Genomic DNA, 69,774 nt, shown 5'->3' with positions numbered 1-69,774 from the left:
CCCCCCCCCCCCCACCCCCCCCCCCCCCCACCCCCCCCCCCCCCCACCCCCCCCCCCCCCCACCCCCCCCCCCCCCCACCCCCCCCCCCCCCCACCCCCCCCCCCCCCCACCCCCCCCCCCCCCCACCCCCCCCCCCCCCCACCCCCCCCCCCCCCCACCCCCCCCCCCCCCCACCCCCCCCCCCCCCCACCCCCCCCCCCCCCCACCCCCCCCCCCCCCCACCCCCCCCCCCCCCCACCCCCCCCCCCCCCCACCCCCCCCCCCCCCCACCCCCCCCCCCCCCCACCCCCCCCCCCCCCCACCCCCCCCCCCCCCCACCCCCCCCCCCCCCCACCCCCCCCCCCCCCCACCCCCCCCCCCCCCCACCCCCCCCCCCCCCCACCCCCCCCCCCCCCCACCCCCCCCCCCCCCCACCCCCCCCCCCCCCCACCCCCCCCCCCCCCCACCCCCCCCCCCCCCCACCCCCCCCCCCCCCCACCCCCCCCCCCCCCCACCCCCCCCCCCCCCCACCCCCCCCCCCCCCCACCCCCCCCCCCCCCCACCCCCCCCCCCCCCCACCCCCCCCCCCCCCCACCCCCCCCCCCCCCCACCCCCCCCCCCCCCCACCCCCCCCCCCCCCCACCCCCCCCCCCCCCCACCCCCCCCCCCCCCCACCCCCCCCCCCCCCCACCCCCCCCCCCCCCCACCCCCCCCCCCCCCCACCCCCCCCCCCCCCCACCCCCCCCCCCCCCCACCCCCCCCCCCCCCCACCCCCCCCCCCCCCCACCCCCCCCCCCCCCCACCCCCCCCCCCCCCCACCCCCCCCCCCCCCCACCCCCCCCCCCCCCCACCCCCCCCCCCCCCCACCCCCCCCCCCCCCCACCCCCCCCCCCCCCCACCCCCCCCCCCCCCCACCCCCCCCCCCCCCCACCCCCCCCCCCCCCCACCCCCCCCCCCCCCCACCCCCCCCCCCCCCCACCCCCCCCCCCCCCCACCCCCCCCCCCCCCCACCCCCCCCCCCCCCCACCCCCCCCCCCCCCCACCCCCCCCCCCCCCCACCCCCCCCCCCCCCCACCCCCCCCCCCCCCCACCCCCCCCCCCCCCCACCCCCCCCCCCCCCCACCCCCCCCCCCCCCCACCCCCCCCCCCCCCCACCCCCCCCCCCCCCCACCCCCCCCCCCCCCCACCCCCCCCCCCCCCCACCCCCCCCCCCCCCCACCCCCCCCCCCCCCCACCCCCCCCCCCCCCCACCCCCCCCCCCCCCCACCCCCCCCCCCCCCCACCCCCCCCCCCCCCCACCCCCCCCCCCCCCCACCCCCCCCCCCCCCCACCCCCCCCCCCCCCCACCCCCCCCCCCCCCCACCCCCCCCCCCCCCCACCCCCCCCCCCCCCCACCCCCCCCCCCCCCCACCCCCCCCCCCCCCCACCCCCCCCCCCCCCCACCCCCCCCCCCCCCCACCCCCCCCCCCCCCCACCCCCCCCCCCCCCCACCCCCCCCCCCCCCCACCCCCCCCCCCCCCCACCCCCCCCCCCCCCCACCCCCCCCCCCCCCCACCCCCCCCCCCCCCCACCCCCCCCCCCCCCCACCCCCCCCCCCCCCCACCCCCCCCCCCCCCCACCCCCCCCCCCCCCCACCCCCCCCCCCCCCCACCCCCCCCCCCCCCCACCCCCCCCCCCCCCCACCCCCCCCCCCCCCCACCCCCCCCCCCCCCCACCCCCCCCCCCCCCCACCCCCCCCCCCCCCCACCCCCCCCCCCCCCCACCCCCCCCCCCCCCCACCCCCCCCCCCCCCCACCCCCCCCCCCCCCCACCCCCCCCCCCCCCCACCCCCCCCCCCCCCCACCCCCCCCCCCCCCCACCCCCCCCCCCCCCCACCCCCCCCCCCCCCCACCCCCCCCCCCCCCCACCCCCCCCCCCCCCCACCCCCCCCCCCCCCCACCCCCCCCCCCCCCCACCCCCCCCCCCCCCCACCCCCCCCCCCCCCCACCCCCCCCCCCCCCCACCCCCCCCCCCCCCCACCCCCCCCCCCCCCCACCCCCCCCCCCCCCCACCCCCCCCCCCCCCCACCCCCCCCCCCCCCCACCCCCCCCCCCCCCCACCCCCCCCCCCCCCCACCCCCCCCCCCCCCCACCCCCCCCCCCCCCCACCCCCCCCCCCCCCCACCCCCCCCCCCCCCCACCCCCCCCCCCCCCCACCCCCCCCCCCCCCCACCCCCCCCCCCCCCCACCCCCCCCCCCCCCCACCCCCCCCCCCCCCCACCCCCCCCCCCCCCCACCCCCCCCCCCCCCCACCCCCCCCCCCCCCCACCCCCCCCCCCCCCCACCCCCCCCCCCCCCCACCCCCCCCCCCCCCCACCCCCCCCCCCCCCCACCCCCCCCCCCCCCCACCCCCCCCCCCCCCCACCCCCCCCCCCCCCCACCCCCCCCCCCCCCCACCCCCCCCCCCCCCCACCCCCCCCCCCCCCCACCCCCCCCCCCCCCCACCCCCCCCCCCCCCCACCCCCCCCCCCCCCCACCCCCCCCCCCCCCCACCCCCCCCCCCCCCCACCCCCCCCCCCCCCCACCCCCCCCCCCCCCCACCCCCCCCCCCCCCCACCCCCCCCCCCCCCCACCCCCCCCCCCCCCCACCCCCCCCCCCCCCCACCCCCCCCCCCCCCCACCCCCCCCCCCCCCCACCCCCCCCCCCCCCCAACGTACGGTGTACATTACAACAAAAAACAGTGGCAAACAATATCATTAAAGAGTAAAGTAAATACTTGAGAGCCATTCTACAGGTTCCGCCTGGTGTACCGAATACCTTTGTAAGGTTAGAGACGGGTCAAATGAAAGTTGCTGACAGAATTTTCTTACTATCAGTTTATCAATGGCTTAATGTTTATACAAACCCTAAAGGACTTTGGCCCCTAATAGCCCAAGACTCTTTCCAACCTAGATGGATGTGTGAAGTTAGGGAAGGCCTGCACAAGAGAGGCATATCACCTAGTGCTCTCTTGACACAAGACTTGTCCTCAGCTAAGACTACAGTCAAGCTGAGAGTTCAAGATATGGCTTGTCAACAAGATATAACAGCATTCCCCAAATTTAATCTCAAACCATACATTAAATACACTTTGGGCCCCTCCCTCTATATAACTTGGACAGCCAGTCACTTAGGAGGGCTTTCACACTCACTAGATGTGATGCTCTTCCCTCAGCAATGCTTGAGGGCAGATATAAAAAAATTCTTTATATCGACAGGCTTTGTCCATGTGATATGGGGGAAATAGAGACCCTGAGACATATTTTTTTACGATGCCCCACTCACAAAGAAATGAGGGCAAAACTGTTTGACTCTCTTCCAACATCAATTTTTCTTGGCCCTGAGGATTGTGCCATGGAAAGCATTCATTAGAAGATGCTGCTAACTGAATATAACCAGAGAGGTGGCACCAGTGCTTATGTGGTTAAAAGGTGTGGACAAGTAGGGCAATAAAAATAGGAACTTTGGATCCATGATTTTATCTTTTATTCAAATTTTATTCCAGTTTTTAACTTGAACTTATATTATGGTTTGGACAAACAGTCTTTGGAAACTGGTTACCTCAGTTGTATTTTGTATCTGGTCTGGAAATGTACTATCTGGATTTTATATTTTATATCTGATATTTTCTGGTCTTTGACCGAAATAAAATATTGTTTGAAGTGTTGGTTCTAACCTTCAAGACCATTAGCAGCCTTGGCCCTACGTACCTCAGTGACTGCATCTCCCCATATTGCCCCATTAGGTCCCTCTGCTCCTCGGAGGACAACCTACTAGAGGTCCTCTAGCCCAAAAGATGTCCGGCTGGCCTCGATGAGGGCCACGGCTTTTTCTCCCCAAAGAGACCAGGGCCCTGCGGGTCTTATAAAGTTTCCACAGGGCTTGTAAAATGGACCTGTTCCACCTGGCGTTTGGCCAGCCGGGTTGATTAGTAGATCCCTAGAACATCTAGGCCTCCCGTGGGTATGGTAAGGGGGTGGGAAACTGTTACCATCTGAACCAGTCTGTTTTTTAAGTATATCTTTTTTATATTTGTATATCAAATTGTGATTTTTAAAAATGATTATTGTTCACCACACTGAGCCCTTCAGGGGAGGGTGGTCTAAAAATTTAATAAACAAACAAATCTCAGAGGGCATTTTACCCAACAATAATAGTTGTGCACAGCAAAAGAAGCTGACAAGGCTGATAAATCATGCTTTGTTACCATTTGTTATGTGATCTACATTTTTTCCTATTTGTGCAATGTTGTTTTGTAAGATTTGTTTCTAAAGAAGTTTTGTTGGCAAAATCCTGGTTTCTCATTATTGTGGTTGATTTCGAAACTCTCTTGATTTGTGTCATGTTGTGAATGAGTTTAACACTTCTGCCCTCCCACTGACTCAAGACATGTTTACTTCCAAAATTCTGGGATACAAGATAATCTTGTATGGCTCACTGGTGTGGCTACTTTTTAATTGTGACACTGCTCTGTTGTCGTTCTAAAGACTGTGACAAATATAGTTCTTTAATATGCTGTTTATTATTTTATTGTGTAATGTGACTGCTGGTATTTTTAGTAGAAAGATGGGGTTTCAATGCTCTAAAGTACATAAACATTTCAATCAGGTTTCAGTTTTTTTTCATAAACAGGTTATATTAGGCAGGCAGGCACACTATGCCTTCATTACACGAAGCATACATAGGATATATAAAAATCTTTTCAGGAATATAGTTTTAAGAAAATTCCACATGTAACTGTGTTAGAGCTTTTTCACATTTTAAATCTTTTTGTGTATGTCAACTTGGACTCTGTACTATTTTTGTTTATTTTCTGATTTCTGCATGCTATTTTATACTTTTAATTTTTACTTCAGTTTTTGTCCCCTTCCTTCCCCCGTGTTCTCCAGTTCTTGTGAGACCACTTTTCCCAGTGAATTTTTTATCATTTTTCTTTGTTTTACCCACATCCAGTTCACTTTTCAATAACTGGATTGTCGTCGTTGTTAAACCACTCCTTCTTTTCTGGCAAATAGTTTCCATTAAAAAATCCCCTAAAATAATGATGTGATCCTGCAGTGTTTAAGCAGGTTCTCTGAATTCCCAACTTTCTTTTTTTTAAAGTAAGTCTCTATCCTCTTCCCCATGGAAATATAAGAAAAGGGGCATATGATGAAAGGTGTTAGTGACTGTTATTTTAAAACATTCTTGGAATCTGCTGAAACTACAGCAACACCGCACCATTACACTACTATTCTGGAACCATTTAAAAAAAACAAACAAGGGAGTGATCTGATGCCACCAATAATGACACTAGTGACATCAGCACCCTTCCTTGAAAACCCTTATTATTTAATCTATGTGCAATAGAAAACAAACTGGCTCGACAACTGTAAAAATGCACATGAGGGCAGACGTGTGGAAGAATGCAGCCCAAACTGATTCTAATGCGCATGGAATTTTAATGCTGATTCTAACACTCAAGAAAATTAGGAGTAACTCCAGTGTGTGGAAAATACCCGAGTCTGTAGCAGGCGGGTAAAAAATAAGAATTTAACAGCATCTGATACATTAACCAAATTTATTCCATCATAAACTTTTATGAGTGAAACCTGTGTGCATCCAATGTTTTTGTTAGGCTAGATTTCCCCAATGTTCTGTAATAAAAGTTACCTCCAATAATAATATACTTTTATATGCATGTGCTTTCACAATGAAGATTAATCATAAACTAGATGGAAGAAATTACTTTGCAGGACAAAGATACAAGGAAACTGAGATCTATGTTTGGAGATCCATCATAAATTGCAACTGCACGCGACACACTGCTCAAATGCTGCGTGAAAAACATGCCAGAAAAAGAAAAATCCTCTGAAGAATCCATCAGATCCTCTGAAGATCCTCTGGCATCTGAAGATGCCAGCCACAGATGCAGGCGAAACGTCAGGAGAGAATGCTGCTAGAACACGGCCATACAGCCTGGAAACCACATAGCACCCCAGTGATTCCGGCCATGAAAGCCTTCAACAATACAAAAGAAGAAAAATTTGGATTTATACCCTGCCTTTCTGTCCTGTAAAGAAACTCAAGGCAGCTTACAAACTCCTTTCCTTTCCTTTCCTCTCCCCACAACAGAAACCTTTTGAGGTAGGTGGGGCTGAGAGAGTTCTGAGAGAACTGTGACTAGGTCAAGGTCACCCAGCAGGCTTCATGTGTAGGAGCAGGAGACATCCAGAGGTGGTTTGCCATTTAATGCTTCTCTATCATAATCATGGCATTCCTTGGAGGTTGACCATCCAAATTCTTACCAAAGTTGACCCTGCTTAACTTCTGAGATCTGACCAGAGCAGGCTAACTTGAAGCTATTCAGGTCAGGGTGAAAGTAATGGCCTTGAAGGTTAGAACCAAGAGCAATCGTAAGCATTTGCAACATTACTTCACATTTGCAATAATCCAGACCTGGCAACACAAAGAAGTCATTCAAGGAACAGCTCCCCTTTCAACCAAAGACTGCAAAAATGAGGGATGATGCTCTGCCCTTCAGCTTGAGAGGTCACAAGTTATACACAACTGTGATAATGTATTTGGCCATTTCCGCACGGAGGCGGAAGCGGCTAGGTCGCGCATTTCGCGCCGACCCGACGACGCTGGGACCATCTGCACGGACGGTCCTGGAAAGAGCCAGGCAGCCGGCGCCATGGAGCACCGGCACCCGGCCGACCCAGCGTGTCCCCAGGCCTCCGGCACGTCGCCGAGGCCTGGGGACACGCCCCCTAGCCCTGCGCGCCTGCTCCAGCGGCGCAGGGCAGGGGGCGTGTCCCCAGGCCTCAGCGACGTGCCGGAGGACCGGGGACAAGGTAAGTGCCGGGTGCGAGGAGGGTGGGGGAGGCGTCTCGAAGCCGCTGCCGTTGGCTCGGCAGCGGCTTCGAGGCAGCGTTTCCCCAAAAAGAGCACTTCGGAGCGCTCTGGGGAAACGCCGGCTTCGCGAGGGCGGCGCGAGGGCGGCACGAGGGCGGTGCGGCTGCGATGCAGCTGCGCCCCCTGTGCGAATGGCGGCCTGGGGACAGCGTTTTTGCCGTCCCCAGGCCGCCATATTCCGCCCATGCGAAAACGGCCTTTGATATATGTCTCAAATGGTTCAGAATTGGTGGTCATCAAAACATGCTACAAACTTGGCATCGGAACCAGTACTGAACATTGAGAGTTGTAAATTATTATGGCTTGAACTGAACTCAAGATTTTAAACCCTTCAACCCACGGCTCTTTTTGCTACCCCCATTAAATAAACATGTTGAAGTTGAAAACAGGGAGTTTTGCTTCACTGGTGTTTGAAACTATAAACAGTAGAGTAATCAAGTTTATTAGGGGGAACAGAGGTTAGCGCACCAAAACAAAGTAATGTTCCAGTATGTTAGTGTCCACAATAGTAAAAAGGCCACATTCCAACACCCATACAAAAATCTTGAGCAATATGAACCTCAGTACTTCAGTGGCTAAAGGCGTAAAAAGGGAGATAAGAAATGGGACAGCAACGAAAGTCAAAACAGATATTACGGTACCTATCCTCGCCTTCATGTACCAAGCTAGTCCTTTGCATTATATGATCCATGAGTAAAATGTGGAATTCTCTGTCTTTTTATATATATTTTTCCTTGTTTTTGGTGGGTTTTTTTTTCATTTTGAAGTATTGATTAATACGGTCTTCTCCCTTGAATTGTTTGACATCTACATAGAGCCACTGAGGAAGGTTTTCTAGATAATCATTATCGTCAATATTCTATTTCTTATGATTTATTGAAGAAATCCACATATTACATTTCAGGTGTACAGGGTCTGAGGGGGGGGGACAGTACTCAACAGTACTGAGAACCAGCATCTTTTTTAGGGATATATATTTTTATTTTTTATTTTTATTTATTTATTCATTCATTCATTCATTCAACTTGGTAAACCGCCCTACCCCCAGAGGGCTCATATCCCTACACACACAGAGAGAGAGATATATACATGTACACACACACACACACACACACACACACACACACATATATTTGACCAAAAAAATTGCTCAGGTATATTAGGTTAAACACACAGAGAGAATGAAATCCTTTAATGAATTTACATAGTAGAAAACTATAAGGTAGAATGAGAATGAAAACAATGACGATGAAAACAATGAGAATGAAAACAATGACGATAACTTTAATCCAATTCTGACTTCTTCAATAAAGAGGATCTTCCAAACTAGTATATACAATACTTTCTAGTGGTGACTTTTTGACAGATGTGTTATTCACAGGATGGGGTAAATAGTGATGTAATAAGCCTCCTTGAAAGAAAATTCAAGTCAGCATTTTAATTTTTATTTATGTCAAGATGGAAAAAAATCAATTAAAAAGTGAGAGATCCCCTATCTGGTATGGGAATTATTATTATTATTTTTGCCTGATAAATGAGCATGGCACACATTCTGTTATACACAACACAAGTTAGTAATTTGCCCTGAGAAGGATCAGTAATTTCTAGGTAACAAGTCCTTTCTCAACACTTCATTTGATCCTTCTTGACATCCTGACATTAGGAAACTCTGTTGCTAAATTTCCTGATACATCTGCAAAGAGCTTCCTTCACCTCTCGGTTTCTCAAGCTATAAATGAGCGGGTTGAGCATCGGAGTCAGAACTGTGTATAACAGAGAAAAAGTTTTGTGAAGCTCCTTCAGAGATACTGTTTCAGGCACAATATAGACAAGGAATATCGACCCGTAGAAGAGGGTCACAACAACGAGATGGGAAGAGCAAGTGGAGAAAGCCTTCTTCTGGGCACTTTTGGACTGAATGTTCAAGATGGTGAGAATAATGCAGATATAGGAAGTCAGGGTTGACCCAAAAGGAAGAGCCGTTCCTATCAGGCCAAGAATGAAAGTTGCAAGTTTCACAAAATAAGGATTGCTGCAGGAGAGGTTTGAGACAGGGTAGATGTCACAAAAGAAGTGGTCAATCTTGTTGGGTCCGCAAAATGTTAACTGTAACATAAAGGAGGTTATAATAGTGTTGGTAAGGAAGCCACTCAACCAAGATGTAGACGCTAGTTGCATGCAGAGCCTCCGAGTCATAAGAGATGTATAATGGAGAGGTTTGCAGATTGCCAAATAACGATCGTAAGACATCATGGCCAGAAGGTAACATTCAGTGGCTGCAAAGATACCAAAGAAATAACATTGTGTGATGCAGCCCCCAACAGATATGGATCTGTCGCCAGTTAGGAAACTGGTCAGCATCCTGGGCAGAATGGTTGAACTGTAGCACGTCTCTAAGCAGGACAAATTCATGAGGAAGAAATACATGGGAGTATGAAGGTGTTCGTCAGCTGCAACTAGTAGAACAATTAGAAGGTTTCCCATAAGAGCCAAAACATAGATGGTTAAGAATAGCATAAAGAGGATAATTCGTAGTTCAAGGTGATTCCCAAATCCTAGAAGGATGAATGAAATAGGGCTCGACTCATTTCCCCCAGTTTCTGTTTGCTGGCAAATATCATTCTGAAATAGAGTTTGAATACCATTAGTCAATTAAAGGAAGAAGAAAAAGAAGAAGAAAAAGAAGAAGAAGAAGAAGAAGAAGAAGAAGAAGACCCCCCACCCCCCCCCCCCCCCACACCCCACCCACCCCACCAGCCCCCCCCCCCCCCCCCCCCCCCCCAGCCCCAAACCCCCCCCCCCCCCCCCACCCCCCCCCCCCCAAGGAGGAGGAGGAGGAGGAGGAGGAGGAGGAGGAGGAGGAGGAGGAGTTTGGATTTATATCCCCCTTTTCTCTCCTGCAGGAGACTCAAAGGGGCTTACAATCTCCTTGCCCTTCCCCCCTCACAACAAACACCCTGTGAGCTGGGTGGGGCTGAGAGAGCGCCATAGAGCTGTGACTAGCCCAAGGTCACCCAGCTGGCATGTGTGAGAGTGTACAGGTTAATCTGAATTCCCCAGATAAGCCTCCACAACTCAAGCGGCAGAGCTGGGAATCAAACCCGGTTCCTCCAGATCAGAGTGCACCTGCTCTTAGCCACTGCTCTTAGCCAGTACACCACTGCTGCTCCTGTTCTCCCATTTTCTCCTCCTGTTCTCCCATTAATACAGGCTGCTGACACAGGCTGTGTACAGGCTTCAGTAGTCAGGAAAGAAACAGGAGTCTCCAGGAGTCCTGGAGAATGCAAATAGAGAAATCATAAATTTGCATCCTTCCTCACAGTTGAGACAAATGTTCATAAAGGAAAAAATTGCACATGTCAAACAGAGAGACACAGGAAGTGGATGTGTCAGGAGCATATTTTTACATGGGCACCATGCACAGAAATCTATGGCTTGCTATGGGACGTTTTTAATGGAAAGCCAGATATTTTGAACATAGAAACGATTCTGAATATAGAAACTATAGGCCCCTTCCGCACACGCAAAATAATGCGTTTTCAAACCACTTTCACAACTGTTTGCAAGTGGATTTTGTTATTCCACACAGCTTTAAAGAGCACTGAAAACAGTTTGAAAGTGCATTATTCTGTATGTGCGGAATGAGCCAATAGATATAGGAAAAATGTCTAAGAGAGCTCTAGCCAAGGATTTGGATGGCGGACTCGGAGCCAAATGGCATATTTTGCCACAGTTTGGGGGCTTCAATCCTGGCTGGTACACCTCTGCTGAAAAAAGGCATGAGAAAGGGGTGAGAAGGCAGAGGATTATAGTCTGTTATGTATTAGTGGCCTGCCCCATAGCAAATGTACATTCCCTTCAGTGCAGATTTTCTGTTACACACAGGTTTTCCCCCCTCCCGAACTCACCGCACCACAGATCCAATGATCCTCACAGATCCCGAAAGACTGTAAAATGTGATTTGGTTCCCTGCCTGTGTAGGGGTAGTGAAGTTCCATACTTTCCTTCTTACCTCTCTTACCACATCCCATTATTTGCTCAGAATCTTGTCGCCAGCTTTTCCATCCAGACATGAAATTATAATCTACATACAAGGAAGAGCCTTACTGATGATATGCGCTCCCCCACTATCCATCTAACATAATTCAGACTAGTACACTATCCCAGAAGCAGAAAATAAAATTATAAATATGTGTAAATGCAGCAACTCTGCATTGTATTTAATAGTATGAGTTCGGGTTGACAACTACAAGGTACACTCCTGAAATTACAGGTGATCTCCAGACTTCAAGAATTAGCTGTCTTGGAGCAAATAGCAGCTTCGGAAGGTGGACTCTATGGTATCACATTCCTGCTGAGTTCACGGTTGCTACACAGACAGGCAATGGCAAATTTCCTCTGATGGTCACTTGCCTTGAAAACCCAGTGGGGGTGCCATAAGTTGACTGTGACTTGACAGTTCTTCCTAGCAAGCCATTTTTTGCTCCCCCTCAAGAATGGATTTTTTTCCAGCATTACCAATGGAGGTACTTCAAAGTATAATAATAATAAGAGTTTGGTTTTATATCCCACCTTTCTCTCCTGTAAGGAGACTCAAGGTGGCTTACAAGCTCCTTTCCCTTCTCCCCACAACATACATCTTGTAAAGTAGGTGGGACTGAGAGAGTTTTGAATGAACTGTGACTAGCCCAAGGTCACCCAGCAGGACTGTAGGAGCACGGAAACACATCTGATCCACCAGATAAGCCTCCACCACTCAAGTGGAGGAGTAGGGAATCAAACTCAGTTCTCCATATTAAAATCCACCTGTTCTTAACCACTATACCATGCTGGCTCTCAAAGACAGAAAATAGAGAGTGATTCAATGAAGCTTGTGGATTGTGTTCCTATTGTTATTCAATAGAGACTGCAAGGAAAAGAAGGTTGTAAAGCAAGGACATAGGTAAGGGGGGTTCTCGGGTTCAACCCCCCCATTACATGTCCAAAGCTCCACCCCCGTTTGTGGTTTTTTGTGTTTTTACATGTTTTTTGGTTTATGGCCTGCAGGGGGTGAGGTTTGAGGTTAGCAGCACCAACATTTTAGGGATTTGTTGGGAGACTCTCCTGATGATACCACCCAGGTTTGGTGAGGTTTGGGTCAGGGGGTCCAAAGTTATGAACTTTCCAAGGGGGTGCCCCATCCCCCATTGTTTCCAATGGGAGCTAATAGGAGATGGGAGCTACACATTTGGGGGTCCAAACCAAACTTCACCAAACTGGGGTGATATCATCAGGAGAGTCTCCTAAAGATACCCTGAAAGTTTGGTTTTGCTAGCTTAACAATTGCACCCGCCACTTTTTTTAATCCATTTTCTACATAATGTGTAACAATGATCCTGTTATTGTACTTGGAATGTATGGTACTTCTAGTTTTATGCCTAATAAAGGTTTTTGGATTGGATTGGATTGGATTAGAATTGCACCCCTGACAGCAGGCAACCCCCAACATTTCTCCAGATTCTCTTTTTAAATCCACCCCCTTCAGCATGGATTGAAAGGGAGAATCTGAGGTCCCCAGTTTAAACATTGAAAGTGACGCTGTTTCAGGGTGAGGGAGAATCCACCCCAAAAAAGCATCACTTTCAATGTTGTTTTAACTGCGGACCCCAGATTCTCCCTTTAAGATGGATTTAAAAGGAGAATCTGGGCTCCCTAGTTTAAACACCATTGAAGGTGATGCTGTTTGGGGGTGGATTCCAGCATCACAGTGACCGCCCATTGGAGGCCCCCCCCCCAAAACTCAGATTTTGCACCGGGCTCCATTTTCCCTAGCTACACCTCTTCCCAGAGGGGAGGGCAGAAGGGACTGCTGGCTGCCAGCTGGGAGCCCAGCTGCTGGGGGGGGGGTGGGCAGGGCAGGGGAGTCTGCCGTCTCTAGCCTTGGATAGCTACTTTTATAAGCACTGCAGCCAGGGGTGGGGCTTGGTGATGCATGGGGTCATGGCCCCACCTTCAAACCCCCTCCATAAAAATATCTATACCTACGTCACTGTTTTAAAGACTGGCAGCTGAACCCACGTTTGTTACGAAATAAGGAAGCAATTAAACAGTCAGAGTTAACATAAAAGGAATATTTGAAGTATGCTGCAGTTCTTGAATTAAGGTGGAGCACAATTTTGGATGACAGGAAGGCCGAGATTATAATTTTGATATTTTATGGTGTGGCTAGGAGCTGGGATTGCTAACCTCCAGGTGGGTCCTGGAAATCTTCTGGAATTACAACTCATCTCCAGATGACAGAAATCAGCTCCCCTGGATGACAAACACTTCTAATTTTGTTAGGGAAAACTCTTTTTGAGTTAACCCATAAGCCCCCCCTCTCCCCCCCCTCTCTCTGTCTCTGTCTCTGTCTCTCTCTCTCTCTCTCTCTCTCTCTCACCTAACTTCCAGGGTTGTTCTGAGCATAAAATATAAGAAAAAAAGAACAATGTGTGTCTCTGTCAGTTCCATGGAAGAACAGTAGGATAACAATGCACTAAATAAATAGATAAGGCTAGACCGGTGTGTGTGTGTGTGTGTGTGTGTGTGTGTGTGTGTGTGTGTGTGTTTGTGAGCACGCGCGTGCGTGCGTGCGTGTGTTATGCTGCTGATTTTTATGTGTGTGTGTGGTGTTTTGTTTTTGTCTTTATAGTGCATAAAAATTCCTATAAAAATGCAATGTGGACATTCAAAAAATTCTATGAAAAGAACAGTTTTGATTTTTTTTTAAATCAAATATTTTGAGGTCATCTTCTTCACAAGTTACACATATGAATAATTTCTTAAAATTAGTGGTTTTTTTAAAAAAAGTAGAAGTTGGTTTAGGAACAGCAGGACCACGGAGAGTGGGGGGGTGGGGGGGTGGAGGGATTAGAGGGAGGAGAAAATTCCAGTGGCCCTGTTCATCTTGAAGCCCCATGAAAGTCAAGCAAACCCATGCAATTTGTTTTCATTTGTTGTTTTGGGGGCTGGTGGTGACTCTCAGCAGCATAGAACATGAGTGGACAGAAAATTTCCTATGCCCCCCCCCCATTGTTACTATGGCAATTAGTACATATTTACGCACCATTAAGGATATGTTTGTTGCTATGAAACTGTATAGATGACATAACCCCCACAGCAGGTAAAGCTAATGGACAGAGAGACCTCCCATGCATAGGGAGGGTGAGGGGAAGGCTAGTAATGCTAGAGAGAGAGACCAGAACAGGGGTCTGCAACCTGAAGCTCTCCAGATGTTCATGGACTACAATTCCCATCATCCCCTGCCACCATGGTCAATTGGAGTGTGGGGGTGGAGGGATTAGAGGGAGGAGAAAATTTCAGTGGCCAATTGGCCATGGTGGCAGGGGATGATGGGAATTGTAGTCCGTGAACATCTGGAGAGCCTCAGGTTGCAGACCCCTGGACTAGAATCTGAATGACCAAGTTCAAATCCCAGTTCATCTATGAAGCTCACAAGATAATTTTGGTCCAAACGTAAGGTGACCAGATGGTCACCTTTGTGATCTGGGATGGGGGGGAGGCGGCCGCACACGCAGCTGCAGGAGCGCACGGCCTTCTGGGGCTTGCCGTTTGCCGCCCTGTGATGGGCGGCAAACGGCAAGCCCCAGAAGGCCGTGCGCTCCTGCGGCCGCGCGTGTGGGAGGCTGCCGCTTTTGCCTTGCAGCCCCAGAGAGGCGAGTGCGACTGGCCTCCCTAAAATCGGGACAAGTGGAAGAACCAGGGATGTGGGATAAATTGTTTAAAGCCGGGACTGTCACGCCAAAAGCAGGGCGTCTGGTCAGCCTATCCAAACATGTGCTCTCTCTCTCTCTCTCTCTCTCCTCTCTCTCCTCTCTCTCTCTCTCTCTCCTCTCTCTCTCTCTCTCTCATACTAACTTCCAGAGTTTGTTCTGAGCATAGAATAATTTATTGCATAGAATTGGGAAAGGGGAAAAGCAATTCAAAAGAGAGCCGAGTGAAAGAGTGGGGGGTTATGTAGGATTTTATACTTTAGTTTGGCCTGTGATATTCTGGTGGAATTACAATGGACATCCAGAGTACAGTTCCCCAGGAAAAATAGCAAAAATGGTAGCTTCGGAGGACACCTTCTATGGTATGCCATAGATCACATCCCAAATTACCACATATTCATAGGCACTGCCTCCAAATCTCAAGGTATTTCATAGACCACCTTCTGTACAGGGGAAAAGAAAACCCAATGACTGCATCTCTAGAAGATTTTATGAAGATAAAAATAAACATGAGTGTAAGGAACTGCTGTACATGATTTTGAGTTTGAGAGATAGAAGCAGAAGGATTAATCTGGAATCATGTTCGGCATGTCTCTGCTTTCTGGCTACTTTGCCTTTCCACGCTGCACGTTTTATAATGAGGAAGGCCAAAAATGCACATGAGGATGAGGGGAGAATCTACTTTCATTCCTTACTCTTTGGCACTGTTGCACTCAGTGAAAACTGCAAACTAATATGGCATAAACTGTCAGTTCTAAAAAAAAGTGAAAGCCCCTCTTCAGTAATTAATCCAAAACATTCTGCGAGCATGGGGACCATTTCGGTGGCTTTCGCTTTGCCACTCTAGAATAGTCCATAGATTTATAGCAGTGACTCTAGACACAGATCTTGGAATGCTGTAAACAAGTTTCTAGCCACCCAATATATTAACTGGGGTCTTTCATGAGGTCCATTTAGCGTCAGAAAGCAGTGGAAATTGTTTGAGAGGGGTAGCTGTTTGCATCTAATGCCGAAAAATCAACAGGGGCCTTGTGGAACCTTCCACATTTTTATTGTAGCATGCTCGTTTTGCAAAGCCCCTGGCCACTGGGAGTGCTATTATTGGTTTCGGAGCTGCTTGCGGCGCGTGGTTCTAGCAGCATTCTCTCCTGACATTTCGCCTGCATCTGTGGCTGGCATCTTCAGAGGATCTGATGAGAGAATGCTGCTAGAACACGGCCATACAGCCCGGAAACCACACAGCACCCCAGTGATTCCGGCCGTGAAAGCCTTCAACAATACATTGAACTACAGTATTTTTTATCACATGGATGGAATGCATCCTCTCTAGGCTGACATACATATGAGGCTTTCTCTTTCTCTCTCTCTCTCTCTCGCTCTGTGTGTGTGTGTGCATGCGTGCATGCATGCATTCGCCATCAAATCACTACTGACTTATGGTGACTCTATAGGATTTTGAAGGCAAGAGTCATTCAGGGTGGTTTGTTGTTGTGTGCCTCTGGGTTGGATGAGAGAGTTCGGACGGGTATGACTGGCTCAACAGGTCACCAACGAACTACGTAATAGGGAAAAAAGCGGACAAACGAATCCAGTTCACTAAGTTAGAACCCCTCTATATAACCACCAAAACTGCACTTTGAGGTTAGGAACAGAAAAACAAGTTGTGATACTCAGGATCAGATTTGCTGGTGGGGAAGTCACTAAGGGAAATGCAAACGTAATCAAGAAAATTTTCAAGGTTGTGAACTACAAATCAGAATATATGGGAATAAAAGTAGGTCCTGACCTTTTCTTCAATAGGCCACACACATTTCAGAGATATTTCTCAGCTCCATAGTATCATAACTAAGGACAAATCCATGCTTTAAAAATGACCTCTCTTTTTTTTTTGCCTAGAACAGCTACTTTCAGAAAAATTATTCCACCACCAGCCCCCTTCACTTTGCACTTGCAAAATAATGCATTTTGAGCCACTTTCACAGCTGTTTGCAAATTGGATTTTGCTATTCCTTGCTTTAAAGAGAGCACTGAAAACTAGTTTAGAAAGGTGCATTATTCTGCATGTGCAGAATGAGCCTATACCATTCAAAAGCATGCTTCCAGTATGGTTAGCTCAAAAAAAGATTGAATTGTCTAATCCTTTCCTGGTAAACCATGGGACCATCCTACAGTCAGAGTTAACATAAAAGGAATATTTGAAGTATGCTGCAGTTCTTGAATTAAGACCATCCTACAGAAAATAGCATATCTATCTTCTATCAACTTCAGTGAGTAATCTCCAGTTCCAGCTGTTAATCTGACCCACCCACGAGAATCCAGATTAATGCCAGATGTAGGGAACATGTAGCTACAATTGGCCAACCCAGAGCTTGCATGCCAAAAATGTGGTACAGTGCTTGATACAGTCCTACAACATTGTTACTCCAGTCTAAGCCAGCTAGTTCCAACAAACTTAGGGCTTCCAGATATATCTCTTTTATAGAGGATTATTACTGTTAAAAAGAATACAATGTCCAGATTATTTTTTTTTGAAAAAGTTTCACTTTCAAACAGGCATGAAATAAAAATTAAATCATCCTATCTTGGGCTTAGTGAATGGAGCTTGGTATTTACCTCTAAAATGACTGTGGGTGGAATCTCTGATGTATTCCATTGATGTCCCATTCCTTAGATACAAGTTCCTCCAGTTTGTTGTCCTTATGCACCCATCCATGCTTTAGATCTGCTGCTCTCCTTAACATTCATTTATTCAAGAGCAAAATGACAGTAGTTTGTTTTCCTATGTAGTTAGAGTCTACATGAAGAAACGAAATGGAATAAAGTCTGAGTACTGGCAGTGGGGGGAGGAGTTTGTCGTTTGTTAGAACTTTGCCAGTGTTAATTAACCTTTCTCTGTTGAAAGTACAGGAAAGAACAAAAAGAAAAGAAGAAATTTCAGACCTCAGAGACTTCACTGTTAATACTAACTTCAGTAGTAACTTTTCCCCCCTAATAGATAACCATTATATTTGACAATTATATCTGTTGAAAGTACAAGGAGGAAGGGAAAAAAAGAAGGGAATAAATTCCAGACCTCAGAAACTTCACTGTTGATACTAACTTCAGTAGTTTTTCCTTAATAGATAACAATTCTATTTGGCATTAAGTAGCACTATAATAGGGGTTTTTTTAAGCCTAACAAATAGTACCCCACCACAAATCTTGTATCCTTTGGACATCAGGCCACCATAACTAAGGCCCCTTCTGCACATGCAGAATAATGCGTTTTCAAACCACTTTCACAACTGTTTGCTATTCCGTACAGCTTCAAAGAGCATTGAAAGCAGTTTGAAAGTGCATTATTCTGCATGTGCGGAATGAGCCTGAGATTCTCCAAAACAATGTCAAATTTATCAGAGGCCTTTCATTTAAAAAAAATTACTTGCTGCATAAAAGATATATTACAGCAGTCAACCTACCCACTATTTATTGAATTCAGAAAACTGATGAGAATTTTTCAAATAGAATGAGTATCCGGGAATAATTTAAAAGATGAACTATGTTTTGTTAGTTTGCATATAGTGAAATAATCCAGCCATATTCTGGTTCTAACAGTACAATTCATTGATAGATTAGATGGATTTAGAAGGGTGTAATTCTTTTAAGGGCAGAACTGAAAAGTATAAAGTATACCCTGCGATGGAAAGAAATCCTTTGAAAGTATCTTCTGTTGTCATATTCTCATGCCATTATTTATTTGAATGTGTCAAAAGCAAACATATTGACAAGTCTGTCCGCTGACAGGAAGATGTGAAAAATCTAGAAGGTTCTAGAGTGTGCATGTTTCATAATAGGGGTGCATCATTTGTTCAGTTTCTTCATGCTGAAGTCAGTGGACTTAGACTATAGTACCTTCACTCAGGATTGAACTGTTCATCTTTTAAAATAGAAAATCACTAAGACAACAATACATGTGAATTTTTTAAAGCAGAATAATGTTCTATGCTCTCTCCCACCAGAATGAATTGGCTGTGCTTCTTGAAAACAAAAACTATTAACTCACTAGACGCAGTGTGCAACAGACTTCTCTCTGTGATACACCTCTGAAGATGCCAGCCACAGATAAAGATGAAACGTTAGGAACAAGATCTACCGGACCATGGCCACACAGCCCAGAAAACCCACAACAACTATTAACTAATATCAGTGGACTGCTTTGGAAGTCTAAATCAAGGGCTTTTCCACATGTATTATTTCCTCACTTGTGCAGCCATATTGCATTGTTTTTTTTCCACTTTTCCACATGTGTTTTACTCCCTGCAGGGATCACCTTGATATTTCACCACTGTAGGTCTTGGTTTATTATATGAGGCTGGAGAAATATTGAAACAACCACTAGAGGAAGCAAAATACATGTAGAAAGGAGGGAACCATAATGCAACTTAGGTTTACAACTGCATGAAAATACTCAGGCAGCCCAATTCAGAGCCCGTGGCGGCCAGGGATGCTGCCACTTCAGCACCACCATGTCATCTCCAGAAGGCTTCTGGTAGCACAGGGAGTAAGTCCAGGACCTGGGCCACACAGCAACTAGCCACAAACCCCAGGTGAAAGCCAACTAAAGTCAGTTCCACCAACCCCCACAGAAATGCCCCAGCTCACCTCCTGTTGTGGTCCAGTCATGGAAAGCTGCAAGTCCTTCTCTGAAAAGCACCATGTGAGAGACACTCAAGAGGAGAGGTAGTCTAAGGAACTAGAAAAACTATATAGTCTAAGGAACTTGAGGAACTATGTAGGTTACAATTACCTGAGGGTAAGAATTAAGATCTTTTTAATGTATGAAACCATACTAGAACTAGAAAACCATACTAGAACTAGAAAACCATACTAGAACTAGTGCATGAAACCATACTAGAACTAGCAAACCATACAGATAACAGTACACCTATACTGATTGGTCCTAAGTTTGCAAAGAACTTGAAGTGATGAAAACAACTTGAAGGCATTAAGAAAGTGATATATTAGAACCTTGAATCAATTGTAAAAAATATTGAAACAACTAGTAAACCTCTAAGAAACCAGCTTCTTGTATATAATTTCAATTTTATGCTTTGCCAGAAAAACTTCCTGATTTATTTTTTTGTAAACACAAACTTGATTCTTCTTTGAACTTTACAAGCCTTTGGTGCCAATTTATTATTATTTTCTGACAGAAAGGAAAATATTATTTTGGTGTCCCTACACAGATGCTAATCTTCCTGTCTGTGAACTGCTCTGGTTGAGCAACTAAAGATCATTTTAATGTTTAATTTAATTCATAGAAGTGTATAGGATCAAGTGTATACACAAAGTCTTAATTACCACATTTATGCTACTGCAGTGCATATTGACGAACAAAAGGGTGTCTCAGTCAAATCATAATTGACCATTAATTGTTTGGACGGAGAAATCTCCTCAGGGCATGAGTCAGTTAAAGACACCACTCTGTCCCACCCTCCTTCTCATTATATGGGACACTAAGGGGTGTTTTTTTAAAAAAAAAAAAATTAAGGCATCAAATTTGTAGCAAAGCTGCTCATGACTTTCCTACAAACAACCCCTGCATTTAGTAAGAGAGGTAAGAGAAAATGGGTTGAATCCAGCCAGCTTTTCTGTGGGTGAAGAAGAGAAGTGTCCTCTTTGATGACTCAAAAAAACTACACTGAGGCCCCTTCTGCACACGCAAAATAATGTGTTTTCAAACCACTTTCACAACTGTTTGCAAGTGGATTTTGCCATTCCGCACAGCTTCAAAGAGCACTGAAAGCAGTTTGAAAGTGCATTATTCTGCATGTGCGGAATGAGCCTGAGACTCATGGGAGAGATTCAAAAGCCATATTAATAGAAGAAGGGGATGCTCCCTTGGTTTAACTCATATGTTTCTACAGAGGAAATATCCCTTCCAGTGACAAAATCTGGTGCCACTGCTGTGTACTCAAAAATTTTCATATGTGGCCTATAGTTACAGCTTCCTAAATGGAAATGTGGTCCCTCTGTTAATTCTTGTCAGAAGAGAGTGCTATACCCCCTGAAGCATAAATAGGAGCTTATTTGAAATAACTCATATAGTCATAATTCTCTTCTGGCTCTCAAAATCTGCAGAGGCATCTGCACATGGAAAAAGAACCATATGTCACTACGAAGGTCTTCAGTCATACGCACAAAAGGAGGGAAATCATTTCCCGTTTTTCTGTACTCTATGTTGAAACTCAAGCTACCTCTCCAGTTGCCTTCTCAAGAAATGTAAAATGTATTCCAACTTTCCTTGTGATAGACCTTCAGACTTGCATTATTTTCTCTCCTTGACTTCAGAGAAAGCCTCGTTACAAACATTTATCCACTAAGTGGCTACCCCTTGAGGGACATGGCATCTATATATATAAAAATCTATCAGTGCGTTTTTTTGCTGACAGGTAACCTCCCAAACTACTGGACCGATTGATTTGAAATTTTCACACAACATCGCATTCACGTGTGGCCAGGTTTCCATACTGTTTCCACACCTCCTGTTGTGTACATGTCACAACTGTGCCAGTTATTGTGCACTTGCCACACCTGTGACAGTTCTGTTCCACAACAGCGCCATCTGCTGGCCATCAAAGCAACACCCTCTGATACAAGGGAAACAACCATGTCTTCCTTGAAAATCGTCTGCCATCTGAAGTGAAAGGAATGGGTCCCGCCATCTGGACATGGCTCACCCACCCTAGCGGAGGAAGGGGAAGATGAGGGAGGGTCCGGGAGTTTGCTAGACCAAATGCTCTGAAATTTGAACACAACAGAACCCCAATACAGCTAGCCTATATGATTAAAGGATTAAGCCCAAAGTGTTGGCATTGTGGAGAAAAAGGAGCATATTATATACATATGTGGATAGAATGCAAAGTAGTGAAAAAGTTTTGGGAGAATATTTTAAAATATGTAGAACTACTGGTAAAAGTAAAAATTGATGTAAATAAAGAATTATTAATTGTGGGGATAATAGATGACATTAGAGTGAATAGAAGTTTGGAACCAATGTATAAAATAATGATTAGAGCAGCACACGCAGTGTTGGCGTTGGGCTGGAAAGATAATAAAAATGGACAGTTTCAAGATGGTTGGAATATATATGGGAACAAATACAGTTAGAGATATTTGAAAGACTGACAAGAAATATTTTATGGAAAGAAAAAATAGAAGATATTAAGAAGATATGGACAGTGTATAAAGAATGGATTGAAGATGCCGGATTTAACGAAGAGCCATGGAAAAAGAGAATAAGAAGAATGAACCTCCTGCTGCCTGCATGAAAAAAATCAATAAAGAGAAGGGGGAGGGGGGTGAAAATGGAAAAAATGTATAGATGAAAGAAAAATACTAAATGTAACAAATGTATAAATACTCTATACAATAAAAAAAATTTAAAAAATGAAATTTGAACACAACGTAGCTCATGCCTCCCAATGTGTTTTCAGCTAGGTAATCCGCCTGCAAGGGAAGGGAGTGAAAGGGACAGGTTCAGCCACCTGGACATGGCCCACCCACCCTAGCAGAGAAAGGGGTACATTAGAGAGGGACGTGGGGCAGGGTGCATGCAACGGAACAGGAGAAAGGGAGGGGAGCGAGGGGCCCTTTGCCCCTCCCCTCCCTTGCAACATTGTGCAACGACACATGTTTGAACCGTTCGCTTCCCCTTTTCTTTCTTTTCCACTTCACCAGACTAAGCCAAAGCAATGCGTGGCCGGGCCCGCTAGTACTGTTTAATTATTTAGTACAGTTTTATTTCTTATCAGGACTTGTTTCTGCTAAAAATGGCCTGTGGTGATGGTCTTCCCAACTAGAGTTGACAAATCTGAGTAGGGACATTTCTGGGAATTTGGGTCTGGAGCCTGGTGGTGTTTGGGGAGAGGAAGAAGATCGGCGAGGATGTGATGCTTTCAGTCCATCCTCTGACGCTGGCATTTTCTCACGGGACGAGATTATTTTAAAAGGGCAAAACTAGCCTTTAATTTTTTTTCATGTGTACACAGTTAGGTGTTCATTTAAGTCCTCACATCTGTAATTAAAGCAATTTCTCTCTGAAGTAACAGTCGCCTGGGTTTCCTATGCTCCCCTGAGGACAAATGTTTATTCTCCCTTCAGTTTTATGTGAAGCTTGACTCCAGCAGAACAGTATTTGAACTCAACCACCACAATGTTTTCTTCCCCCAGAACAGTAAATGACACTGCTTTATGTGAAGGTTTAGAAAATAAATAGAAGTCAAAACAGGAAAATACTCAGCCAAGAATTTCTAGAGCCAACAAGAGGGAGCTATTAACAAATGAGTTCAAGTAGACAAAGGATCAAGAACGAAAAGTGGAGTGTGAGTTGAGATCCCACACCCAGGAATGGGGAGCAGATCGAATCTGGCTAATATTCATCTTTCTGATGAAATTCATTTTGAGGTAAAAGCATTTTGCTCAAATTTCTCCATCACCCTGTGGAGAATCTTGTGTCTGTTTATAGATATGTGTGATTGAATGGTACCTTTAGCTGTGCTAAAAAGACAGACATGGTTTTTAAGCATAAGCATTTTATTGTCATTGTGCACGCACAATGAAATTTACAGCAGCATTCCTCGATGCACACAATTTCAGACTCATACCCCATCCTCACTTTCCCCTTCCTCCACCCATCCCTACACAGCCCCAAACACATCAACACAAAGCCGCAGAGTTTAGCATAGCCACAACTCTAGAGTAGAAGCTGTCTCTAAGCCTCTTTGTCCTAGTTTGATAGACCTGTATCGTCTGCCGGATGGTAACAGTTCAAAAAGAGAGTGTGCTGGATGAGACGGGTCTCTCAGAATATTTTGGGCTTTCTTTAGGCTTCGGGAATTATAGAGTTTTTCAAGGGTCTCAGCTGCCCCATCCTTTATACCTTTAACTTAACAATTTCATTTTATATTTGGTGCAAGAGTCCAAGCTCATAAAATAAGTATCTCACTTTTAGCACATCCTGTCCCAAGGAATTCAGGGTGGCTTGTATGGTTCACATGCACTCCCTTTTTATTGTTAAAATAGCTCTGTGGGCTAGGTTAATCTGAAGGAAATGCCTTGCTCAAAATCATCCAGTGAACAACTCAAGTAGGAATTTGAACCTGGATTCTTTGCTGGATCTAGCTAAAGTATTTGTATTCGCTGCAGAAATATATGTCAGGTGCTTTTCTTGCCTATTGTGTGTACAAATTTCATTCCTGTTGGGGGCACAGTGCCTGGGACGCTCCCGAGTATGGCAGCCATTCTGCTTGAAAAGGGGTCTCACAGGGCCCGGGAGGCTCCCGGGTATGGCAGCACATTGCTTGGAAAGGGGTCCCCCAACACCCATGGGGGGGCACCTGAGTACAGCAATACACTGTCTGGAAAAAGGGTCTCTCACGTGCAACTGACCTTTCCTTCCCAAATGTGGTTTCGGAGAAAACTGCTGATATTGCAGACCCTCTGGCTCCAATGTGTGTACGTGCAAATACCAAATCTTCTGCTCAAACCCCCGTGCTCTTTGCCCTGTCCATTGTATTGTGTTTCCCCTGCCTGCCTGCCTGCCTGCCTGCCTGCCTGCCTGCCTGCCTGCCTGCCTGCCTGCCTTGTTTGTTTTTCCTCTTGTAAACTGTCAATAAAAGGGCTTGGGGAGAAACAGGACGGCAGAGTTGTCCCCTGCATCTCTCACTTGCCGAAACGACATGCTGTCTCCGTTGCTGTAAGACTACACATTCCATGCATTTTTTAAAAAAAATCTAAGCTTTATTTTATTTGCTACAGCTAATACAGAACAGAACAAATCTCACTGCCAACACGATCTTCATTCTTCTGGGATTCAGTGATCATCCAGAGCTTCGGGTTCTTCTCTTCCTGGCTTTCCTCATAATCTACATCCTCACTGTGTCTGGCAATCTGATCATTGTTGTGCTGGTTGTCAATGATGTGCATCTCCACACCCCCATGTATTTCTTCCTAGGGAACCTGTCATGCTTGGAGATCTGCTACACGTCCACCATTTTGCCCAGATTGCTCTTCAGTCTACTGACAGGGGATAGAACCATTTCAGTGCATGGCTGCATGAAACAATACCTTTTCTTTGTCGCCTTAGCAGTTGCGGAGTGTTATCTCTTAGCTGCGATGTCATACGATCGATACTTAGCCATATTAAAACCACTGAGGTACACATCTCTCATGAATAGCAGAGTCTGCCTTTGGCTTATTACCATCTCTTGGATGACTGGGCTGCTCAATGTCAGTATAGTCACGTCGCTGCTGTGGCACTTAATGTTTTGCGGTCCCAACGAAATTGAGCATTTCTTCTGTGACTTAGCCCCTGTGTTAAAGCTTTCGTGCAGCAACACTGACATAGCAGAACTCATAATTTTCATTTTTTCCTCCATAAACACTGTCCTCCCCTTCCTACTTACCGTGATCTCGTATATGAATATTATCATCACCATCTTCCGAATGAAGACCAAGGCTTCCAGGCGGAAAGCCTTCTCCACTTGTTCTTCCCACCTCACTGTCGTGATTCTTTTCTACGGGTCTCTGATTTGTGTCTATGTACTTCCGGAAACTACCATGCTGAAGGGGCTTCATAGAACCTTCTCCCTATTTTACACGGTCTTCACTCCGATGCTTAACCCTCTTATATACAGTCTGAGGAACAGAGAAGTCAAGGCCGCTTTCTTTCGAACTGCCACTAAAATAATCAACATTGCATACATCTTTCCTTAATGATGGCTGGTTTTGTTTTATTTGTGTTAACAAGAGAAACAAGGAGCTACAGCCTAATCCTTGTGCCACGTTTTAGCATTGGCAATAGCATGGCATTCTACATGAAGCAATAGATTTCCCACTGTACGCTCAGTTAGTTTACATTCTGCAGACAAGTAAAGAATTGAAGTGTGAGGGAGGATTTGCAATGCATACTTTCTGACATTAAACAGGAATTGTATTAACCTACTGTTCTGGAACATCTTATGTAATGATGACAGAATAATTCAACACATTTCAGGAAGTTACTGGAACGTAAATCAATATTTCGAAAGGTTGCCTTTCAAAGCATTTTACTCATTCCATAGGACATAATGTTTTGTACCGTGTCTTTACTTGGGGGAAAAAATCCTGAAATTTCTAATCAGCCAGTCAATGAGCTCTCTTAATTTTTCCACAGAGAAAAAGCTTGGGGGGTTGGGTTGCCAACCCCCAGGCAGCACCTGGATATCTCCTATTATCACAATTGATCTCCAAACTGTGAATATCAGTTCCCTGGAGAAAATGGTTGCTTTGAAAGGTGGAATCTATTGTATTATGTCATGTTTAGGTCTTTCCCTTCCCCACACTCTGTTCTCCCTAGCCTCTACCCCTCAAAATCTCCAGGTATTTTCAAATCCAGTGGCGTGGAAATGGTTTCTCTTTAGCTGTTTGTATTTCTAAAAGTGGGGCTGGGAAGTTTCAACTGCTTTTCTCGTCCAAGCTTCAGAGAAAACCTTGGCCTTTTCCGCACGGGCCATTTACGGCACCCTGGGGACGGCAAAAACGCTGTCCCCAGGGAGCCGTTCGCACAGGCGGCGCTGCCAAAATGCAACAGCGCCGACCTGGCTCCTCTCCTCCACCCCCAGGGCGGCGTCAGGCAGCCTCCAAAAACCTCCCTCCTGGAGGGAGGTTTTTGGCACAACAGCGCATTCCCGGCGGCGCTGTGCGAACGGCACCGCCGGGAACACGCTGTTTTCCCCGTCCCTCTCCCACTCACCTCGTCGCCTTCGTTGCCCTGCTGGCCTCCTAAGACCCTCTCCCACTGTCCTCCGACCCCTGGAGGTCGGAGGGCAGCATGGGCGGGTCTTAGGAGGCCAGCAGGGTGACGAAGGCGGTCGTGGCGGCTGGGAGAGTAATCAGGGCAGAAACAGCTCCATGTGAGGGGCAGCTTCTCTCGCGTCTGGGCTCCCATTCAGGGGTGGCTCTCACTCTCATGCAAACGGCCCCCATCCCTCCACGTGGCAGAATCTGCAGGTGCAGAATCTGCCCTTTCCACTTCGTGCAGAAAGGGCCCTTGTTACAAATAGGGCTATGGCAGACTCTCTTAATTTTTTAGTGCAGTCTAATTTTTTATTAGGACTCAATTCTTCTAAAATGGTGTCTGATGCGGGCTTGGCAACTTCAGGGGTGCCACCTTTGGATGGGGAGGCTGCACAGGATTTGTGACAGGGGCGGGCTGTTGGTGGTGAGGAGGGGAAGGGAAGTAGATCAGTGAGGATATGGAACCTTGAAATTCTCGGAAGTTGCGCTTTTCTCACTGGGATGGGCCATATTGAGGCAGACCAGGTCAGGCAGCACTTTGGGACTGGAGCAAGGTGTTGGTTCTCACTTCTTTAATGAAGGTGCCTCCAAATGGAACAGTCCTCTGGGTTTCCTATGCTCCACTGAGGACAAGTGTTTATTCTTTCTTCACTTCTGTGAGAACCTTGAAAACTCAACCACCACAACGCTTTCTCCCTCCAAATGGATAATAACAGTGCTTTGTATGACAGTTGAGAAAATGAATAGGGAGTCAGAGGAAATCAAACTATTTAAATATTCAGTCAATAATTCCTAGAACCAACATGAGGAAGCTGTTTAGGAAATGAGCTCCGGTTGGCGAAGGACCCAGGAAGACAAGTAGGGTGGACCCTGAATTGGGGGGCAAATTGAATATGACTAATATTTCTCTTCCTAATGAAATTCATTTCGAGGTAAAACGATTTTTTTCAGTACTTGCTCAAATTTCTCCATCACTCTGTAGAGAATCTTGTGTCTGCCCATGGACATGTGTGTTAGAATGGTACCTTTTAGTTGTGCCATAAAGAAACACAGGTTTTATTCTGTTGGCACCTAACAGTTACCCTGCATATTTTGAAAATCAAAGCAAATTAATATTTGTTTTTAAAAGTGAAAAGGTGAGAGATTCTACATTTGAACACTACATCTCTCTTTTCATTATTATTTTTTAACATGATGGTCCTGCTGAGATGTTTGACTAGATACCTGACCACCTACGGGGGTCAGGTTTTGTGGCAAAACAGCTTGCCTACATAGATGCCACACAAAATAAATGAGTTGCACTTTTGTATTTGTACTGAACTGATCTGACCTACCCAAAAGAGTCCCAAAAAGTCTTGCTTAGCTCCAGAGTGATCAGTTATTTCCATATCACCAAGAGGGCTGGGTCGAAACTGGCGATCTAACTTAATGAAACAGGATCTGTCCCTTTGACAGAAGCTTCATAGGATGTTATTTACTAGGTGATATTATCTGCCTCCATGCCATGAAAGGCTTAATTTCTGGAGAGGAGTAGTGTCTAGATCTTACTGATTTTTTTAATTGAAAAAAACATCCTCACAACTCATTTCCACTGCCTACATGCATAATCCGTTGAAACGTCTACCACTGGAAATTTCAGTGGCCAATAAAATGAGGATCTTAAATTGCAGTTCATGAAATTACTATTTGCTGAAGTAGCAACAGATTTTTAACCAAGCTGTTTAACCAATCCATATCTTGTAGTAAGTACTGAATTGCCTTGTTTTCAATATTGGCCATCCATGTTCCTGCAGGATTCTAGAAAGGTAAGGAGAGTGATGACCTGCCCCTGTTTATGTTCGATTCGTCTATAAGCTGATTTTGGAAAGTTTTGCATTAAAATGTGGTACACAATAAATCCAAATGATGATTCTCAATAAACAAAAAAATTGAGATCATTTTGAAATTTAAAAATTTTAAGTCTCTGTGGGCATACTAGTGCTTATATTATAACTCAATAGATGGCTTTCAGAAACAAGTTTTATTTGTTTCTTTGCCTGTGTATGGATGTGTGTTTTGAGTGGAAAAACACTTTGGGAAAGTAGGCAACCATTTCCATATTGCAACTTCTTTACTGAAATTAAGAAGAAGAAGGAGAAGAGATTTGATTTATATTCCACATTTTTCACCTGTAAAGAGACTCAAGGTGGCTTACTAGCTCCTTTTCCTTTGTCTCCCCAAAACAGACACCTTGTGAGGTAGGTGGGGCTGAGAGAGTTTGGAAGAACTGTCACTAGCACAAGGTCACCCAGCTGGAATGTAGGAGTGGGAAAACACATCTAATTCACCAGATAAGCCTCTGCCACTCAGTTGAAGGAGTGGGAATCAAACTTGGTTCTCCAGATTAGAATTCACCTGCTCTTAACCACTACACCACGCTGGCTCTCATTAACCCATTCAATTCTCTCAATTCAATTAACCCATTCCGCTCTCTCTCAGTGTGACAAACCTATGACTTTCAGCTCCGTGGCTGGGATGGAGACGGTCTGTGAACTGTAGATAAACTACCATCAGGGATAGGTCAACACATTTTCCCCTTCTTAACTGTACATTTCTCTACACCGAGAATCAAAAGTCTGGGTCGATTACATCAAAATGAGGTAATGTGGATAAGGATGTTGACTGAAATGACAGATTGCATGGCCATGTAATATCAAATTCCCATTGTCTAGCCAAGTGAAGGCTTTCTGTGTGATTAAAACTCAAGTCTTGTTTCAAGGTGGAAAGAAGTATTAGGTGTTGAATGGAAAACTCCTTTTTAATCTGGTCATAATTGTTTGCCACCTGCCTGAACTCCCAGTCTACCTGAATATTGCTGGAGGAATCTGTGTGAGCCAGGACTCTAGTTTGTTTTGACCCTTGCACTTCCTTCAAGAAGGTCAGGGCAACTTAAACAGTCTACCTCATCTTTTATTTCTTTGTGTAGTCCTCACAATAAGCCTACAAGGTAAGTTAGATCAAGTGAGAGCTACTGGGGCACAATTACGCATATAGCTTCATGACTGAGGAGAAATTTGAACCATACAACCCATTATGTCATCTTGGTCCTAAATGCTGGCTTCAAATATTGTGCAAGAATACATCAAGTCTCCATGGGACAAGTTCACATAAACTCGATTTTATATGATATTTTATATAAATGCAAGCCTTGTTTCATAAAATTCTTTATTTCCAACAGCAAATCAATAACAGAACAGATCGTACGATCATCACACATTTCATTCTCCTGGGATTCAGTGACCACCCAAACCTGCAAGTCCTCCTCTTCTGGTCTTTCCTCACAATCTACGTGCTCACTGTGGCTGGAAATATTATCATCGTAGTGCTTGTTGTTGCAGATCTGCACCTCCACACCCCCATGTATTTCTTCCTAGGGAACCTGTCCTGCTTAGAGATCTGCTACACATCCACCATGGTGCCCAGATTGCTCTTTGGTCTCCTGAAAGGGGATAGAACTATTTCTGTTCATGGTTGTATTATGCAATATTTCTTCTGCGGTTCTTTAGCATGTACTGAATGTTATCTCCTGGCTGTGATGTCCTATGATCGCTATCTAGCCATATGCAGACCACTGCGGTACACATATCTTATGAATGGCAGGATTTGCTTCTGGCTTCTTGTCATCTCTTGGATGGCTAGCCTGTCAAATGTCAGTACAATAACATCCCTTTTATTCAAGCTAACATTTTGTGGTCCTAATGAAATTGAACATTTCTTTTGTGATCTGTCGCCTATGTTGAAGCTTTCCTGCAGTGACATTCACTTAGTGGAACTTGTGCATTTCATTTTTGCCTCCATAGACATTGTACCACCATTTCTCCTTACTCTGATCTCATATATGATTATTATCATCAACATCCTTCAAATGAAGACCAAGGCTTCCAGGCAGAAGGCCTTCTCCACTTGTTCCTCCCATCTTATTGTAGTCATTCTTTTTTATGGGTCTCTGATTTGTGTCTATTTGCTTCCTGAAACTGAAACAATGAAAGAGCTTCATAGAATCTTCTCCTTATTTTACACGGTCTTCACTCCAATGCTCAACCCTCTTATATACAGTCTGAGAAACAGAGAGGTCAAGGCAGCTGTTTACAGAACCGCTGCTAAAATTGCCAGTGTTGCTCTCAAACTACCTTAACAATGAGTGTGTTTTATGTGGTTGTTGCTCAATCGCTGCCCTTTTCAGTATTGCTGACATGCTTTTGATCGTGCTAATCTTAGAGGAGTCTACATAAAATGTTTTCCCATTAAAACATTTTCTTTTATATAATGCAGATGTTGGAAGAAGTGGAATTGGAAATAAAATATGAACAAATTGTCATTGTGTAATCTTACGTGATATATAATTCTTGTTCTGAATTTAGATATAGAGGATGTTTTCAATTGCATGGGAAAATCCACCTTGACCATGGCAACGTTTTAATTGCACAAGAATCAGAAAGCAAAACAGAAGATAGATTTTTGTTCTGCTATAGCCATCTGATTTGCTTGATGGTGGTAACCCATGATCTCTACTAAGAAGCACAACGTACATGACTTCTAGTCTATTTGGGGAAGAGTTTTTGTTTCTTAGCTGAGTTATGTTGCCCAGATGTTGTAACCACCTGCTGGGACCAATGTTCCTCTGCAAAGGGGCAGTGGGAAGTTGAAGGGAGGGGATATTTTTGTCACTAAAGCAACTATCTTGTAACTCAACTAGTCTAATGTTTTTAAAGCCCTGACCTGGATGACTCAGGGTAGCCTGATCTCAGATATCAGAAACTACGTAGGGTTGTTCCTGATTAATACTTAAATGAGGGACTGGAGCACCTTCCCTATGAGGAGAGGCTGCAGCAGTTGGGACTCTTTAGTTTGGAGAGGAGGCGGCTGAGGGGGGATATGATTGAAGTCTACAAAATTATGCATGGGGTAGAAAATGTTGACAGAGAGAAATTTTTACTAGAACCAGGGGGCATTCATTGAAAATGCTAGGGGGAAGAATTAGGACTAATAAAAGGAAACACTTCTTCACGCAACGTGTGATTGGTGTTTGGAATATGCTGCCACAGGAGATGGTGATGGCCACTAACCTGGATAGCTTTAAAAGGGGCTTGGACAGATTTATGGAGGAGAAGTCGATTTATGGCTACCAATCTTGATCCTCTTTGATCTGCGATTGCAAATGCCTTAACAGACCAGGGTGATCAGGAGCAACAGCCGCAGAAGGCCATTGCGTTCACATCCTACATGTGAGCTCCCAAAGGCACCTGGTGGGCCACTGCGAGTAGCAGAGAGCTGGACTAGATGGACTTTGGTCTGATCCAGCTGGCTTGTTCTTATGTTCTTATGTTCTTATGTTCTTAAATGGGAGACCACCGGGGTCATTATGCAGAGGAAAGCAATGGCAAACCATTTCTCTTCTTGCCTTGCAAACTGTACAGAATCATTGTTGCTGAGACTTCACCACACTTTACACATGTTTTTATATTATGTTTCCTTGGATCTGGTCTCACTAGGAATGACAGCCATTTTCCATATGTGTGCTGTGGCTTAATTTGCAGTAATAAAGTTTATTTCCTGTTTAAGAAAGCAGACTGTGATTCAAATCTTACTTGCACATCTAGGCTTTTCATAAACCCTAAGAACACACATACACAGAGGGAGGGTTAAAGTAATTGGAAAGCTCTGCCATTTGTACTTGCTCAGATGCAGCCTTACAAGGGTGTCTTCAAGATACTGGTTAGTTACATCATAAGCTGTGTTTTGTCATTTGGGCTGGTGGTATTAAGAGAAATTCATTTTTTACATGAAGGCAATCATGCAACATTCATGTGAGAAGACACTCATCCAGGGTGAGTTTGTGACAACTATTAGTATCTATGGCCCCTTCTTTACATGCAGAATAATGCACTTTCTTATCTTTTTTCCATTTTTCTTCTTCACTATTTTGTAATACATATAGATTGCCTTCAGTTCATTCTCTGAAGTTGACATTTTCTCACAGGATTAGATTATGTTAAAAGGGCAGAACTAGTCTTTAATTTCATTCACTTTTGGACACAGATAAGTGTTCATTTAAATTCTCACATCTTTAATGAAGAAAATTTTCCTCAGAAGTAACAGTCCTCTGGGTTTCCTATACTCCTCTGAGGACAAGTGTTTATTCTGTCTTCACTTCTGTGAGAAGCTTGACTCCAGCAATAATTGAACTCAACCACCACGATGCTTTCTCCCTCCAAATGGGTAATGAGAGTGCTTTGTATGACAGTTGAGAAAATGAATAGGGAGTCAAAGGAAACAAAACTATTTAAATATTCAGTCAATAATTCCTAGAACCAACATGAGGAAGCTGTTTAGGAAATGAATTCCAGTTGGCGAAGGAGCCAGGAAGACAAGTAGGGTGTGCCCTGAGATACCCAGGAATGGGGAGCAGATTGAATATGACTAATATTTCTTTTCCTAATGAAATTCATTTTGAGGTAAAACTATTTTTTTTCAGTATGTGTTCAATTTTCTCCATCACTCCATAGAGAATCTTGTGTTTGCTCATGGACATCTGTGACAGAATGGTACCTTTTAGTTGTGCTGTAATAAAACAACAAGTTTTATTCTGTTGGCACCGAACAGTTACCCTACTTATTTTGGAAATCAAAACAAATTAATATGTGGCGTAGTGTCTAAGCAGCAGTGGTGTGGTGTCTAAGAGCAGTCGCTAAGAGCAGGCTAAGAGGAACCGGGTTTGATTCCCAGCTCTGCCGCTTAAGGTGAGGAGGCTTATCTGGGGAATTCAGATTAGCCTGTGCACACGCCAGCTGGGTGACTTTGGGCTGGTCACAGTTTTTCGGAGCTCTCTCAGCCCCACCACCTCACAGGGTGTTTGTTGTGAGTAGGGAAGGGGAAGGAGATTGTAAGCCCTTTTGAGTCTCCTACAGGAGAGAAAGAGGGGATATAAATCCAAACTCCTCCTCCTCCTCCTCCTCCTCCTCCTCCTCCTCCTCCTCCTCCTCCTCCTCCTCCTCTTCTTCTTCTTCTTCTTCTTCTTCTTCTTCTTCTTCTTCTTCTTCTTCTTCTTCTTCTTCTTCTTCTTCTTCTTCTTCTTCTTCTTCTTCCTAAATGTGAAAAGGTGAATACTACATCTCTCTTTTCATTTTTTTTGCATGATACCACAACCAATACCTGCTGAGATGATTGACTAGACAATTGACCACCCATGGGGGTCAGGTTTTATGGCAAAACAGCTTGCCTACATAGATGTCACACAAAATAAATGAGTTACACATTTGTATTTGTACTGAACTGATCTGACCAAACCAAAAGAGTCCCAAAAAAACATCCTCACAACTCATTTCCACTGTCTGCATGCATAATCGGTTGAAACTTCTACCAATGGAAATTTCAGTGGACAATAAAATGAGGAGCTTAAATTGCAGTTCATGGAATTACTACTTGCTGAAGTAGTGACAGATTTTTAACCAAGCTGTTTAACCAATCCATATCTTGTTGTAAGTACTGAATTGACTCGTTTTCAATATTGACCATCCATGTTCCTGCAGGATTCTAGCAAGGTTAGGAGAATGATGAATTGCCCTTGTTTTTGTTCCATTACTCTATGAACAGACTTTGGTAGGTTTTGCATTAAAATATGGTGCATAACAAATCCAAATGATGCTTCTCAATTAACTAAAATATGGGATCAATTAAAAATTTTAAAATTTTAGTATGTATATTATAACTCCATTGATAGCTTTCAGAAAGAATCGACCCGCTCTTAACCACTACCCAACACTGACTCTCATTAACCCATTCAACTCTGGGCCTTTCCCCACTCACCCTGATCCCCCCTATACCGCGCGCTGCTTTCAGCGCGCAGCATCCCAGGCGCACGCCCAGGCACTCCCAGAATGGGGTCATCAAAAGGCACCATTAAGAAGTGCGCCTGGGATGCTGCATGCTGAGGGGGCGCAACAGCGGCAGAGTCGCGGCAGCTGCACTGTCACCGCCCCTGTCGTGGGGAGTGCCCGGGGACCCCGCGCTACTCTCCTCAAGTAGCGCGGGGCTTAAGGTAAGTGGGGAAAGGCCCTCTCTCAATTCAATTAACCCATTCAACTCTCTGCCAGTGTGACAAACCTATGACTTTCAGCTCTGTAGCTGGGTTGGAGAAAGTCTGTGGACTATAGAAAAACTACCAACAGGGATAGGTCCACACATTTCCCCCTTCTTGGCTCTAGGTTTCTCTACACCAAGAATCAAAAGTCTGGGTCTATTACACCAAAATGAGGTAATGTGGATAAGGATGTTAACTGAAATGATAGATTACATGACAAGGTAGTATCATATCCCCATTGTCTAGCCAAGTGAAGACTTTCTGTGTGATTGATTAAAACTCAAGTCTTGTTTCAAGGTGGAAAGAACTATTGGTGTCAGGATGGAAAACTCCTTCTTAATGTGGTCATAATTGCTTGCCACCTGCCTGAACTCCCAGTCTTCCTGAATATTGCTGGAGGAATCTATGTGAGCCAAGGCTCCAGTTTGTTTTGACCCTTGCACTTCCTTCAAGAAGTTCAGGGCAATTTAAACAGTCTTCCTCATCTTTTATTTCTTATTGTAGTCCTCACAATAAGCCTACAAGGTAAGTTGGACCAAGAGAGAGCTACTGGGCATAATTGCTCATACAACATCATGGCTGAGGAGAGATTTGAACCATACAACCCATTAGGCCATCTTCATCCAAAATCCAGGCTTCAAATATTGTGCAAAAATAAATCAAGTCTCCATGGGATAAGTTTACATAAACTCCATTCTATATAATGTTTTTTTTTATAAATGCAAGCCTTGTTTCATAAAATTCTTTATTTCCAACAGTATATCAATAACAGAACAGATCGTACGATCATCACACATTTCATTCTCCTGGGATTCAGTGACCACCCAAACCTGCAAGTCCTCCTCTTCTGGTCTTTCCTCACAATCTACGTGCTCACTGTGGCTGGAAATATTATCATCGTAGTGCTTGTTGTTGCAGATCTGCACCTCCACACCCCCATGTATTTCTTCCTAGGGAACCTGTCCTGCTTGGAGATCTGCTACACATCCACCATGGTGCCCAGATTGCTCTTTAGTCTTCTGACAGGGGATAGGGCTGTTTCTGTTCATGGTTGTATCATGCAATATTTCTTCTGTGCTACTTTAGGATGTACCGAATGTTTCCTTCTGGCCGTGATGTCCTATGATCGCTATCTAGCCATATGCAGACCACTGCGGTACACATATCTAATGAATGGCAGGATTTGCTTTTGCCTTCTTGTCATTTGTTGGATAGCTAGCCTGTCAAATATCAGTACAATAACATCCCTTTTATTCAAGCTATCATTTTGTGGTCCTAATGAAATTGAACATTTCTTTTGTGATCTGTCCCCTATGTTGAAGCTTTCCTGCAGTGACATTCACTTAGTGGAACTTGTAAATTTCATTTTTGCCTCCATAGACATTGTACCACCATTTCTCCTTACTCTGATCTCATATATGATTATTATCATCAATATCCTCCAAATGAGGACCAAGGCTTCCAGGCAGAAGGCCTTCTCCACTTGTTCCTCCCATCTTATTGTAGTCATTCTTTTTTATGGGTCTCTGACTTGTGTCTATTTGCTTCCTGAAACTGAAACAATGAAAGAGCTTCATAGAATCTTCTCCTTATTTTACACGGTCTTCACTCCGATGCTCAACCCTCTTATATACAGTCTGAGAAACAGAGAGGTCAAGGCAGCTGTTTACAGAACCGCTGCTAAAATTGCCAGTGTTGCTCTCAAACTACCCTTACAATGAGTGTGTTTTTATGTGGTTGTAGCTCAATCCCTGCACTTTTCAGTATTGCTGACATGATTTCAATTGTACCAGTACTGGGAGACTCTATCTACTTAAAATGTTCCCCCAATAAAACATTTTCTTTTATATAATGCAGATGTTGGAGGTCTCTAAAGGAAGAAGTGGAATGGGAAATAAAATATGCAAAAATTGTCATTATATAATGTTATGTGATATATAATTATTGTCACTAACTCAGAGATAGAGGATGTTTTCAAGTGCTTGGGGAAATCCCCATGACCGTGGCAACATTTCATTTGCACAAGAATCAGAAAGTAAAATGTGCCAGAGGGTCAGAGAAAACAGAAAATAGATTTTTGTTCTGTTATAGCCATCTGACTTGCTTGAAGGTGGTAACCCATGATCTGTACTAAGAAGCACAGAGTACATGACTTCTCGTCTATTTGGGGAAGAGTTTTTTTTTCTTAGCTGAGTTATGTTGCCTAGATGTTGTAACCATCTGCTGGGACCAATGTTCCTCTGCAAAGGGGCAGTGGGAAGTTGGAGGAGGTGGTATTTTTGTAACTATCTTGTAACTCAACTAGACTAATGTTTTTAAAGCCCTGACTTGGATGACTCAGGGTAGCCTGATCTCAAATATCAGAAACTATGTAAGGGTGTTCCTGATTAATACTTATATGGAAGACCACCAGGGTCATTATGCAGAGGAAAACAGTGGCAAACCATTTCTCTTAGTCTCTTGCCTTGCAAACTGTACAGAGTCATTGTTGCTGAGACTTCACTGCAATTTACACATGTTTTTATGTTATGCTTCCTTGGATCTGTCCTCACTAGGAATTTTCCATGTATGTGCTCTCGCTTAATTTGAGGCAATAAAGTTTATTTCATGTTTAAGAAAGCAGACTTTGATTCAAATCCAACTTGCACATCTAGGCTTTTCATGAACACTAAGATAATGCATACATGGAGGGAGATTTAAAGTAACTGGAAAACTCTGCCATTTGTACTTGCCCAGATGCAGCCTTTACAAGATGCAGCCTTCAAGACAGTGGTTACATCATAAGCTGGGTTTTGTAATTTGGGATGGTGGCATTAAGAGAAACACAGTTTTTTACATGAAGGCAATCATTCAACATTCATGCGAGAAGACACTGATCCAGGGTGAGTTTGTGACAATTTTTACATATCTATGGCCCCTTCTTTACATGCAGAATAATGCTCTTTCAATCCAGTTTCAATGCACTTTGCAGCTGGATTTAACTGCGAAATAGCAAAATTCACTTGCAAACAATCTGAAAGTGGATTAAAAGTCATTATTCTGCATGTGCGTAAGGGGCCTATGTATCTTCTTTCAGAGAATAAAAGGTCAGTAAATCAATATTTTGAAACACTGCTATAAAAGGTAATTTGTTCGTCATTTTGTAGGTGATAATATTTCATAAGAGGTTCTTTTATTTTAATATTTCCAAAGGAACAGAGTAGGAAGGAAATTGAGTCTCCCTTCAGTAGTGCCATTTCCCCCCTAAACCAGAGGTGGGATCCAGCAGGTTCTCACCAGTTCCCAAGAGTGGGTTACTAATTATTTGTGTGTGCCGAGAGGGGGTTACTAATTGGGTCTGCTTTTCCGTTAGAAATTCCATTAGGTCCAAAAATCATAAAGTCCTGTTGTTTCCTATGTGGCTGGTTAGCGAAGGTAGAAAACAGGATAATTCTCCCTGTTGGGCTGTTTTAAAAACTTGTTTTAGAAATATGGTAAAGTTCCTTGTTTAAGGAAAGTATCCTTCTTTTGATTTCTAGAAACAAAATTAAGTATTTGAAAGTATTAAGTATTTGACAGGCAGTCAATTAGTTGTAACAGTTGTTTCTGTTGGCAGTAGACTATAGGACTTGCTATAATGAGTTTAAATTATGGACAGAAAGATACCAGCTGGAAATTAGGAACTTTTTTTTACAGTAAGAGTTTTTTACAGTAACAGAGAAAGTATTAATGCCCCGCCCCCGGAATGCCCTGCCACACCCCCATCGTGCCCCACCCATTCCCATTGGTGCTACGCCACTGTTTGAATCCCACCACCATGGGAACCTGTTACTAAATTTTTTGGATCCCACCACTGCCCTAAACCCTCTAATTCGGGATACATCCAGGATCAGTAGGTGTGTGCTAGACTCTTGGTTTTCAGAAGGTTCATTTTCCCAGTATGTTTTTTTTCTATTAAATGTCAGTTCTTTTTTATTCTTGGTCTCCTTTTAAGATTTTTTTTCCCACTAATTTTGCTTTAGAGGGAAAAGCAAGATTTTTAACATTCTGAAGGACTATATATTTTTTTCTCTTTTGGGACTTGTACAATATTAGGGGAAAAGGAAAGAAAGTAAGACTCTCAGCATACCAAAGTATTATAAACTGTTGACTTAAAACAAATAAGACAAGATAAAGATCAGACCAATCGTACCAGTTGTATTCACCAATTGGAATGAAGATATGTGGATGATGGCTATATTATAACAAGAGACTCCTAAAGTAATTAATCTATTTGTAAAAACTTCATGCTGAAATAAAGTTGGTTAAGCTGAAGCCTGTACAGTACTCTGAAAGTGGAGAAATCTACTTGCAGCTATCCAACTTGCCACCACTGCAAGATATTTTCTTCAAGCCTCCTAAACTGAGAGCATCGTGGGAAAGACTCAATTTTGAATTGAACTTCTCTAAACATTAGACATAAAAATCAATAACGGCTCATTTTCCCGGCCTTCTGAAAATGTCTATACTTAGTTTGGTATATTGCTGCCACCTTGTGGAATTACAGTAATGACACCAAAATCTTGAACTTGTTTCCCTCTAACATTATAATTCTCTGGGTTCCATATTCTCCCCAGAGGTTAGGAGCCTGTTCTCTCTTCATTACTGTGATAAGCTTGACTCCAACAGAGCAGGAATTTTAATTTAACCAAGATAATGTCGCCTTTTCCCTTTCAGAAGGGTGAAGATACTGCTCTGCATTGAAGTACAGGTAAAGCAGATAAATAGGGAGTCTGGAAATGATGAAACACTTCAATAATCAGCATTCCCAGGCACAACAAGACCAAGTGCTTTAGTGAACGAGCTGGAAAATTCAAAGGACACAGGAGAAAAGAGGAGCGTTCCTTGAAATCATCAAACCCAGAAATGAGGAACGGGTGGAATACATCCGATGCTCATCTTTCAAATGGATTTCACTTGGAGGTAAAGCAGTTTCAACTACTAGCTAAGCTTTCTTTTTCAGCCTGCGCAGCATCTCATGTCTAGAGAAGACAACCAAAATGGCACCCCTGCCTCACAGGCTAGACACACAAGTTCTGTTCTGTCAGCACCCTACAGTGGGCCTACTTGATTATCACATCTTTTCTCATCACTCCAACACGGCCATTAACTTTTTTGGGTGTAAACTGTATGACAGCCCTGTAAAGTAGTGCTGTTGGAAAAGTAATTCCTCCACTGCAGATATAAAGCCTTAGGGAGAGATGAATTTATAAGGACACCTACAGAGCTCATTGCAGAAACAAGATTTGCTGTGTATGGAACATGTTATTACAAATGTTATTACAAATGTAATAACATGGGCTGCAGGAACTTTACAGATATATTTATTAATCATTGGGTCAATAATGAGTGGTGTTAATCTATTTTCAGTTTTGCAAAAAGGCTTACACTGGATGTTCATTTAATATTGATATATTTTGTCTCCTTAAATGTTGCAGTTCCTTATCCTAGCTATTCCCACCCAGTGTGGGAAACTTGTGTTGAGTTCTGTATTACAGGGCAGTTTTCTTTAAGTTTCCATGGAGGAGCAACTTGGATTGTAATGAAATTGCATCCAGGAAAAGATCTCCCCCCGCCCCCCACTCCAAGTAATCTCCTCCCAAAAACGTTTTTTAATGAAAAACCACTGGCTATCAAGTGTGAGATTGAACATAATGCATAGTTGGTTTTTATGTAGATGGACTTTAGGTATGCGTTTATGTTTACACCTTTTTACTGTGATTTGTATACCACACATTTTCACCAAAGCTGTTGCACACTAAGGATCAAAGCATGGGGATTCTGTCACAGGAAGATAAAACAGAAAAGGATATTTTAAACAGTAAGGAATATATTGTATGGAAAGATATAAATGTACTTCCATTTGAGCTCAATTATTGATGGAAAAATAGCAGGAAGTATCAGACGTCTGGGCGTAAAACAGATTTTCAGTGCAGACCTAAACTCCTGAACTCCCAATAGCAGAGTAAGGGCAGAGGAATCCATGTAGACTAAACCCCTCGTTTTCCAGAGTTTGGGGTGCTTTAGTGGTTCCCCTCTTATCCCCTCTACTCTCACAATAACTTACAAGGTCGGTTAGATTGAGAAAAAAAATAACTAGTCCAAGGTATCCCACAAATCTTCAGAGCTGAATAGGGATTTGAACCACTATTTATTTAGTTGAGTGATTGATTTTTATTTTGCTCTCCCCATCCATAGCGGTCTCAGAGTGGCTCTCAACAATATAAAAACAAATTATAATTCAGACATAAAATGTTCATAACCATAGTACTCGGGGAGTCCAATCCAGATGGAGATGGGGGAGCACAGCAAGAGGAAAAGCTTGAAATCCTCCTCCCGCAGAAAACCCCATAGTGGGAAGGAACTCATGGTGAAAATCATGGTGCAAGTTCAGTGCCAACTGCTGTGATGTCTAGGGTCTGAAAACCTGGTGGAAGCTGCCTGCAGTGGGCTCCATCCCTGGTCCCACCCCTGGAATGCCCCCTCTCCCATTGGCACGCAATTCCATGCCAGATGATACCACAGCTACCTGCACTTCTGGGTGTGGCAGCATAGGACTCCAAGGCACCCACCCATCCTCAGAGGCATGGGTGCCCTCACTGCCAGCTGGGATGCCTCTTATGATGGTCGGTTGGGCACCCCCATCGGCATGAGTCCACACCACGTCCAATGTGGGATTTGCCTCCCCCCACTCTGGATTGGACTCTGAGACATATAAAATATATAAGAATGGTGTTTCACCCAACCAAGGATGGAATGAGTCCTAAAGTCCCCAACTCTATATACTGAACAAATTCAATATAACTATGACAAGAGCAAGGTGCAACTCATTCCCCTCTGTCTATCTTCAAGGTCGTTTCCTTAACATCCCACAAAGTAAGCATTGCTGTCGGTACTGTCCCAATGCTATAGACTCAATCCCTCATATCCTGCTTTACTGTTCGAGGTATAATGATATTAGAACCGATCTGGGAGCTTTACTACCTTTAGAATTTATGTTTCTCTCAGACAGACAAAAAATGTCTGAACTATTGAACAGCCCTAATGTAGAAATTTCTAAAGCAGTTGCTACATTTTTAATCCATGTTCTACATGATATGTAACGATGATCCTGTTTTTGTATTTGGAATGTATGGTACTTCTGGTTTATGCCTAATAAAGGTTTTTGGATTGGATTGGATTGGATCAATATAACTAAACAAGGGAAGGGGAAGAAAGGGAGGCCACTGAAGATGGAAACGTACCTGTTGCTGCCCCCAACTGTAGGCCTGACGGAACAGGCCTCTATAACCATTATGTCATCTTGCTTCTAACTGCAAGTTTCAAATACAGTACAAAAATGTATCCAGTCCCCATCAGTTTGTTTGTTTTTTCATACTGGATGTGTACGTTCCATTCCTCATCATATTTTACAAACACAAGTTTTATTTCATAAAATCTTTTTTATTTCCTACAGCAAATACAGAATGGGACAAATCTCACCATCAACACAGTCTTCATTCTCCTGGGATTTAGTGACCACCCAGAGCTTCAGACTCTCCTCTTCCTAGCTTTCTTCATAATCTACATCCTTACTGTGTCTGGCAATCTCATCATCATTGTGCTTGTTGTCAATGATGCCCACCTCCACACCCCCATGTATTTCTTCCTAGGGAACCTGTCATGCTTGGAGATCTGCTACACATCTACCATGGTGCCCAGATTGCTCTTTAGTCTTCTGACAGGGGATAGGACTGTTTCTGTTCATGGCTGCATTGTACAGTATTTCTTCTGTGCTTCTTTAGGATGTGCTGAATGTTACCTCCTGGCCGTGATGTCCTATGATCGCTATCTAGCCATATGCAGACCACTGCGGTACACATACCTTATGAATGGCAGGATTTGCTTTTGGCTTCTTGTCATCTGTTGGATGGCTAGTCTGTCAAATGTCAGCGTAGTAACATCCCTTTTATTCAAGCTATCATTTTGTGGTCCTAATGAAATTGAACATTTCTTTTGTGATCTAGCGCCTATGTTGAAGCTTTCCTGCAGTGACATTCGCTTAGTGGAACTTGTGATTTTCATTTTTTCCTCCATAGACATTGTACCACCATTCCTCCTTACCCTCATCTCATATATGATTATTATCATCAACATCCTCCAAATGAGGACCAAGGCTTCCAGGCAGAAGGCCTTCTCCACTTGTTCCTCCCATCTCATTGTTGTCACACTTTTTTATGGGTCTCTGATTTGTGTCTATTTGCTTCCTGAAACTAAAACAATGAAAGAGTTTCATAGAATCTTCTCCCTATTTTACACGGTCTTCACTCCGATGCTCAACCCTCTTATATACAGTCTGAGGAATAGAGAGGTCAAGGCAGCTGTTTACAGAATAACTGCTAAAATTTTTGAAGTAGCTAATTCCTTATGTTAAGGTTGTACTAGTAATGGTGGTAGTACTAGTAGTACTAGTAGAAGCAGTAGCAGGCTGTACAGAAGCACTACATTTCAATATTGCTTAAAGTTACAATGTACTTTGGAATAGCCTAATATTGCTATGCCCTGCATGAAGGAATATATTTCTTACCACCAGAGGCGTTCCTCCCATTGGGCAAAGTGGGCAGTTGCCGGCCTGAGAGTCCTGTGGGGGAAGCTTAGGTTTTGTTTGTGGGATTTTTTGTATTTTCAGTGTTTTTACATTTTTGGCCTGCAGAGGGCGCAGTTTTTAGGCTAGCAGCACCAAAATTTCAAGGATGTTTTGGGAGAGTCTCCTGATGCTATCACCCAGGTTTGGTGAGGTTTGGTTCAGGGAGTCCAAAGTTATGGACTCCCAAAGGGGGTGCCCCATCCCCCATTGTTTCCATTGGGAGCCAATCGGAGAAGAGGCTACACCTTTGAGGGTCGATAACTTTGGACCCCCTGAACCAAACTTCACCAAACCTGGGAGGTATCATCAGGAGAATCTTTTACTGATACCACCCAGGTTTTGTGAAGTTTGGTCCAGGGGGTCCAAATCTATGAACTCCCAAAGGGGTGCCCCATCATCCATTGTTTCCAATGGGAGCTACAACAGAGACATGGGGGCTTCTACCTTTGAGGGTCCACATAACTTTGGACTCGCCCTGGAACCAAACTTCACCAAACAAGGGTGAAAGGTATCATTAGAAGTCTCCTAAAGATACCCCTGAAGAGTTTGGTGCTGCTATCTTAACAATTTGCACCCCCTGCCAAAGTTATAGGCACCTCCCAAATTTCCCCAGATTTTCCTTTTAAATCCTACCGCCCTTTTGACATGGATTTAAAGGGGAGAATCTGAGGTCCCCAGTTTAAATATTGCAAGGTGATGCTTTGTTTCAGGGTGGGGGGAGAATCCAGCCCCAAAATAGCATCACTTCCAATGTTGTTTAAACTGGGAACCCCAGATTCTCCCTTTAAGGTAGATTTAAAAGGAGAATCTGGGCTCCCTTGTTTAAACACCATTGAAAATGATGCTGTTTGGGGGTGGATTCCAGCATCACTTGTTAAACTAGGGAGCCCAGATTCTCCTTTGAAACATTCAAAGTGATGCTGTTTCCCCCAGTTGGGGGTACTGGATACAACACCATAAAATGTTTTCATAGCAGTAATAAAACATTTTGAAAGCATTTTAAAAATGTTTTCAAAAATTATTTCTGCTCTGTGGCATGGCTTATTGCTGTGCTCAGATTTGTGAGTTGGGGCATGTTCTATAATGTGATGGTGACTTTGAAACAACCTGGTGTAAAAAAATCATTGCTTGGTCACAGTGGGGGAAGGTGGCTGCCCATGGGGGGGTGCCAAACTCCAGTTTGCCTAGATACGCCACTGGGCGTAGCTACAAAGGAGGGGTGTGCATTGCATTGGGCATGTGCCTGGGGGGGCATCAAACTCAGGTTTTGCCCAGGGCTCCAGTTTGCCTAGTTGCGCCACTGCTTACCACAGAGCCATGATTGGAGTTATACATGTCTAAGACTTGCAAGAACAGTGACTATTTACTGCTGTGATATGTCTAATGTAAATATTGTATAATTATTATGTACAGTTTTGGTGGTGGGCAACAGAATTTTTTAAAAAAATCTAATCATTGGGCAAAGACATTAAAGGAACATTCTAAAACAAAGACAACCAAGCATGAGGTGGATGAAGTTACAATTTTGCTTAGTTCTTTTGGTGGAAAAAGGTATAGCAGATTTTCTGCTCCCCGTGTGAGGCTATGAGAGGCTAAGAGCCAAAGGTCTTCATCGTACCTTCGGGGCCGCCTTACCCCATATGTCCCTACACGGCCTCTGCATTCGGCAGAGGCCAATTTACTGGTGGTTCCCAGCCCCTCAATGATACGGCTGGCCTCCACCCGGGCCAGGGCTTTTATGGCCCTGGCCCCTGCCTGGAGGAACACTCTTCCTCCAACTGTCCGGGCCCTGCGGGATCTTGGAGAGTTCCGCAGGGCCTGTAAGACCGAGTTGTTCCACTGGGCTTTTGGGGAGGCCAGCCATTGATGGTGAGCGCCCTCTTTGCATCTCCCTTTTTAACATTCTGGGAGCTGTGACACCTGGATCTACCGTCCCCCTCTCTGGGAGGGGTTTTATTGATAGTTTTAATACTGGACGCCGAGTGGTTTTTGCAGAACGCTGTAATTTTATGTTTTTAATGATGTTATTTATATTAATTATTTATTGCTTATGTAATATTAATTTGTTGTTCACCACCCAGAGCCCTCAGGGGATAGGGCGGTATATAAATATAATAATAAAAAAATAAAAAAATAAAAAAATAAGATGTTTAATACCTTTGAGAAATGGTGCTGAGACTCAATAAGCTGTCATTCAGCTGCTGCTACCTGCCCAGTAAGCAAGATCTCCACAAATTATGAATAAGGGTAAAAAATTTCAGCAACAATATTCCCTCATTGGAACTTGTAATTTTCATCTTGGCCTCTAGGGACACCATACCCCACCCCCGTTTCTGCTTACCCCAATTTCCTACATTTGTATTTTCATCAATATCCTCCAAAGGAAGTCCACAGTTATGAGGCAGAAAGCATTCTCCATTTGTTCATGCTACCCCATTGTGCTTACATTTTTCTACGTGTCTCTGATTTGTGTCCATTTTGTCCTCCAGACTAAAATTCTGAGGGGTTTTCATAAAACCTTTTCTTCGTATCTTCGAGACCGCATCACCCCATTCGTCCCTGTATGGCCTCTTCATTCAGCGGAGGCCAACTTACTGGTGGTCCCTGGCCCCTCGATGATACAGCTGGCCTCCACGTGGGCCAGGACCTTTACGGCCCTGGCCTCAGCCTGGTGGAACGCTCTTCCACCAGCTGTCCGGGCCCTGCGGGACCTTACAGAATTCCGCAGGGCCTATAAGATGGAATTGTTCCACCGGGCCTTTGGAGAAACCAGCCGTTGATGGTGCCCCCCCGGCCCTTTACATCTGTGCCTTTTGCCATCTTGGGACATACTGTTCCTCCCTCCTGAAAGAGGATTTAAAAATGGAGCTATCGGACGCCATTCTGTCTATGGTAATTTGTTATTATATTTAGCCTTTATCTCTTATCGCTGCTTTTAATGGTTTTAGCTGTTCTATTTTATATATGATGGTTTACTGTACACCGCCCAGAGCCCTTCGGGGATGGGGCGGTATAAAAGTTGAAAGAATAAATAAATAAATTTATTTTACACTATTTTCACACCCATGGAATCCTTGTATGTATAGTCTGTGAAGCAGAGAAAGGAAGGACGCCTTATATAAAACTGCCAATAAACTTGCTGGTATGACTTTATTCCATTTGTTTTTCATGGTTTTTCATGAGTATACAGAATGAACAAGGAAAACAAGCAGCTATATCAAAATCTTTCAACAATATTTGCGAGCAGATAGGCTAGGTTCCCCCTCTCCCTACAAGTGATGAACGGAAGCTGCCAATGAACTTGCCAGTATGACTTTTTTCCATTAGCTGTAGATATTTTTTGTTCATGTATATATAGAATGAACAAGGAAAACATCTATCAATCCATCAAACATTTATTTAGTGTCATGATACAATAAAAAAATAAAATCAGAATTTAAAATGAGACATCTGGGAATCTCGTAAATTCATAATGATTAAAATGAATTTCACAACCACACCAGTAATATAATGGCAACAATTCACCAGAAGCAGTGGCAAACATATTTTCTTGGAAAAGTTACCGAAACTAGCAAGGGTGAATTAATTATGGAATTAGTAGTAGTAACAACCCTTTATTGGCATAAAATAAACATACAAAATAAGCATACAAAATTTGCCCATTATTGCTCACAGTTATAGACACTGGTACTAAAATATATACATGGTCCTTCTGTAACTATAAAACCTTCCTTCAACTAAGTTGACTCACTTAAACGTCATCGGATACTTACAGAAGCTAGAAAAATTAGTGCTGGCTATATGTGGTCATAATACATAGACATTGATTAGTATCCATCTAGACCAGGGGTCTTCAAACTATGGCCCTCCAGATGTTCAAGAACTACAATTCCCATCAGCCCTGCCACTTGGCCATGCTGGCAGGGGCTGATGGGAATTGTAGTCCATGAACATCTGGAGGGCCATAGTTTGAAGACCCCTGATCTAGACTTACGTCTATTATCTTTAGCAGAAATTTTGCTACATTCTCGCACACTGTGGGATCCATGTTGTTCAAAAGCATAGGTATCTTAAGAGCATCGGTTAGATTATTATACAGAAATGGGATAAGTGCAGATTGCGACATTCTGGTTTTTGCAAACCTTACACAATGAAAAAGGGTATGGAATTATATAAATTGACATAGAGATCACAATGGAAAAGAACATGTGGGATAGATTTAGTACTTTGCTTTCCACAGGCACAGATCTTTCTTGAGGAGGAGTTCCGGCATATCTCCCTGAGAAAATTGCAAGGGAAGAATATTTACAGCACAATCCAGAGCTGAGGTACACAGGAAAGGTGCCACTTGAGCACCGGTCTACCCACTCTACAGGGTTTTCCCACAGCACAGGAAGCCTGAAGAAGTTTATTAAAAAAACAAACTTCCAACTCCCTCATAAGGATAATAGAGATATGCCATGAAAATCACAGCATATCTCAGCTGGCTACTCTGCTAGAGGATGGGGACCAAGATGGTTCTGGAGGAACTATGGTCAACATAACCCCTGGAATGCCAGTGTAGCTGGGGGCAGTGTGCAAGCAGCTGGAGGTCACAGCAGCTGGGCACTGGTGGATTTGCCCCTTCACCAGTGTAAGTACCCCAAAGAGGGCATTTACATTGGTGGGAGCTCTCAAGGATTCGGCCCTCCCCTCTGGATTGTGCTGCCCAACTGTCAAGCATAAAATATAGCTGTGTTTGAGGGGAAATACGATTGGAAAATAGGAGGCTAAGGTCCCCTGAGCAGGAGTCAGTTCAGTAAGCCTTTATTGGCATATGAAACAAAACAGCATATAATACAGTTAAAATTATAAAAGAGAACTTCACATTGAATCATGAGTTCAGTTTACAGATTTCAGCCAGGAATGTTGCGACTATGAGACAACAGTTAAAATCGTTGCAGTTTAAAAGCATGATTACTTTGTCTAGCTCTGTATGGGTTTTCATAGAGTCGATAACCTGTGATAACAAGCTGGATCTTGGTTTCTGATAAAATGGGCAGTGGAGGAGGATGTACGAAATGGAGTCCAGCTGCCCTGGACTGCAGGGGCAAAGCCTCTTATCACTCGGTAGACCCTTGAGTCTTCCTCTATGAAGCAGGGATGGCATAATGTTAAATCTAGCCGTCATGTAGGCTCTCCTATATGTGTGGTTGGTAAGCGCTGCAATATAGTAGGCTGGGTTACCCTGTAGAAATGGAATTGCCCCATTCATTGACGAACAGGATTTATTGGCCAAACTCTGCCATGGTAATCTACTGCCAGTAGCCACTCTTTGATAAGAGCAAATGACTCAGTGAAAGTTAACATATTCAAGGAGTCACTATCATAGCCCAATTCCCCAATCTTTGCTAGAACTGTTGTACACCATTTGGAGTGATGGAGTTCGCTCAAGGTGAGTTGGGTCAATGAGTTTTCGGAGCTTTGGTAATGGATATGCAGCCACAATTTTATGATGTTTAACCAGATAGTGGCCTCTATGGAGTATTGACCAGATTCTAAACATAGAACTGCATACGGGATGCAATTCGGTACACCAAATAATTTGTGGAGAAATTTAGAATGGAATGATCTGATGGCACTGTTGTTGGGGGGTTAGGCCTGAGCAGGAGTAATACCAAAACTGAAAAGGTAACAGGTTTAACAACAACAACAACTTTTATTAGGCATATAAAATAAGCTCTAGAACGTTACCAGACATTAGTTATGTTCAAAGCAAGAATACGATCAAAACACAGACAGATAAACTGTATCTAGCATTAGACGTAGGTAACAAGTTTTATTTGCTAAAGCACAAAGACTGCTGTCTCTGAATATCTAGCACTTGACTTTATAATCTGGAGGCACACATTTCCTGTGACATAAAAAGAGTGTCATAGGAGATGCCAGTTAACTGTATTTTGTGGTCAATTATACCTAAACAATTACCGTATATACTCGCGTATAAGTCGACCCGCATATAAGTCGAGGCACCTAATTTTACCACAAAAAACTGGGAAAACGTATTGACTTGCGTATAAGTCGAGGGTGGGAAATGCAGCAGCTGCTGGTAAATTTCAAAAATAAAAATAGATGCCAATAAAATTACATCAATTGAGGCATCAGTAGGTTAAATGTTTTTGAATATTTATTTCAAAGAAAAACAGTAAACTGGCTCTGTAAGTGGAAAAGAGGGTCAACAAGAACAATATGGTATCAACAATAACTAAAAGTACAAAAACCTTAGCTCAACCAGCAACCAAGCTAAAACACAAGAGTTAAAATGCTCCAAAACTGGATTCCTCATCATCATCATCTGTATGTCCAAATGTAACCCAACTTAGATTTTAAGAGGGATATTATCAGTAATGGAAAATCTACTATTAGCTTCCATTGTAAACAATGGGGGATGGGGCATCCCCTTTGGGGGTCAATAACTTTGGATCCCCTGACCCGAACTTCACCAAACCTGGCTGATATCATAAAGAGACTCTCCTGATGATACTAAGTTTGGTGAAGTTTGGTTCAGAGGGTCCAAAGTTATGGACCCTCAAAAGGGTAGCCCCATCTACTAATAGCTCCCATTGAAAACAATGGGGAATGGGGGCACCTCATTTGGGGGTCCATAACTTTGGACCTCCTGAACCAAACTTTACCAAACTTGGCTGGTATCATCAGTAGTGACTTCTGAGGGTATCCTGAAATTTTGGTGTTGCTAGCATAAAAACTGCACCCCCTGCTGGCCGGCAAAGTAAAAACACACAAAAAAATTTTAATGACCCACATATAAGTCGAGGGGAGCTTTTTCAGCATTAAAAATGTGCTGAAAAATTCGACTTATACATGAGTATATACGGTAGATGAAGAAGGTCAGAGCCTGAGAGACATAGCTAGAAGGGGAGGGGAGGTGCAACGAGAATTTAATAGTTATAATCAGTGGGGAGATTCAGCCAGTTCGCACCAACTTCAGAAAAACCAGTTGTTAAAATGGTGCTTGTAAACAACCAGTTGTTAAATTATTTGAATCCCACCACTGGAACCTGATGTTAAATTATTTGAATCCCACCACTGGTTATAATCCATACTCTAGTGTCTAGCATCCTCTGGCCACATACAGTATGCATTTAGGCTGTCTAGGGTATGCAATTAGGGACCCCTAGGACGTTTCATAAGAAAAGAGTTTGGGCCGATTATGCACAGGCAACTTGGGTTCATGGAACCCATTTCCTTTGCTTCTGCTGCCATTTGTATGGCATTGCTGGAGTCATCCGGGATCACTGGTATCCCAGAGGCAGGAGGCAGCATGGTTTGGAAGGGAAACACTGGGTTTCCTTGTGAACAATGCAGCCAAGAATCTCCCCACCTGAGAATCCACCCCCAAGAATCCCCCCCCCCACTTGAGACAAACATGGGTTGCATTAGTGGGAAGGGAAAATATGCTGGATTTCATGAAATATATAACTTCATGTCTAAAATGTTATTTTATTGTCAGAGTACCAATCTCGTATTCTAACTCCTTTAATTGCTAAATGGACCCTTTTGTGGGCAGAGGCAATTCAGATATCTCTGGATACATGTTTCCTGGTGGAGCAATTGGAGGAGGAAACTTTCAGCTACTTGCACTTCCTCATGAGTCTTCAGTGATATTCAGTAGTACTCCTCTTATATTCTTACATTTTTGTAAAGCTTCCTGGCCCCTTTCTTCATCGCTTCCTTAACTTCTTTGTTTCTTAGGCTGTATATAAGCGGGTTAGCAAGAGGAGTCAGTATGGTATACAAGACGGAAAACACCTTGTTTAGACTTCTCAGGGTGCTGGAGTTTGGTAAGACATAGACAATGATCAGAGTCCCATAAAAAATGATCACTACTAGGAGGTGAGAGGAGCAGGTAGAGAAAACCTTCTGCCTTCCAGAGGTGGATGGGATTTTCAGGATACAGGTGATGATGCAAACATAGGTTGCCAAAGTCAAGAAGAAAGGTGGAAAAGCACACATAGATGCCAATATAAAATTTACAATGTCTACTACCCTGGTGTCACTACAGGAAAGAGTGAGCAGTGGGGCAAAATCGCAAAAGAAGTGGTCCATCTCATTAGCACCACAAAAAAGAAGCTGGGACACAAAAGAGGTTGTAATAGTGATAGGCAGCCAGCCACCCATCCAGGAACCAGCAGCTAGCTGAGCACATAGCTTGTTGTTCATGACAGCAGTATAATGTAGCGGCTTGCATATGGCTAAATAGCGGTCGATGGACATGGCAGCTAACAGGAAGCACTCTGTTGTGACAAGTATGCCAAAGAAATAGAACTGGGCAATGCAACTTGTGAATGAAATAGACCTGTCCCCTGTCAAAAGACTATGCAATACCCTGGGAAGGATGGCTGAGCTGTAGAAGGTCTCCAAGCATGATAGGTTGCCCAAGAAGAAATACATTGGGGTGTGAAGCTGCTGATCAGACACAATGAGAACAACAATGAGGATGTTCCCACTGATGGTCGCTATGTAGATCACAAAAAACAGCAACAGGAGAGGAAGGTGGACCTCTCGGCCAGTTCCGAACCCCAAGAGAATGAATTCTGTGATCCTAGTTTGATTTCCCCAAGGTGGGTTTGCCATGGAAGCATGCAGCACACTGGAGAAAGAAAATAAAGCAGGGTGGGGGTGAATTCAGAGGAGAAGCAAAACAAATCGAGAACTTAATTTCTAGATATCTAGGTCTCACTTTGTAATGCAAGCTGTGTATCATTTTGATAACTGTTTTTTTCACAAAATGTAGGTATTGCCACCAAGAGTTTAGCAAAACAAATTTAAGACAAATGATGTCCCAGTAAAGCTAGCTGAACATTGTGTTATTTACAAAATAAAATAGGTTGGATCCCCCCAGCATTTCTGTTCTTGAGGAAAGAAACTGTGATCTTCTTTGAATACCCCCAAAGGCTGGAAAATATGGGATCTGCATGTGGAATATCAAGAGGAAAATGTGAGGAAGACAATTTGGTGAGATGGAGCAGGCAAGCTGGCTGGATCCTGAAAATATGAAGTCAAAACTGATAACTATGAGAGCCAGAAGAGAAACTCTGTAGCCTCAGTGTGGTGTATTGGTGGTGTAGTGGTAAAGAGAAGGTGGATTCTAATCTGGAGAACCGGATTTGATTCCCCACTCCTCCACCTGAGTGACAGAGGCTTATTTGGTGAACCAATTGTGTTTCTGCCTCCTACATTCCTGTTGGATGACCTTGGGCTAGTCACAGTTCTCTCAGAACTCTCTCAGCTCCACCTACCTCACAAGGTGCCTGTTGTGGGGAGAGGAAATGAAAGGAGCTTTTAAGCCACCTTGAGTTTCCTTACAGGTGAGAATGGTGGGACATAAATCCAAACTCTGCATTCATCTCCTTACCCTTTATCACTCAGGTTCATGAGACATGAAAATATAAAGGCAAAATCGAGCCAGAAGAGAAACTCTCTAGCTTTATCCATCTCCTTACCCTTTATCATTCAGGATCATGTGACCTGTGTGGTCTGTCTATTTATTTATTTACATTTATTCCCCACTTTACAACTGTCTCAGGGTGGGTTACAATAAAAACCATAATAAGGCCCTTTAACAACTGTAGTAAAATCCCTGGAAAACCCAATCCTAAAACCATGAAATGTTATAAAAACTCCCACCCCAGCAACCCCTAAAAATGAACAGAGTGCACAGGACCTCTCAAGGCCCATTCTGTGCAGGGGGGAGTCAGCCAAAAGCCTAGGCGAAGAAGCCAGTCTTCGCCAAGCGCCAAAACTCTAGGACGGTGGGCTCCTGGCACAACTCCAGTGGCAGGGCATTCCACAGTGCAGGGGCCACTGTTGAGAAGACCCTCTGGGCCATCCCACCCCACCCCACCCCACCCCTCCTCACCTCTGAAAGAGGCAGGACATCTAGGCAGCCCTCCCCCTCCAATCTCGGCACTCAGACAGGAATATTTTGGTGGATGCCGTCTCTCAGGGATCCACGACCAAAGCCATTTGGCCATGTGGAAAATTTGTGAGAGTTGACATGTTCCAACTCAGGGTCCACTGAACCATTTCTCTCAGCTTGCATTGATTTAAATCTCAGTAGCCAAGCAAGCAGGCAGAGTGCATTCTTTACAGCTCCATCCTAGGCAGACTTACTCAGAAGTAAGTCCTACAGTATTCACAGGGTCTTGTGCTCAAGTGAGCATTCATCAGACTTTAGGTTCAGTAACTCATTTTGAATCTGGCTGCAGAGCAGACACCTGAAAAGATAATGGGAGATGTACCTGTTCTTAGGACATACAGAGATGTAGAATTTCTGCTCTGATTATTTCCTTCCATATCTTCCTGACAGTATTTGACAGACAACAGTCTACATCATAGTGATTCTATATGGAACCACTCCAGTCCCCTTTAATAATGTTCACCTTTCAGAATCTATCTACTTTGGTGTGCTCAAAGGGATTGGATACCTTGGTCATTCTATTTCATGGTAACGGCTATTTATTTATTTATTTATCAAATTTATATGCCACTCTCCCCCACAGGGCTTACATTCAAGATTAAAATAAAATACATTAATCAAATACATTAAAATGCATAAATACATTACCATACAATATATTAACATAAATACATTAAAATAAAATACATTACATACATTAAAATAAAATACATTAAAGTACATTATTGCAGCCTTACGTGAATTTGCCTAGTGCTATTCTGTTCTGTTTAATTCACATCTAATTGTTTGGATCCGGCCAACTATTTCACTCAATTTTAATAATCTTCCTTGTCCCCATCCTGTATGGTCTCTGTGCAAGTCCTATAATCCCCTGCATACTTGGGGGGGGGGGGGAGATGATCAAGGGATACCTCTGCTCCTTTTCTCACCTGCAGAAAAGTTAGCTGGATCCCATTCACTGTGCAACACTAAAATTTGAGGATTTTAATTTTCATCCGATTCCCTGTTCTACAGTTATGCAAAATTGTAAACTAATGCCCTATTCCTTTTAAAAGACCACTTTTTCTTCATTATAGCCACATTCTTTATCATGCCAAATATGTTATGTTTATTTAGATTTTCATAACCTTAGTCTTAGTATCTTGCTCATTACATGGTTACTTATATGGATTGTATTGACCAATAATCAATATAAAGAGTCATGAGTTCTGTGTTATCTGCTTTGTGAGCTGCTTCGAGTCTTGGTGACAGACTAGAAATGCAATGAATACATACATATGGTTCGTGGACATATATGCAATGGTTTATGGACATCTATCTACTATATATACACACACATATTCAGAAACGTGAAATGTATAGGTTCCAGTTGTACAGCTCCTTTCTGTGCATCTTGAAATGTGATCATAATCATAGATGGAAGGGCTACAAAGTGAAAATGCCAACTGTCACATGAAAACTTTGTTGTGTTGAATCCTTGACTCTGCTTTTTTTTTCATTATACAAATCTGAGGGGGAAAGATTGACTTACCATGAAACAGGACTGTTAGTCTAGGATTTGGATTCTAATGTCCAGCTGATATCTGCATCTTGAGCATCAAGACGTCAACATGAGAGGTGATACTAGAGTCTACAAAACTCAGTCTGAGCAGTCTGAATTGTTGCAAAACACATACCTTCTTTGTACAGTCTTTATCCACAAACCCCTTCTAGGGTCATCAATTTTAAAATTCTTAGTGGAAGATAAAATCTCCCTAGATCATTGTATACAGAAGAACAATAATCTATTCTTAAGGAAAAAACAACAACGCTTACTTAAGAAGCAGGGGGCCCCTGGGATCGCTGGGATCCCAGAGGCAGAAGGCAGCACGGTTTGGAAGGGAAACACTGTGTTTCCATGTAAACAATATACCCAAGAATTCCCACCAGCAGCAGCACCTGACAATGCACCCTCAGCTGAGATATGCACGGGTTGCATGAGTGGAAAGGGAAAATATGTTTATTTGTTAGCTGCATTTTCACAAAATATATAACTTCATGTCTAAAATGTTATTTTATTGTCATAAGAACATAAGAACAAGCCAGCTAGATCAGACCAGAGTCCATCTAGTCCAGCTCTCTGCTACTCGCAGTGGCCCACCAGGTGCCTTTGGGAGCTCACATGCAGGATGTGAAAGCTATGGCCTTCTGCGGCTGTTGCTCCTGAGCACCTGGACTGTTAAGGCACTTGCAATCTCAGATCAAAGAGGATCAAGATTGGTAGCCATAAATCAACTTCTCCATAAATCTGTCCAAGCCCCTTTTAAAGCTATCCAGGTTATTAAGAGTACCAATCTCGTAAGAGTACCAATCTCGTATTCTAACTCCTTTAATTGCTAAATTTAACCTTTGTGGCCAGACTCAGTTCAGATATCTCTGGATACAAGTTTCCTGGTGGAGCAATTGGAGGAGGAAACTTTCAGCTACTTGCACTTCCTTATGAGTCTTCAGTGATATTCAGTAGAACTCCTCTTATATTCTTAGGCTCATTCCGCACACGCAAAATAATGCACTTTCAAGCTGCTTTCACAACTGTTTTTGCCATTCCGCACAGCTTCAAAGAGCCCTGAAAGCAGCTTGAAACTGCATTATTCTGCGTGTGCGGAATGAGCCTTACATTTTTGTAAAGTTTCCTGGCCCCTTTCTTCATCGCTTCCTTAACTTCTTTGTTTCTTAGGCTGTATATAAGCGGGTTAGCAAGAGGAGTCAGTATGGTATACAGAACAGAAAACACCTTGTTTAGACTTCTCAAGGTACTGGAGTTTGGTAAGACATAGACAATGATCAGAGTCCCATAAAAAATGATCACTACTAGGAGGTGAGAGGAGCAGGTAGAGAAAACCTTCTGCCTTCCAGAGGTGGATGGGATTTTCAGGATACAGGTGATGATGCAAACATAGGTTGCCAAAGTCAAGAAGAAAGGTGGAAAAGCACATATAGATGACAATATAAAACCGACGAGGTCTACGACCCTGGTGTCACTACAGGAAAGAGTGAGCAGTGGGGCAAAATCACAAAAGAAGTGGTCCATCTCATTAGCACCACAAAAAAGAAGCTGGGACACAAAAGAGGTTGTAATAGAGATAGACAGCCAGCCACCCATCCAGGAACCAGCAGCTAGCTGAGCACATCGCTTGTTGCTCATGACAGCAGCGTAGTGTAGTGGCTTGCATATGGCTAAATAGCGGTCGATGGACATGGCAGCTAGCAGGAAGCACTCTGTTGTGACAAGAATGCCAAAGAAATAGAACTGGGCAATGCAACTTGTGAATGAAATAGACCTGTCCCCTGTCAAAAGACTATGCAATACCCTGGGAAGGATGGCTGAGCTGTAGAAGGTCTCCAAGCATGATAGGTTGCCCAGGAAGAAGTACATTGGAGTGTGAAGCTGCTGATCAAACACAACGAGAACAACAATGAGGATGTTTCCACTGATGGTTGCTATGTAGATCACAAAAAACAGCAACAGGAGAGGAATATGGACCTCTCGGCCAGTCCCGAACCCCAAGAGAATGAATTCTGTAATGCTGGTTTGATTTCCCCCAAGGTGTGTTTGCCATGGAATCATGCAGACTAAATCCAGCACACTGGAGAGAGAAAATAAAGCAGGGAGGAGGTAGATTCAGAGAAGCAAAGCAGATCAAGAACTTAATTTCTAGATATCTAGGTCTCATTTTGTAATGCAAGCTGTGCAACATTTTGCTAACCATTTTTCACAAGATGTAGGTATTGCCACCAAGATTTCAGCAAAACAAATTTAAAACAAATGAGGTCCCTGTAAAATACAATGGGTTGGATCCAACCTGCATTTCTGCTGTTGAAAAAGGAAACTGTGATTTTCTTTGAATACCCCTCAAAGGTTGGAAATTATGGGATATGCATGTGGGATACCAGGAGGAAAATGTGAGGAAGAGAATTGGTGAGATGGAGCAGGAAAGCTGGCTGGATCCTGAAAATATAAAGGCAAAACTGATAACTATGAGAGCCAGAAGAGAAACTCTCTAGCCTCAGCATGGTACAGTCGTGGTATAGTGGTTAAGAGCAGGTAGATTCTAATCTGGTGAACTGGGTTTGATTCCTCACTCCTCCACTTGAGAGGCAGAGGCTTATCTGGTGAACCAGATGTGTTTCTGCACTTCTACATTCCATCTGGGACTACATTCCAGCTTGGACTAGTCACAGTTCTCTCAGAACTCTCTCAGCCCCACCTACCTCGCAAGGTGTCTGTTGTGGAGAGAGGAAGGGAAAGGAGCTTGTAAGCCATCTTGAGTCTCCATAAAGGAGAGAAAGGTGGGATATAAATCCAAACTCTTCATCCATCAACTTACCCTTTATCATTCGGGATCATGGGACCTGTGTGGTCTGACTATTTATTTATTTATTCCCCACCCTTTACAACACTCTCCAGGTGGGTTACAATTAAAACCATAATAAAAACCCTGGAAAATTCAATCCTAAAACCATAGAACATTGTAAAAACTCCCACCCCAACAACCCCAAAAATGGATGGAGTGCACAGGACCTCTCAAGGAAGGCCCCCATCCGAGCAGGGGGGAATCAGCCAAAAGCCTGGGCAAAAAGACCAGTCTTCACCAAGCACCAAAACTTCAGGAGGGTAGGTGCCTGGCAGAGCTCCAGTGGCAGGGCATTCCACAATGCAGGAGCCACTGCTGAGAAGATCCTCTGGGCCCCCACCCCCCACCCTCTCACCTCTGAAAGGGGCAGGACATCTAGGCAGCTTTCCCCCTCCAATCTCAGCATCCAGACAGGAATTTATTGGTAGGTGTCTCTCAAGTATCTAGGACCAAACTGTTTGGCCAAGTGGATAATTTGTGAAATTTGACAAGTTCCAACCCAGGGTAATCTCCACTGAACCTTTTCTTGCATTGATTTAAATCTCAGTGACCACGCAAGCAGGTGCAGTGCATTCTTTACAGCTCCATCCTAGGCAGACTTACTCACAAGTAAGTCCTACAGAATTCACAGGGTCTTATGCTCAAGTGAGCATGCATCAGACTTTAGGTTCATTAACTCATTTTGAATCTGGCTGCAGAGCAGACATCTGAAAAGATAATGGGAGATGTTCCTGTGTTGTCGAAGGCTTTCACGGCCGGAATCACTGAGGTGCTGTGTGGTTTCCGGGCTGTATGGCTGTGTTCTAGTAGCATTCTCTCTTGACGTTTCACCTGCTTCTGTGGCTGGCATCTTCAGAGGATCTGATCCTCTGAAGATCCTCTGAAGATGCCAGCCACAGATGCAGGCGAAACGTCAGGAGAGAATGCTGCTAGAACACGGCCATACAGCCCGGAAACCAGACAGCACCCCGGAAATGTACCTGTTCTTAGGATATACCGAGATACTGAATGTCTGCTCTGATTATTTCCTTTCATATCTTCCTGACAGTATTTGACAGACAACTGTGCTTATCCAACAGTCTACATTATAGTGATTCTATATGGAACCACTCCAGTCCCCCCTAATAATGTTCACCTTTCAGCATCTATCTACTTTGGTGTGCTCAAAGGGATTGGAAACCTTGGTCATCCTATTTCATGGTAACGGCTATTTATGTATTTATTTCATCAAATTTATATGCCACTCTCCCCTACAGGGCTTACATTCAAGATGAAAATAAAATACATTAACAAAATACATTAAAATACAGATTAAAATAAATACATTATCATAAAATACATTAATAAAACACATTAAAATAAAATACATTAAAGTACATTATTGCAGTCTTAAGTGAATTTGCATAGTGCTTTTCTGTTCTGTTTAATTCACATAAACTTGTTTTGCTCTGGCCAGTTATTTCACTCAAACATAATATTCTTCCTTGTCCCCATCCTGTGTGGTCTCTGTGCAGGTCCTAAAATCCTGAGCGCACTTTGGGGAGATGATCAAGGCAAAACTCTGCTCCCATTCTCACCAGCAGAAAAGTTAGCTGGATCCCATTCACTGTGTAAAACACTAACATTTGAGGGTTTTATTTTCATCAGACGCCCTGTTCTACAGTTATGCAAAATTGTGAACTAATATCTTTATTATTTAAAAAAAGCTGTTTCTTCATTATAGCCACATTCTCTATGATGCCAAATATGCTATGCTTATTTAGATTTTCATAACCTTAGTCTTAGTATCTTGCTCATTAGATGGTTACTTATATGGATTGTATTGACCAATACTCAATATAAAGTGTCATCAGCTCTGTGGAATCTGCTTTGTGAACTGCTTCCAGTCTCAGTGACAAAAGGCAGACTAGAAAAGCAGTGAATACATATATATACACAATGGTTTGGGAAAAAAATATTTACTATATCTACATATTTTCAGAAACTTGGAATGTACAGGTTCCAGTTGTATAGCTCCTTCCTGTGCATCTTAAAATGCGGTCATAATCATATACGGAAGGGCTACAAAGTAAAAAATGCCAACTGTCACATGAAAATCTTGTTGTGTTGAATAATTGGCTCTGCCTTTTTTTTCATTATACAAAACCGAGGGGAAAATATTGACTTACCATGAAACAGGTCTGGCTGTCTGGATTCTAATGTCCAGCTGACATCTGCAACTTGAGCTTCAAGAAGTCAACATGAGGGGTGATACAAGAAGCTACAAAACTCAATCTGAGCAGTCTGAATTGTTGCAAAATACATAACTTCTTTGTACTGTCTTTATCCACCTTCAAAGAAGGACAAACCCCTTCTGGAGTGATCAACTGTTACAATTCTTGGTGGAAGATAAAATCTCCCTAGATCATTGTACACAGGAGAACAATAATCTATTCTAAACTCAAGAAAAACAATTCTTACTTAAGAAGAACGGAATCAAAACAGTATGTCTTTTAACAAGATAATTGGGCATGTTCCTAACCAAATTGACTACCTGATGTAATTTGGACAGGGAAGATTCCAGGTCAGGAGTAGAGTTGAACAAGTTGCCTGCCAGTGATCTTTCCCGGCACCACCAATAGCAATTCATATAGGTGTACAGCAAAAAAATATGGTATGACATTGTCTATGGACTGCTATGTTTTTTCTGTGTATACCAAAAAAGGCCACCCCAAGCCACCATATTGTACCGGTTCAGATCAGTGCTGAAAACACTTCATGCATGGGTTGATGATTTTCCCAAACTAAACTAGAAACCAAGAAGTACATGTTACCTGGTATTCATGTCTGTATTTATGTCTCCTCGCAAAGCTCATGTTATGTCCAAAGCTCATGTTAAAAGTGAAAGACATCTGTAATCAGTGGATAAGTCAACAGACATGGACATGGACACTTCCTCTTAACAAACTACATATCCTATTTGACAGGAAAGCTGAGATTAAATGAATCATTTATGCGGGAAATATATTAATGCACAATTAATTGTAATGGCTGAGTTGCCATTACAAAGCAAGCACGCAAAAACAAATGCTTTGTGGCTATAGTTATATTTAAAGCTATAGGGTTGGATCCAGTCAGAAGAGCCTTCTAGTCCTTCAGAGAGCCAGCATATTGTAGTGGTTGAGAGCAGGTGGGCTCTAATCTGGAGTTTGATTCCCCACTTCAACACATGAGCGATGGACTCTGATCTGGTGACCCAGATTTATTTCTCCACTCCTACATTCCTGCTTGGTGATCTTGGGTCAGTCACAGTTCGTTCAGAACTCTCACTTGCCTCACAAGGTGTCTGTTGTGGGGAGATGAAGGGAAAGGAGTTTGTAAGCTACTTTGAGTCGCCTTACAGGAGAGAAAAGTGGGGCATAAGAAAAGGCGCATGTGAATTACCATGAGGTGGAGTTGCTGATTGGGGTGGGGGATTGGAACGAGCCCAGCTGGCACTGCCCAGACAAGGGCGAAACTGGAAAGGGAGCCACTGTGGGACGGGGCAGCATCACCGGAAGAAAGGAGGAGCGAGCCGAGGCTTTAAAGGGGTTTGCCCTCCTTTGTTCAGGCCATGTGCTTGCCGGCCGACGATTTGCCCGCCCACCTCACCCTACTTTTATATTTTAATGCATGCTGTTATGTCATAGCCTAGTTCGCGGCAGTTTGGCGCATGGGTATTGATCTGGAAGGGCAAGGGGAAGGGGGCTAGGGAGCCGCGCCTTCCCCTTGGGAATGGCAACAGTGACAAGAGGCGACCGCCCTGTTGAACTGGGCCGAAAGGGAACATCTCTGGCCAGGAGCGGCCGCCCAGCAGAGCCCCACAGTAGATCGAAGCTCGGGACCGGGCACCCGCCCTGCTGAGCTGCAGCATGTACCCACATGACCAGATCCAGACCCATACTTAGCCTCATGCTTCTGCTCAATAAAATGGCTATGGCCAATTTATTACCCCAGCAATGGTGTGATGTGTATCATTATAGAGGGGCCTCGCACAAGAAGTGATCCACCCTCAGGCAGCAACTCTTTTTCTTCTTCCCTAATTCCTATCCTTATTACAGCCTCCATCCCACATGTCTTGGTCCATGCAGTCCTATAATCCCTAGTACAGCTTTGGGGGGGGGGGTGTTAAATGCTCTCCTCTTGTTTTACAAGTAAAAAAGATGATTGGATCCAATCAATTTGAATGAAATGTTATCCTGAACAGAATGAGAAATATGTTAGACTATAAGTAAGCGAACACACTTCTACAGGTCTATATTCTTTTATATGAACAAAACTTAGCTACAGTTCTTCTGAAGGATACCTTTACCTCCCTGTTCCTCAGGCTGTATATCAGAGGGTTGAACAAAGGGGTCAGGACTGTGTAAAAAAGTGAAAAAACTTTATTGAGGTCCTGCAGCGCCTCTGTCCTGGGCACCATGTAAACGATCACAATGGTGCCGTAGAAAACGGACACCACAATGAGGTGAGACGAGCAGGTGGAAAAGGCCTTTTGCCTCCCAGCGGAAGATGGGATTCTCACAATGGCAGATACGATGTAGCCGTACGATGTCAGGGTCAACAAAAATGGGAGGAGGGAACACACAGCAGCTAGAGGGAACGTTAAAAGTTGGATGGTACGTGTATCACCACAGGACAGCTTTAAGAGTGGATTAAAATCACAAAAGAAATGGTTGATTTCATTGGGACCACAAAAGGTGAGTTGGTGCATTATATATAGCGTTGTGTTAATACCCAAGAAACCACTTATCCAAGATCCAGCTGCTAGGCGGAGACACACTTTACCATTCATAAGGACCACATACAGCAAAGGCTTACATATTGCTACATACCTATCATAAGCCATCGCTGCTAGGAGATAACATTCTGAAGCTGCCAAGAGACCAAAAAAGTAATATTGTGTCTTGCAGCCCCAAATGGAAATGGTTCCTTGGCCCCCATGAAATAGATTAGTCATCATCACAGGAAGGATATTGGAGCTGTAGCAGATCTCCAAGCAAGACAGAATGCCCAAGAAGAAGTACATGGGAGTGTGAAGGTGGTGGTCAGCCACAACCAGCGTTACAATGAGGATGTTCCCCACCATCGTCACAATGTAAATCACTAAGAAAACCGAAAAGAGAAGCCACTGCTGATCCCCAAGATCCCCAAAGCCCAGCAGAAGAAATTCAGTCACGGTCGTTTCATTTTCTTCTTCTACTTTTCCCATGCTGCAGCTCAAACCTGCAAAGGTCAAATAAACTGTACTTTAGTGTGTTGAAAATCAACTTACATAAGGACCAAGTGCTAAAGGAGAGGACTGTTAATAGAGGAATGCAGATCTTGGGAAGTCCATAGCTAAGTGGAAAGTACTGTGGATGGATCAAACTTGTTTTCTCTCCCAGTCTCAGTCAGTTATCCTGCAAATTTCAAAACCCAATTCACATAGTTTTTGTCCACACAGTCCTATGGTGTCCAGTATATCTGGAAAGCCCCTGTCCTTCTCTCAGTAGAGACACCCCAAAATGGTTCCTTATCAATACAATACAACAACCTTTATTAGGCATATTAAAATGGGCTCCAAGGCTGATTCCGCACACGCAGAATAATGCACTTTCAAGCTGCTTTCAGGGCTCTTTGAAGCTGTGCGGAATGGCAAAAACAGTTGTGAAAGCAGCTTGAAAGTGCATTATTTTGCGTGTGTGGAATCAGCCCAAAGCATTACAGACATTTCTGAAGTACAAATCAAAAGTACATTCAAAACACAGACAGATAAACTGTATCTAGCATTGGGCGTTACTTAGAAAATTCTGTCACTTGTAAAATAAATTTTGCTACTTTTTCCAAGAGCACAGCCTCTGTGTTATTTAACAAAAGCTCCACAGCAGAGTTGTCAGAGTCTCTTTCAGACTTGTCTAAGACCCGCCCAGGAGAGAAATTCCTAATACCCACATATCTCTGACAGTCAAGTATAATGTGAGCAAGAGTCTCCACTTGGTTTTTACAGTGTGGACAGACCTGATCCTGGAGAGGGATAGATAGGTAGTGACCCTTTGTAATGGCCGATGGAAAAGTATTGCATCTGGCCCTTGTAATAATCCATCTCTGTTGGGGTTCAGTTAATAATTCAAGCTATTTGGCTATGTACCCCTGTTCTGGTACTATTCCGACAGAAAGGGGTGAGCATGATTTATTTGCTTGGCCCAACAAGATATGGTATTTGGTTCCTGATCTCCTCTTTGTTGTGTCTAAAGGCACAACCCTTGAAAACCTAAAAGTAAAATGGACCCTTCTTGGCATGTATTTCACAAAATGCATCTGGATTTTACTTGTGTAGTTGCAATTGTGATCTCAAACATTAGAGGTAGTTTTGGTTAATCGTTAGTTGTGTTTCCAGGTGCTTGTAAATAAACGTTCCATTTAGTTTGAGTCAGCTGGTTTCTGTTACTTTTTTCCTCAGGAATATTGCACCAGAATAAACCTCTATATCCATGGGCAAGAGCTCCCTCATTTATCTTCCCCCCCCCCCCACCAAGCCGGGGTCCAGTGTGATAACATGCTTGTATGGCAGTCAAATATCCTTTGCAGGCAGTCTTTTTGTGCCAGCAGAGAATTACTTGAATCCAACCCTTTGGCACTTTTACAGAAGATCATCAGACAGCAAATGTTGGAAAAGACTCTTCTCTGTCTTTTCTAAGTGGTTCTTGTTTCTGATTAAGGCACACAAAGACGGAAACAAATATTAAATGTTTACCATAAAAGCACTAAAAAAAAACAGCAGCTCCATCAATCTCTTGCACACAGTTGACTGATTAGTTGTGAAGTTTCCTTTGACTAAAACAGCATGGAGAATCCTCTCACGCCCAGTTTTGGAACACATTGGTCCTTCCGCGCAGCACAAAAAAGATGTCTGTGGGACATCTTAATAAGAAGTGACTTCTGAGTGCTTGCCAGACAGCAAAGGCATCGGGGGGCGGGGGGAGAGGCTGTTTCCTCCCCGATTGTTTTGCTTTGGTCAGTTTCACCTCCTGCTTGTGCTCAACATTTTGTTTGCTGGTGAGGGGATTCTCCCTATTGACATTCACTGAAGGTTGTCCCAGGACATTTGTTCTGCAGGCTCCGATCCTGGACACCTTTTCACCCCCAAAACTACATAGTTATACATAGCTATACTCAGCTGGTCAAATTCTGGCAATATATAGTTTCCCTATTTATTATTAATTTTATTTATTTATTTATTTATTATTATTTATTTTCAAGGAGCTATCTTTGTAGCTACACAGACGGGTCTGCCACTCACTTAAAAGCATTGGGTTGACCTACCATCCATGGACCAACAAGCTTTTTAAAAAACTGCACAGAAAAACTAAGTCGGTCCTCAGGACATCTTATTTCAGCTGTGCAGAACAGACCAATGTGTTTCCTTAGTGTCCCTCCCTTGTCTCTTAGTGCATATTAAGAAGTGCATATTAAGAAGGTCACAGTGCATATTAGTGCATATTAAGTGCATATAGTGCATATTAAGAAGGTCACAGTGCTGAATTTACTTACTTGCCGCCATCCATCATTTCTGGCCATCATTTCTTTTTTCCTCATCAGGATCTCCATTCTTCGTGGGAGTGTATTTGCATTGAAGCTTTGTTTCCACCTTATATAATTCATCTCGATGTTTCTCTCCCCACCCCATGTATTTCTCCCTTCCCACAGGAGAAGGACACAGCCTCTTAGTAGACATTCTAGTGACACGTTTGGTTTCTGAGGTAATATGCAGCAGTTATACATTTATAAACAACAGTTGTACCTTCTGGCTCCAGGGAATACCTTGCAAAGGAAAAGAACTTCAGACCATCTAAGAAGGAAGGAAAGTCAATGACAGGAAGTCTTTCCCGCCACAATTGAAGGAATTAATATTAGTTGCAGAAATGGGGGCATGCACTAGATATGTAACCTGCTTTGTGTGAGAAAGCAGATTCCATGAAATACTGTTCATTTATTTCAGATTCTTTTCAACCTGTCTTTTCACATATAAATACAAGTCAGGTACAATGTTACACAAAAATAAAACAAGGCTGATGGAACCCCATGGCTTGCACCCAAATGGCTACTCCACAGGTATAAAAAGATCAGTGACCCACCTTTGCCTAGCTAGGGTTGGTAGATTGGAAAAAAATTCGGCCCAGGTTCGGGATCGGGCCCATTTCAGATGTGTGGGGTCGGATCTCCCGAGATCCGAGCCTGCCAGGCTCGGATCCACCCAAAATTACAGCAGCATCCGAGATTCTCGGATGCGTTTTTATTTTTTTGGTGTTTTTTGCGTTTTGGCCTGCAGGAGGCGCATTTTTAGAGGTATCAGCACCAAAATTTCAGGGTACCTCCAGGAGACTCTCCTGATGATACTCCTCAAGTTTGGTGAAGTTTGGTTGAGGGGGGCCAAAGTTATGGACCCTCAAAGTGGGTGCCCCTATCCCCCATTGTTTCCAATGGGAGCTAAGCAGATGGGGCTACCCCTTTTGAGGGTCTATAACTTTGGCCCCTCTCAACCAAACTTCACCAAACTTGGGGTGTGCCATAAGGACAGTATCTCTATGATACCCTGAAATTCTGGTTCGGATAGGTCCAAAAATGAGCCTCCTGCAGGCACCCCTAGAAATGTGCCCAAGATTCTTCATTTCTCTGTGAATTTGCTCCATGTCTCTCAATGGGAAATTTCTGGGGGTGCCTGCAGGAGGCTCATTTTTGGACCTATCTGCACCACAATTTCTGGGTATCATGAAGAGACTCTCCTGATGATACTCCCCAAGTTTGGTGAAGTTTGGTTGAGGATGGCCAAAGTTATGGACCCTCAAAAGGGATAGCTCCCATCTGCTTCGCTCCCATTTGAAACAATGGGGGAAGGAGTACCCCTTTGGGAGTGCATACCTTGGGCCCCCTTCAACAAAACTTCACCAAACTTGAGGAGTATCATCAGGAGAGTCTCCTGGAGGTACCCTGAAATTTTGGTGTCACTAGCTTTAAAAAATTTTGTGTGTTTCAGTGCTATTGCACATGGAGGTTCCACAAAAAATTTTTTAAAGTTAGTGACACTAAAATTTCAGGGTATCTTCAGGACACTTTCCTGATCATATCCCCCAAGTTTGGTTGAGGGGGGCCAAAGTTAGGATTAGGATCTGTGAGGATCCATGCTTTTGACCATGTTTTGGGGCACTATTGGGCCATGAAGCATGGGATGTGTGATTGAGTCCAAGGACTTGTGCCATGATGTGGTGGTGATTTTGGGGTGACCAAGTGAAGAAAGCATTAGGATCCATGAGGATCCAGGCTTTTTAAAAGGTTTTTGGGGGCACTATTGGGCCATGAAGCATTGGATGTATGATTGCTTTGTGCAGACATGTGTCCAAAGTACCTGTGCCATGATCTGGTGGTGATTTTGGGGTGACCAAGTGAAAAAAGCATTAGGATCCGTGAGGATCCATGCTTTTTGACCATGTTTTTGGGGCACTGTTGGGCCATGAAGCATCGGATGTATGATTGCTTTAGCGCGGGGTTCGGCACTCCCCACTGAGAGGGGCGGCGACAAGCGCAGCCGCCCCGAAGCTGCTGCTGTCGCTACTCTCAGCGCACAGCATCCTAGGCGCTCTTGGGCCTTTCCTACTCCCTTCCATCCCCCTTATGCCGCCAAGCGCTGCTCTCAGCCAGCGGCATCCCAGGCGCTTCAGGGCGCTCAGGCGTCCCCACGCACCCCACGCTCTGTGCAGGGTCGAATCAAAAGGCGCCGCTCAGAAGAGCGCCTGGGATGCCGTGCGCTGAGGGGTGCGACAGCGGCAGCGTCGGGGCGGCTGCGCTGTGGCCGCCCCTGCCGTGGGGAGGGAGGAGGAACCCCGCTTACTCTCCTCAAGTAGCACGGGGCTTACGGTAAGTGGGGAAAGGCCCCTTCTTAATGGTGCCTTTTGAGGACCCCGCGCAGAGCGCGGGGTCGTGGGGATGGCCGGGCGCGCGCCTGGGATGCTGCGCGCTGAGGGCAGCGCGTGGCATAGAGGGGAGACGGGAGTGGGGAAAGGCCCTAAGTTTTTGTGCCATGATGTGGTGGTGATTTTGGGGTGACCAAGTGAAAAAAGAATTAGGATCCGTAAGGATCCATGCTTTTTGACCATGTTTGGGGGGCACTGTTGGGCCATGAAGCATCGGATGTGTGATTGCTTTGTGCAGACATGTGTCTAAGGATTTGTGCCATGATGTGGTGGTGATTTTGGGGTGACCAAGTGAAAAAAGCATTAGGATCCATGAGGATCCATGCTTTTTGACCATGTTTTTGGGGCACTGTTGGGCCATGAAGCATCGGATGTGTGATTGCTTTGTGCAGACATGTGTCTAAGGATTTGTGCCATGATGTGGTGGTGATTTTGGGGTGACCAAGTGAAAAAAGCATTAGGATCCATGAGGATCCATGCTTTTTGACCATGTTTTTGGGGCACTGTTGAGTCATGAAGCATCAGATGTGTGATTGCTTTGTGCAGACATTTTTGCACCACTGCGGTGCCACAGAGCATGGGATGCATGATTGGTTTGGATTGAATTCATAAGGATCCATTGAACTTCAGGGAGATTCTTCGCTTCTGGGATCCTTCCAGATGGAAGGAAGCGGTGGGGTAAGAGAGGTTGCAGGCAGTTTGGCGCCACTGCCGGGATGGGTGGGTGGCTTCTCTGTTTCCTCCACCGCCCAGCCCTCGCCAAGGCTTCCTCGGCTGCCGCCAATCCTTCCAATTGGAAGAAAGCATGGAGGCAAAGTGTGGAGGCTGCCAGGCGCCAGCTGCCCTTTTGCAGGCTCAGAGCGGGGCTGCAAGGTATTTTCCCCCAGCTGGCTCGGAGAAGCCGCAGCTTGGGGGAAGGGGCCAATCCGAACGAGTAGCGTTCGGATCTCGCCTAGTGCAGAGGAGGTGGGCTCGGCTTCTTGGCCCTCCGCCCCTCCCCGAACTGGCTGATCTCGGCAGAATTGCCGTTCGGGGAGGGGCCGAACCGCCAACCCTATTGCCTACCAAAACCATCAAGACCCTTCTGGGACAGGTGTTCCAATAAGGAAAGATTGAGTTTAAAAAGCTGGTTGGATCCAGATACGTATTTATTTTCACTACCCTGAATGCAATAAAAGCAGATTCATATAGTCCAATTGTTCCTTCATCTCATACTCCAAAGACCTGCACCCTTAAATATTTTGAACTTACATTGCTTCAAGGGGGGAAAACTGAGCCATGCTTTCATATTTAGGTATTTAAAACACAGGGAGAGGCCATTAAGCAAAACCCTCCATTTCATGCCAACACAAGGCCAACTCCACTTTGGGAACGCCAACTGTGTTGGTCTAGCTCAGGGGTAGGGAACCTGCGGCTCTCCAGATGTTCAGGAACTGCAATTCCCATCAGCCTCTGTCAGCATGGCCAATTGGCCATGCTGGTAGGGGCTGATGGGAATTGTAGTTCCTGAACATCTGGAGAGCCGCAGGTTCCCTACCCCTGGTCTAGCTGAATGGATCTGCCATGATGCACTACATACAAGATACACCCTTGTTTTTCCCCTTGAAGACTATCATGTGTTCCAGATTTGTGAGCATTGATGTTCTATGGATTTAGCCTTCTGTTCCTTCCACAACTCCATACCGGAGTCAAAGTCACAGAAAAGGCTACATAAACACCCAAATGGTGTCAATTTTGATGAAGGCTTGCCATTTTCAGCCCACTTATTCTGGCACCATCTGAGAACATCTGTTATGAATCAGTGCTTGAGGAGGTTTTATGCCTTGATGGGAGACTTCCAGGGAATACTATCATCATGATGCAGAGGCAGATGAAGACAAACCAGCTCTAGATGTTTCTTGTCTTGAAAACACCACCAGGGGGCAGCATAAGCCAGCTGTGACTCGGCAAGAAAAGGGACAGTTCATTTGGTCTTCCCAGCTATCAGAATGGGAAAAGCAGCAGAAGGAAATGAAACAACCATCACTCAATGTATTGTCGAAGGCTTTCAAAGTATTGTCGAAGCCGGATTCAACTGGTTCTGGTGGGTTTTCCAGGCTGTGTGGCCGCTGTCTGGTGGATCTTGTTCCTAATGTTTCGTCTGCATCCGTGGCTGGCATCTCCAGAGGTGTATCACAGAGGGAAGTCTGTGTGTAACCAGAACCCAC

The 69,774-nt window shown here is 44.5% G+C and overlaps 8 protein-coding genes across 8 annotated transcripts; 4 read left to right on the top strand and 4 right to left on the bottom strand.

Moving 5' to 3' along the window:
• Positions 1-8,554: 8,554 nt before the first annotated feature.
• LOC125444033 (olfactory receptor 11A1-like) lies at positions 8,555-10,893 on the bottom strand. The gene is made up of 2 exons (XM_048516472.1): positions 10,804-10,893; positions 8,555-9,517 (listed from the first exon to the last, which is right to left on the bottom strand). Exons 1-2 carry the CDS (start codon positions 10,891-10,893, stop codon positions 8,555-8,557), a joined length of 1,053 nt encoding a protein of 350 aa, XP_048372429.1.
• An 8,380-nt stretch (positions 10,894-19,273) lies between these two features.
• On the top strand, positions 19,274-25,401 carry LOC125444032 (olfactory receptor 5B21-like). The gene is made up of 3 exons (XM_048516471.1): positions 19,274-19,342; positions 20,767-20,907; positions 24,445-25,401. Exons 1-3 carry the CDS (start codon positions 19,274-19,276, stop codon positions 25,399-25,401), a joined length of 1,167 nt encoding a protein of 388 aa, XP_048372428.1.
• Positions 25,402-28,244: 2,843 nt separating this feature from the next.
• LOC125444031 (olfactory receptor 1020-like) lies at positions 28,245-34,760 on the top strand. The gene is made up of 4 exons (XM_048516470.1): positions 28,245-28,268; positions 29,681-30,597; positions 32,309-32,330; positions 34,707-34,760. Exons 1-4 carry the CDS (start codon positions 28,245-28,247, stop codon positions 34,758-34,760), a joined length of 1,017 nt encoding a protein of 338 aa, XP_048372427.1.
• Positions 34,761-35,301: 541 nt separating this feature from the next.
• LOC125444030 (olfactory receptor 1020-like) lies at positions 35,302-36,303 on the top strand. The gene has a single exon (XM_048516469.1). It carries the CDS (start codon positions 35,302-35,304, stop codon positions 36,301-36,303), a length of 1,002 nt encoding a protein of 333 aa, XP_048372426.1.
• A 4,592-nt stretch (positions 36,304-40,895) lies between these two features.
• LOC125444029 (olfactory receptor 1020-like) lies at positions 40,896-43,013 on the top strand. The gene is made up of 2 exons (XM_048516468.1): positions 40,896-40,988; positions 42,057-43,013. The coding sequence occupies exons 1-2, from the start codon at positions 40,896-40,898 to the stop codon at positions 43,011-43,013; spliced, it is 1,050 nt and encodes a 349-aa protein (XP_048372425.1).
• Positions 43,014-48,937: 5,924 nt separating this feature from the next.
• Positions 48,938-51,860, bottom strand: LOC125444916 (olfactory receptor 6F1-like). The gene is made up of 2 exons (XM_048517680.1): positions 50,952-51,860; positions 48,938-49,034 (listed from the first exon to the last, which is right to left on the bottom strand). Exons 1-2 carry the CDS (start codon positions 51,858-51,860, stop codon positions 48,993-48,995), a joined length of 951 nt encoding a protein of 316 aa, XP_048373637.1. The 3' UTR covers positions 48,938-48,992.
• Positions 51,861-53,473: 1,613 nt separating this feature from the next.
• On the bottom strand, positions 53,474-57,592 carry LOC125444028 (olfactory receptor 6F1-like). Its single transcript, XM_048516467.1, has 3 exons — positions 57,573-57,592; positions 55,862-56,831; positions 53,474-53,503 (listed from the first exon to the last, which is right to left on the bottom strand). Exons 1-3 carry the CDS (start codon positions 57,590-57,592, stop codon positions 53,474-53,476), a joined length of 1,020 nt encoding a protein of 339 aa, XP_048372424.1.
• A 4,280-nt stretch (positions 57,593-61,872) lies between these two features.
• LOC125444986 (olfactory receptor 10C1-like) lies at positions 61,873-62,829 on the bottom strand. Its single transcript, XM_048517793.1, has one exon. It carries the CDS (start codon positions 62,827-62,829, stop codon positions 61,873-61,875), a length of 957 nt encoding a protein of 318 aa, XP_048373750.1.
• Positions 62,830-69,774: the final 6,945 nt, after the last annotated feature.

The sequence above is a fragment of the Sphaerodactylus townsendi genome, linkage group LG15 (genome assembly GCF_021028975.2).
Source record: "Sphaerodactylus townsendi isolate TG3544 linkage group LG15, MPM_Stown_v2.3, whole genome shotgun sequence".
Lineage (NCBI taxonomy): Eukaryota > Metazoa > Chordata > Lepidosauria > Squamata > Sphaerodactylidae > Sphaerodactylus > Sphaerodactylus townsendi.
This window is presented reverse-complemented; position numbering and strand designations above follow the sequence as displayed.

Bases quoted from the DNA above. Each gene is read 5' to 3' on its own strand.
- LOC125444033 (XM_048516472.1), bottom strand. From the start codon at position 10,893: ATGGAACTTCACTACCCCTACACAGGCAGGGAACCAAATCACATTTTA. The intron at 9,518-10,803 runs GTGAGTTCGGGA...ACTCTATTTCAG, and splicing joins ATCATTGGATCTGTGGTGCG to AATGATATTTGCCAGCAAAC.
- LOC125444032 (XM_048516471.1), top strand. From the start codon at position 19,274: ATGCCCCAGCTCACCTCCTGTTGTGGTCCAGTCATGGAAAGCTGCAAG. The intron at 19,343-20,766 runs GTGAGAGACACT...CAAAATCTGCAG, and splicing joins CCTTCTCTGAAAAGCACCAT to AGGCATCTGCACATGGAAAA. The intron at 20,908-24,444 runs GTAAAATGTATT...TATTTGCTACAG, and splicing joins CAGTTGCCTTCTCAAGAAAT to CTAATACAGAACAGAACAAA.
- LOC125444031 (XM_048516470.1), top strand. From the start codon at position 28,245: ATGTTCCTGCAGGATTCTAGAAAG. The intron at 30,598-32,308 runs CGCTGCTAAAAT...ATGCAACATTCA, and splicing joins AAGGCAGCTGTTTACAGAAC to TGTGAGAAGACACTCATCCA. The intron at 32,331-34,706 runs GTGAGTTTGTGA...TCTTGGCTCTAG, and splicing joins TGAGAAGACACTCATCCAGG to GTTTCTCTACACCAAGAATC.
- LOC125444030 (XM_048516469.1), top strand. From the start codon at position 35,302: ATGCAAGCCTTGTTTCATAAAATTCTTTATTTCCAACAGTATATCAAT.
- LOC125444029 (XM_048516468.1), top strand. From the start codon at position 40,896: ATGGGGGAGCACAGCAAGAGGAAAAGCTTGAAATCCTCCTCCCGCAGA. The intron at 40,989-42,056 runs GTTCAGTGCCAA...TATTTCCTACAG, and splicing joins TGGTGAAAATCATGGTGCAA to CAAATACAGAATGGGACAAA.
- LOC125444916 (XM_048517680.1), bottom strand. From the start codon at position 51,860: ATGGCAAACCCACCTTGGGGAAATCAAACTAGGATCACAGAATTCATT. The intron at 49,035-50,951 runs ATGAAGAAAGGG...AAAACTTGTTAC, and splicing joins ACAAAGAAGTTAAGGAAGCG to CTACGTCTAATGCTAGATAC.
- LOC125444028 (XM_048516467.1), bottom strand. From the start codon at position 57,592: ATGATCCCGAATGATAAAGG. The intron at 56,832-57,572 runs GTAAGTTGATGG...TTCTCTCTCCAG, and splicing joins ATGATCCCGAATGATAAAGG to TGTGCTGGATTTAGTCTGCA. The intron at 53,504-55,861 runs GTAAGGCTCATT...TTATCTTTTCAG, and splicing joins CCAGGAAACTTTACAAAAAT to GTGTCTGCTCTGCAGCCAGA.
- LOC125444986 (XM_048517793.1), bottom strand. From the start codon at position 62,829: ATGGGAAAAGTAGAAGAAGAAAATGAAACGACCGTGACTGAATTTCTT.